Genomic DNA, 72,089 nt, shown 5'->3' with positions numbered 1-72,089 from the left:
CCTGTCAGTAGGGAGGACGAATACAAGCTGGCTTTCACCTTTGAGGGGCAGCAGTACACATGGACCCAGACTCCCTTTGGATACATCAACTCCGGCAATTAATTTAACATTTTTCTACACAAGGCCATGCCCGACTTGGGTGAAAGGGGTAACCTGGCCTATGTACATGATGTTTTAGTCAAAAGCTCAACTGTGGAGGAATACATAGCGGGGATCCGTTATGTTCTGAAACAGTTGAGGGTTGCCGGAGTAAAACTCTCCTTTCAAAAGGCACAGTGGTGCAGAACCCATGTCAATTTCTTGGGGCATGAGATTACTCCTCAGGGTCTCTGTCCCCAGGAAAAGAAAGTGGAAGCACTCCAGAAATTAAAAGACCCCACAACTCTGCGGGAACTAAGGAGCCTCCTTGGACTAACTCATTACAGCAGAAAGTTCATTGAGGATTGAGCAGAGATCACAAGACCCCTGATCCATCTTTTGAGTGGGAGTGGGGTCCTGAGCAAGCCGAGGCAGTAAGACAACTAAAAATAAGCCTATCACAAGCGCCTTGCCTAGCTTACCCTGTCAAAAACAAGGAGTTCTTCTTGGAGATAGGGTTCTCAAATACATGCTTGACTGCAGTATTATATCAAAAGCATGACAAGGACAATAAAGTAATCTCCTATGCGAGTAAAACTTTATCCTCTGTGGAGGAAAAATTCAACGATTGTGAGAAGGCACTCCTGGCAACAGTGTGGGCATTGAAGAATTACTGCCCGTTTATCCAGGGGGAACACATCATAGTGGAGACTCCACATCAGCCTCTACAATATCTCCAAAGTGACAGAATCCGGGCCGGAAATGTCAGTAATTCCCGAATTACTTCCTGAATTCTGTCAATGCAAGGCTTTCCTGTGTAGGTCAGATATGGCCAAAACAAGAATAGTCCCCTCGCGCAAGGTCTGGCTGACTTGCATGATTGTGCCAGAGAAAACTGTCTCGAGGACGAAAGTCTTAAAATCAAGGACAATATGGAGGCATACCTTAATTCCCCACACAAAGTCTATGAAGAAGACCAGTGTGAGGGAATGCCCACTGTCTATGTGGATGGGTGCTCCTACCATGTTGACAACAACTGGGAAAAAGAACTTGTGGCCGGCGTAGGGAATGCATGGGTGAATGATGCCCCAGAACCCTCCGCTGGATACAAAATCGGTCCCCGAAGTAGTCAAGTGGCAGAGTTGATGGCATCAAGCCATTTTCACTGCTGTCCAACACCAACTCCACAAACTGGTCATAATCACTGATTCGGAATATGTACGGAACGGGTCGTGGAGCACCTTGTTAACTGGAAAACTAGAGGCATGCTATGTGCTAATAACAAACCATTGAAACATGGAAAATTAATTCAAAATATTGATGATCTGGTCTCCTCGAATGGGATGGCCATCTACTGGAAAAAGATCAAGGATCATTCTGAAGTAGAGGGACCAGACAAAACTGGAAATGACCTAGCTGATCAGCTGACCAAAACCGGAGCCATCCAAGGGGATCTACTTGAGATCGAGTCCCTGTTGGGGGAACCCAGGTCAATGCTATCACTAGGTCCCAGACAAATGCTCACAATAAACTCTCAACTGCACAGTGGAGTAAGGAGACCCCAGATGCTGATTTGATTACGGCTCAAAAAAGGGATCCAATAATTGGTAAGTTTTATCAACACATTGAGCACCATGAGAACGTTCCCCTGACGGATACCGATTACATTGGGAAAGAGGACCTCAGAGTGTTGATGAAATGTCCAAAAAGGTTCCGAATCCAAGGCACGTTGTTGGTGAGGAGATCCATAGCTGGCTATGACCAGTGGGTGGTCCCTACCTCATTCCGAAGCCTGATGCTAAGTCACACTCATGATGCGGCCACAGCCAGTTATAGGGGGTTTCATACAACACTTGAAATATTAAGAGAGGTTGCATACTTCCCACACATGGGGCAGGACCTCGACCAATACTTGAAGGGGTGTCTTGTGTGTGCACAATTTCAGCCAACATCCCTCACACACTGTGCACCTCTCCAAAAGAGGGGGATGACACTGCCTTGGTCAGATTTACAAGTCAATTTTATCGGGCCTGTGATTCGCTCCTCTAGGGGGAACAAGCACATGTTGACCGTGACATGCTTGTTCACTAAATGGGTGGAATGTCTCCCGGCCCCTAATTGCAAGGCAGAAACAGAGCTGTCCTGATGATCAACCACATCTTCTCACGTTTTGGACAACCCCAAAAGATCGAGTCAGACCGAGATAGCCACTTCACTAGCAAAGTGATGACAAAGATGTGGGAGATACTTGGGGTCAAGAAGAAACTACACATTGCCTACCGGTTAGCCTCTAGTGGTGGAGTTGAGAGATAAAACAAGACAATTGTGAGCATATTAAAAAAGTTTGTGGCAAATTCTGGGCCAAGTTGGGACATCCGACTACCTCTTGTCCTGATGGCCATCAGATCTACCCATTCATCTGCAAAAAAAAGTCACAGTTTGAGCTGATGACTGGATGAAGGATGGTGCTTCCCAAGCATCTGCTCTACAGAAACCAAGAGCAGACTTTGATAAATGCCTCCACAACTCATGAGTATGTTGAAAATCTGAGAAAACACCTTCAACATGCTTTTGCCTATGCTCAGCGGAATCTAGAAAGATCTGCAAGTAGGAGACCGGGTCTACTTATACAATTTCCATAGGAACCAGGCCAAACAGTGCAAATTTCTACCTTCTTGGCGGGGGTCCTTTTGAAATTGTAGACAAAATCTCAACAGTCACCTACAAAAGCTGTATCCCCAAAGGCAGTTTGGCAGAGGGGGAAGATAAATGGGTCCACATCAACCAGCTGAAGTGCTGCCATCCGAGGCACACTCTGCAGCAACTAGAGGATTCATCTGGAAACCCAGAGGGGGACATTCCAGCTCCCCAGAAATTCCAACTATAAAACTATTCCACCTGTTGAAATCAGTGATTATTGTAAACAGAAAAGATTGTTATTCTATGTCAAATGTATGTGTCTGCCCCAGTGTTAGGGAGAATTCTCATTCAATGGCTAATTTCCCTTACCTAGTGAGTCCCCCAGCAGCTTTGCTGGATTTCTAGAGTTCATTTTTTCCATTTGGTAAGAGTGTGAGCTTTTCCCCCACTCTTACCCATTTTTTGCCATGTGTATTTCATCTGTTTTGTGATTGTGGACTCTGGAGTACACCACTTCAGTGGCCCCATTCTTTCGTGTGTTACACAGCACCATCAGTGCAGTGACACCGGGTTGTCTTTTAGACTTCCTACCAACTCCATTTCTGGGGCTGACTACTGTCTCCCAGAAAAGGGTAAAGTTGCCATTAACTTTACATAGTCATTTAGCCACATATCCAGTACACCCCATCTTACATGGAGTATTGGAAATGGTTACTATTTAGCCCTTTTTATCTGTACCTCCTAGAGCCTTGTTTTGCTCTTTTAACATTTAGACTTGGCTGGTGGCAGTGGTATCTACCCTAACGTTTCTACCGCGTTTATACTATATAAACGTGGTACTGTTTTAGGCTATTATAATAGCCTCAAACATAAACCCGCTTGACCAAATACTCTTTCTTTTGGTGCCGGTCGGGTTTATTTGTCATTTCTTTTTGTTAAAGTCCTTCTTGTGTTTTACTTTGCGCAGCAAACCATGTTTGCCTTCTTTGTTCACTGTCTTTTGGCGGCCTTCTGCCAAGAAGCCCTCCTCTCGGGGCCTGGGTGTCTAGGTGGACTGAATGTGAGGGAGGGGTGTAGTCACCCCCTGCACAGGGTATCCTAGGAAACCCATGATTTGCCATGATTGGCTGAGTGGTTGTCCGGGCTGGACAACCCCCCTGCTGCGTGATTGACAGCCAGGCTGTGTGAATGGGGGATTTTCGCATAAAAGGCAGGACTCTTGGGCTCGAAGTCAGAGTCGCCACTGGAACTACAGGGAACCGAAGATAAGCGGAGAACAAGATGGCTGCTGCAACTATCCAGTCCCGTTGAAGCCCTGCTGCAGTCCTGAGCTATCGACCCTTCGACGACCAGAGAAGATCCAGTCCAGAGTCTTCTTCCCTTGAGCTTGGTGGGGTCAACCAGCTCATCTTCCACAGCCAGAGGATCCTCTTCGTGGTTGAAATTGCTGCACACTGCTGTAGTGGTCCGGATAGCCATCTGAAGAGCCTCTCCTGTTTTTAAGGAGCGCACCTTTCATTCACCGTCGCTGCTGCTGGCTTCATCCCTGCGTAGTGCAGGCCCCTCCAGAAGTCCTCCTTCTCGTCACCACGACCGAAGCACCAGGAACCGTGGGTCTGCAGGAAACTACCAGGAACAACTGCCGTGGCACCAGCTTCTTCCGTGAATGAGGTACTGTGTTCTGCTTAGAGGAACTAGGGTGAATCCCTTTTCTCTTCATCCAAGGCTTGCCCTTGTCTTCCCTCCTTCTTATAACTTGTGCTTCCTCTGTTGACAATATCTAAGTACTCCTGGCAACGTTGAATCTTGAACTGTCCGACTGTGTGATCCTCGACAACAGGAACCCGGTTCCACTTGACACTGGCTCTGGCCTATTGACTCTTGTATTTCTGTCAACGAGTGTTCTGTGATTCTGTCTGCCCTGACAAAAGCATTGCCTATGATTTTTGCCCCCAACTCTCTCTGGTTAACTCAGGTGCTAAGTGTGTTTTTGCCCCGGTAACATTTCTTGCCGCGGAAATGCGTATCTTTAGTCAGACTGAACTGGCATTACTGTCAAAATGTGATCGTATATGTATTGCCGGTAAGGTCTTTTGTTTCACAACATCGGTCCGTTCAAACATAGACTACTTACCGTGAGTTATACTGTACCATGTGAATTGGTTGTGTGTAGTGTATTTTACGTGTGGTTCTGAATTAATAGAAGTGTTGTGTTTAATAACTGATAGTTTAAAAATAAATGTACTTATATTTTTTTTTACCTGAAACCTTGAGTCAGTGTTTGCTTGAGTCACAGTAATTGTGGTCCCTTTGTGTAATCTCTGCTACTGCTCATATACTCTTGAGATAAGCCTGGCTGCTCCGCTACTGCTACCACTTTAACATAGTAGTACAGGCTTGTACCAAAGGTGAACTTGTATTACCACTTGTAGTCTTAATTGTGTGTAGTGGTCCCTAAGGGCACTGCACAGGATTCTGCCTAACACCCACTACATGAATAGTGGTGGGGCAATTTCTACTAATATGCTCTGTTTTGTCATCCTAGAATTTGAAACCATTGATCCTAAGCCCAAGGATGACCACTCAGGGACCAGGAGGAAAGACCCAAGGGGACCGGGGTATCGCTCGATACACTTCCATCTGGAACCGGCGAGGAGAACCTGTTGATCCACTACTGATGGGAGAAGCAGACACATTTTTGTCCACTTGGACCACAAAGAAAAAAAATGGAACATCCCAATCTCCCGACTTCTCCTTGACGGGCGATCAAAAGTCAAGTCGTGGGGGGGGGCTTTGTGGGATGTTTTAACCCACTCTGCTCTGCCCTGCAGCGTCGCTGTGTGCTGGTGGCACCAGAATCAGCAAAATGGCCCTGAAAACCCCATGTGCGCCAAAACCTATGAAAATTGCACTTTGAAATATGAAAAGATTGCTGCCAAATCTACTTTGCCTGTGTCAGTGGTGGAACGAAGACCTCACTGCTGAAACATGCCACTAGGCTACCCACCAAGTAAAAATGGAAACTGCATGAAAGGCAGTGCTTTACTGAAGAAAACCCAGAAATTGTTCTTAAATCCCTTTTTCTTGGTTGCTGAAAATACAAAATACCGGTCCAAAATACCACAAAACATCCAATATCCTTGCTGGGTGTTACCCGTCCCTTCATTTAAGGAATCATTATGAACACACAATGTCAGGAAAAGTGGAATATCATCAAAATATCCACAGTAAAAAGTGTGCTTGCCTGTGAAAATCTGTCAAAATATGGGCGCAGTACCAGCGGCCGCCTGTATGGCAGCTGTCATTAGTTTGCATCAGAAGTTTAAACTTGTGCAATTGAAATCAAATATCTTGAAAGTCAGTGACCTGTTATGAAGAGGAAATGAGGTTGTAACAATTTAATCTCCATGGTTTAGAAGCTGGAATAAGAGTTCTAGCTGCTTGTGTGAAAATTGCAAGTTTTGTTTTAAACCAAGAAAAATGTAAGAAAATGACATTGAATTTAAGCTGCCCAACAAGTTCCACAGCCCTCCCCCAACAAAAGGCATCTCTCTCCTACTTCTCACCAAGGCCAGGAAGTCGCACCTTTGTGAGAATTAAATCAGGGGAGGAGATCTGGGGCTGCACTAAAAGGAGACAATGGACCTTCCTTGGCTGAAAGGATATGCAGATTGCGAAGTGTCAAGAGTGGCCTATCCCAGAAGGAAGTGGGTGGATTGCTTCAGACCTGCCAGCAGGAAAAGGAGGCAGGGACAGACGGTCACTTGTGGATTCACAAGCACAGAAAGTATATTTTTGAAAAAGACGGATAAATGACTGTGCAAATTTGTAAAAATTATAGAATTAACAGCATTGTTAATGTAATTTTTTTGTACACATTTTAAAAGGAGCCAGAACTCTGTGCAATGTTCTCGGAAGGCGCAGTGAAAATTCTGGTTTTGTAGCAAGTATATTTATGTCAGAAGCATGAAACTTCATACGATTATGCACATATACAATGCGCACACATATACACATTTTTGGACAAATTAGAAATCGGGTCCCAGACAAAAAGTGCGACCCAGGATCTCACAGCAATGAGGCTTGGAATAGAGTTTGCTCCATAAAATATGTGATCTCTGTATGTTAATGGTATAAAGATTGTACACATGTAAAGATGTATTATATCAAAAATAGATTTTATGTGCAAAAGGCAAACGGGAAGATGTTTTGCCTCATAAAACCGCATCATCATGATGACACTCTGTTTTCCCCTCCAATCAAGGGAGAGAGCATACTTTAGCCAATAGACTACCTAGGGGGTGCGCCTAGGATAATTCAGCATACCCATCCCTTTATCAAACACATCAATAGAGACAGCTAAGGACTCAAGAGACACACAGATCCACTCACCATCCCGATATTGGCGAAGCACTCTGAAGGAGATCCATCCATACTCCTTGTTCCAGACTCCAGAAACTTTGCAAGCAGAAAGGGTCAGAGCATAGCTGAGCCACTTTCAGCTGGGCCTTACTTCCAGAACCCATCCCTCAACTTAAAGGGGAAACACAAGAAGCAGCCAGGCTGTGCTGTAACTGCTTGCCTGCCAAAGAACTATCTTCATAACCAGAAGGGCAGATTAAACCCTGTCTGGTGCCGTGCTCTGCTCTGCAGACCATAGAGCCATTGCAGATCCAGTCCAGTCGTGCTGTGCAGTGTAGACTAGAGCGTCTTGCAGTCCAGTCCTGCCTTGCGGTGTCCAGAGCGCCTTGCTGATCGCGGAACCAGACCAGTCCGGTGTGCCCAGCGGTCTGTCCCGAAAGAATCCCTGACCAGAACCAAATCCCTGACAGTTCCATTAAAAACCTTGATAGTGAGTATCCATAGTATAGGATTGTCACTAGCCTGTGTACTGTCCATAGTCATCCCTATCCAAATCAAATCTATCTTATATCCCGAACTGTATTGCTAGAAATCCTTTTCGTTTTGCCTGAACTCTCTCTCTTATCCTATAGTCCTTCTGTAATAATATTGTTAAAATCATCTCGGCGTGCAAAAACCATTCAGAGATGTCTTGGTATGGTGGCTGTGCTGTCGTGTAGCATTGCTTCTTCATAGTCCATCCCTAGTGTAAAGAAAAACGTGTTTGTTTTTTAAAAGCGCATCTTTGTTTTCTCAAAATTGCCTCTATCTGAAAAAAACGACCTCCATGAAAACACCCATAACTTCTTCATATTTTATGCTAGAAACGATTACCGCATGCAGAAAAGTTTGCCGCACATTTTTCATTTGGCCAAAATCTAGAACGTGTAAACTAGCTTTTCATTGCACCCGACCTCAAAATTCAGTTTTCAACTTGCTTATTACTCTCAAATCATTGCTAGTGTATGTCTGAAAACAGATAAAGTGGCTCCCATTCGACTTTAAATAATTTCAGTGAATTAAACCATTTCAGTGTTTGAACCATTCCATTCAAAGCCAACTTTAAAACCATTTTGACAATCAATTCTGTTTTTCTCTGGTGTTTGCTGGTGGGGAATTGGGATTGATAATTTTGCTTGAATTCCGCATTCCTGAAACCTGTTCTCTCTCCTTCTCTCTCTTTATATTGAATATTGGGGGGGATTGAGGGGCATGCAGGGGGAAATAATAACCATACTGCTATTTTATTTGAATATACACCCAAAAGCATTATTTCTGTGCTGCATTGCTTTTCTCACCATTACTCCTTGTGATTAAAGAGATAGGTTAGTGTGCCATCACCCCATTGGTGATTATTGTATAACCATTAAAAATAGTGTGATATAATTTTATTGTGAAATACATAAATAAATACTTTAACTTTGCAAACCAGCCTGATTCTGGTTCAGTATGACCGGGGTGGGATTCAAAGAGAGGGGCGTGATATAAGTGGTACATCGTTCAGAATAAAAGAATTTATAGACACAAATAAATAATTAAGGGTTTCAGTTGTGCATCCCATGCTAGGCATTGACTTAGGTGAAGTGCCGGATTGATATCACTTACAGTGTACTGTCCTATTAGCACCATTATCCCAAATTACACGGAAGCACAGATCTGTATATCTGGGAACCAGTTATACGGCCTGGCTGAGCATTGTGCAATGCCAGAAGGTCCTTTTTTATAACACCGGACCTCTGCGTCTAATGTTATTTCTCTCTTCCTGGCACATGGTACCTTTGTTAGTGATGGACAGGAAACTCCCAGGCAATGTCAAGGCCAAGGACACCACCAAGACTCCCCATGTCTCGCAACGGCACTCCACTTCACCAGTGCGGTCAGACTTCCTAAGCCTGCTGGCTTTCTTCGCCGTCAGGGCTTCAGCACTGAGGAGCGATCCGCAAAGCAGACAGTGTCTGCACCCTCAGAAGAGCCAGGTCCCGTCTGGCACAGCACAGCTCGCAGCGCAGCGCTCACTGCACCTCACGAAATCCAACAATGTCAAGGGAATCACACTTGACCAGCTCTTCACCACAAATGTTATGGTACATGGCACACTGAAGATAAGCTTGACATCATTTTCTTGTATACAACAAAAGGTGGGTCCATTTGCATGAGGCCCCCTCAGGGAAATCCTCTCTTGACTTCACCCCATAGCAACTGCTTCAACCCACCGAAGATACACAGTTCTAAACTGCCATTCCAGAACAGAACTTCAACACCAGATTAACTATATACATGTTTGGCTGCACACTGCTCACATAGTAACCATTGAATCTAAATACAGATATAAGCAAATAACACACCTCCCTTCCTATATGTACATATAACACACCTCCACTCCTACACAACACAGACTACTACACAGACAAGAAAGCATAATGCAGTTTTATTCCCACAAAAAACAAAACATACATTAAATTACAGAAATCTCTTGTGATTTTAGGTTTGAGAAAATAGCTTTACCTTGTAACTGAGAGGGTGGAAATGTAAGTAAAATGAACAGTGCAGTTTGTTGGTTTAAATAAAATAGCAAACCAGGATTTTGCAGTCAATGGTCTTCAAACTGTGGGTCTCGCCCCCTTAGGAGGGCCTAAAGGATGACCGGATGAGGGGACGAATGCTCTTTCAAAAGGGGCTACAGAGACTGCTTTTAATAGAAAATATAAGCAGTTATAACTTCGGTGGGAGACGGAAACAATATTTGTACTCTTGTGGTTGGGTGGTGAGGTGCGGGGATGACCCAATATAAACAAGGTTTGAATACCACTGTGCTAGATAGTTGTAGGAGTCCTGCTTGAGCAACAATGTTCTACCTCGCTTGGAGGTGTAAATGGCCTCCATCTACATGTTCATGTGTGCTTTTATGGTTACGGGCATAAAATCCCCGCACAGGCCAAGCAAAGAATCCCGAACCAGGTTTCCTCTAATGCAGCCCCTCAGCTTGCTAATTGCTCTGATGTTTCTGCTGTTGCATGATATCCTGCTCCCACATACCCAGAACTCATGCTGGGGAAGCCCCAGTCCTGTAGTGTTACCACTAGAAAGTGCTCATTGCTGGGGGCTGTGGAGTACCAGGGCTGCTATAGCGGCACCTATATTTCCTGCCCTTGGTAGAGAGCGGTGTCCCAGTGTTTCCCGTTCAGAACTCGCGAGACGCCTGAGCCTCCCTGCAACATGCCTGTCCGCCTTCTATTCAGCGTCTCGCTCAATCAGATTTACAATCTCCTTGGCGGGACGCATGGGGGAAGAGATGCAGTACCTGGCGAGCCTCCTGTGAATTATAGGCCCAGCTGGTAATGCATCACTACTATTGCTGGGAACTCGGAACGCGTTTTGCTTAAGCGCGCTGGGAGGGGGAGGGAGAACGGCGATGCACCTTGAGGATGCCTCCACGGCTGGAGACTCGCAGATCTGCTAATGCTGCAGAAACCGATGCCTTCAGCCTCTCTCCTGCTGCTTTCCGGTTTTTTCAGCTGGCTTAAAATCTGCTTTTTGCTTGTTCCTGTTTGTTCTTTCCCTGCTCTCGTTGAACTTTGGATTTTAAACTCCACTTTCCTTCTTTCGTGTGCACGTCCCGCAAACGAGTACACTTTATTTCAATTGCTTGTGGTGTTGTTGCTCCTCAAACGATGAAATGTTTACACAAATGGATTAAAGTATTGAAGTCCTGTTTTGGGCAATTTTCACAAGTGCGATTCAGGGCCTGTGCAAGAATATTTGACATCCCAGGAAAGCAAGAATGTGTCCCCCTTCCACCAACCGACCTACAGACATATTCATATCCTGACCATCACAGCCCCTGCTTCTTCGCCCCCCCCACCACACACACCTACACCTCTCTCTCTCTCTCTCTCTCTCTCTCTCTCTCTCTCTCTCTCTCTCTCTCTCTCTCTCTCTCTCTCTCTCTCTCTCTCTCTCTCTCTCTCTCTCTCTCTCTCTCATGTATCATTAGACATAATGACCATTATAAACCTTGTAATGTGAACCCAGCGACTGCCTGGTGGATCTTTGTACCAGCAATCCCATGCACCCACAGACAATTCCAGGCATACAATATTAAACAACAGGCCCCTGCCTGGCCATGTACATATGAATATAAAAAAGCCAACGTTTATTATTGTTTTTGTGACAAATGCTTCAGACCTAGGGTTACACAATTACTCCAAGTCATTGAGTCACAGCTTTTCAACCACCAGACTTGAAAGAAATACAACTTGCAAAAAACATTTTGATACATGAAAGGCTGGGACTGGGAACATATTATTCAGGTCACCTGGAGTCTCTAATCACAATGGTGTGACTACCATCTGGGGAGGGCGAGATAGACTGAACATTTTTGATTTTTAGAAACAAAATGAAGCAGGTCATTCTGTTTCAGAAAGGGAGGCTTGCTAATCAAATCACACCTTTCAAAATTCTCCTTACCAAAATCACAGTGCACTTGAGAGCCTTTGCTGCGACAATCGCCTGTCATCTCCAGAATCTGGCCTGCAGTGGAAAAAGAGCCAGTTCAAAGGTCAGGTGAACAATTCTGAAAGCTGCTGGAACGCAAGGTTCCAATAGGCAGAGGTGGATTTTTAATCGTCTGCACCTCTGAATACCAAAATAATAAGTGTGCACCCTAGTGACACATTAAACTGTAAAAGTAAGACAAGCCTTGTATGGCATGGTGGCTACTGGAATCAGCCAATTGCACAGTCACTGCATTTTGATGTCATATTATTGTCAGCATGGTGAGCAGTGCTCTAGTCATGACAGGGCTTCTGTGCATTAGTGTCTGTGCTGGATATTGCCACAATACATGTGATTCTGTCCCAGGAAACTGCTCTTTTTTTGGTCAAAATCATTTTATTGCTTTCAATTCTGGCAATTTAGGACAACAAAGTACTCTAACAAATACAATCCCACAACAGTGGCTTCATATGGGTGACCTGACCCCTCAACCCCCTACTGCCCATCCGCCCCCTCCCCAAATGAGAACTGCAAGGAATCAGCCTGCCCATATACAACCAAAGTCAGGCATTGTCCTTCTTGTAGACCCTCTGAGCAGTAATCATTAAGAGGGATCATATGTTTCAAAAACGTTCAAAGCCCTCATTCTGTGGGGGCTTCTAGGCGCCCTATAGTCCGAGGTCATACATTTCAACAGCAGGCCCCACTTTGTAATAAATGCTGCAGTGCTCTCAGATAGATTTGCTGTCATTTTCTCCATGGCCATTATCAACCACAGCCGTGTCCACCATCACTGGCAGAGAAAAATACATTACAGACTGACTTCCCCTCTCTAGTGGGCCTGTGAAGACATAGGGCTAGGTACAGTAAAACTGCTTATTTATTGTGCACACTAAGCACCTTGTGGTAAAGAATTATTACAATTGAATGCAATATGGCAAAAACATAAATCACTTTAATATAAATTCATTAAAACATCTTTAAAACATGTTCTTCACTTCTACGCAAAGCAATCTTACCTATCATTCCACTCATACGTTTTACAAACACTGGGTACTGCAATTTAGATTTTCTACCTGGTGGATCTGTATCACTCCAATGCACCGCTATGACCAGTATTGCCGCCAAAAGCATTGCCGTGATTATTTCCCCTTTTCTGGCATAAAGAGGGTAGACCCCTTGTACCGGGATCCCTGGTAGCACCCTCCACGGGTCAAAAAGGGAAATCTTGCTCTCCCGCTTGTGACACGAATGCCTGTACTACCTCTCAAAAGGGGACTATTGCAGGGCAGTCCCACCAAACATGCAGAAATGTGCTCCTCCGCCACAGCGCCTCCAGCAATTCCCTGATATGCCCTTATTTGTCCTATTATGGAGCTACGGTGTCACATACCACCTATATGGGATTTTATAAGCTGCTTCCCTAAGCTGTATCTATGTTGAGGTGCTCTTGTTTGGCAGCCACGTGCCTTCCCACTCCTCCTCTGTGATCACTCTCCCCAAGTTCCTCTCCCATGCTTTCATCTACGCCAGTGCACCATTTTTTGCAGTCATAAGAGCCCTATATATTGCCCCTTAGCCGAGGTCGCCGTGACCACGGTCTTTTCAAAGTGGGTCACTTTTCTCCTAGCAGCCTCCCTAAACCCTTTGATCATTACACAGCGCCTGATTTGGTAGCATTGAAAGCGCTCTTCCTGCCCTAGCAAGAATTCCTGCTTGCAGACCGAGAATGCCTCCACCTCGGTATTCCTAAACAGATCAGAAATGCACCAACCCATGTTCTCTCTCCATTTGTGGAAGGCTTCCAGTGAGGCCACCGGGATAAAGTCTGGAATATCCTGTAGGGGCATGAACGGCGAAGGAAGTGACGTCAAATGGAGCCCAGAGTTTACCCTGTCCCATGTGGTGAGTGGTGACCTAGTGATCGGGCCATAAAGCCCACCAGAGAGGGAATCTGCCAACCGCTGTGTCCTCCACCAGACACTGCTTAGGAGAATCCACCTGACACCATTCCTGGAGAATCCTGAGATGCACCACTTTGCAATGGGCCTGGAGGTCAAGGCAATGATGTTCCCCTCTATTGAGCAGCACCTTGAGGACATGCCTGAATACTACGCTCCTCCCAATCCTCCACACGAAGTCCATGACCTCCCCATGTAATATTTTATGTTCCTGTCTAGGGACCTGGCCCGGGAATGCCTGAAACAAATACAGCAATCTTGGGAGGATATTCATTGTGTTGATTCTTGCAATCCAGGATATTGTAAGTCTTTCATATTTACTTAAATCTTCTCTAACCTTAGCTAATAAGCCCGTGAAATGTAGATCATATAAAAACGCAGTGTTCACCGCTATCTTGACCGCTAAGTATTTAATGCATTTCTCCACCCATTTTAATGTGTATCTTCTCTGTAAGTTTGTTTTCTATTCCCGTGGCACTGTCAAGTTCAAGGCCTCTGAGGAAACTGCTATTTTGATCCCCCTCATGAAGACAAAACCTTCATTCAGGGCACAGGAACTCTCTCCGGGAGGTGCCCTCGGAAGGAGTGCTTCAAAGGGTATAACGTTGTTTCATCGCCGGTCATTTCTGCAACTGGCTTTTAAACGTGTACAGAATTACAAAAAAGGTCAACACCATTTTTGGAGTGGGTGGGAAAGGGCAGGTGAGGGGTTGAGGGGTAGGAAATAGGTAAAAATAGGTGGTGGAGGGGGATTTGGGAGGGCCAAACTCCCCCCAAAATAGTAATTTTGTACTTGTTTAAAAGCCAGTTGTAGAAATTACTGCTGATGAAAGAACATAGAACGCTTCAAAGACAGTCATGGCAATAAACAGGCACTCTAAAACCAGGGTGATGATCGCTGGAGTCCTTTTGAAGTAGACAGAAATAGGAAGGGATTGTGATGGAGTAGCCAGTGGAGAGGTATCAGTTAAGAGAGGAGTTTCACCATCTTGTAATCTGCCAGGGCGCCCTAAAAGCACTTTGGGTATGACATCAGAAGACAAAGGTCACTTGCTACAGCAGCTTCAAATGGACACCTAACAACAGGCCTGCTTTGTGTCAATCCAGTGTAGCATTTGGCTTTCATAAAGGGGAACCACTGCCCTTAGTTTATTCATCATTGGACTTCAAGACAAGAAGGATTCATTTGGATACAGTCAATTCCAAAGTCTGCTAGCATAGAGATGAAGACAGAGGCTTCCAGTGCAGAGGCAACCAATGGCTCCTAGTTATTCCAAGGACACATCACATTTGGGGTGGCCAGCTGGCTGGACATGGCCTATTGAAACTGAGACACTGGCACCCATGACCCTCCTCACTGGCAGTGGTAGAACCATACAAGTAGCTATGTAACCCTCCTGGCTGGAAGATGCAGAAGGAAAGGACACACCTGGTCTGTGGATATCATGGAATGAATATCCTCAGCAGTAAGAAGTCAAAGAACAGCTCTTTTCGAGCTGGCTTAACCCCCTTGAGGTGCTTTTTTGAGCTGCTGTGAACACCAGTAGCTGCTTTTGACACTTGCTGCTTTCTGATATGCTGTTGAGCCATTGACTCTATGCATATAGCCTGTCTGTGCTGCAGCACATCTAGCTGTTCACCACTGAAGTACTGCAGCTAATAGGACGACCTGTTCAAGCTGACTCAACTGGTTTGAGAGTCCGACTGCACAAATGGCTTGCTGCACTTTGCCCGATCGTGGCGATCATCACTGCAGAGACAGCTCTGCACTAATACATCGCTTCGAGCTGGCTTGACATGTGTCAACACTCACAATCTGCTTGGAACACCGATTCGAAATGCCTCGACGCTGACTCAACCCAGTAGAAGTGCCAAAAAACCCGGCTCAGTGCTATTTAGCCCCAAAGACAAGGATCCAAAGATATTTGAAGAGGGCCTGTCCTCCTGGTCCTCATTAAAGAAGCTTCAGACATATGTAACAGTGCCACGATGCCTCCGGGCTGCTTGCGCGCTTTATAAATGCTAAATAAATAAATATGCTTTAAGGTTGACATTGCTGCTGAAATGTTTCGCCTGTATATCCCGGGAGCTCTTTATTCTGAAAGTCTGCATCCTCTGTATTTGCTTTACAGGGGTTGGTCTTTAGTGTTTTTAATTAGTTGTGTGCATTGCTAGTTTATTAAAATTCCTATTTTTCTAGCACCTTGGTTGCTCATTCTTTCATTTTGGTACCACTGTACAATTGTTGCTTGTGTTCCAACTGTATCAGCTCACCTCCCTCCTGAAGTCTATAGTCTGTCCTGGACCGATGTTACCAAAAGAGGCAAATGGGGTAAACCTGTAGGGTTGTGCCTGTTCCCCCTTTATGATTGGGATCCACTGCTAGTTTAGGTGTAGTATATGGCTGCGTGGGTATTTTAGACGGTACTCATCGCAGTTCTCCTGCAGTAGTCTTTGAATCACAAAAGATCAGTCTTTTGCCTGTGACATGTCTATTTAGGACATGACAGTACTTGGGTGGGGTTTGCTCTTTGAATACAGCCTCTTAGCAGATAGAGAAGCAGCACCTTTCAAGCATTGGTCTGGACCCCACTTCTGCAAGAGGCGCGCTGTCTGTTTTTTTTTCAAGCCGAATACTGCCAGTTTTCTGTGAGTGCCTTCAAAAACACAAGAACGCTGCGTGGCCGCCCGGCATTCTGAATAGACCACAGGTACTCCTGGCACCGGAAATAGACTGAGCCTCGTGGCTGATCTTGAAAGGCCCTCAGAAAGTGCAGCTAGTTAATGTTAGTTCTTTTTAAGTCGTATCACCTGTTGCATTATCTTGAATTGTATCAGGCGTGGAACTATGTTTTGTATCCACTGCTGAAAAAAGCATGTTTCCACATTTCAATGACAAAAGCGTCTGCCATGCCTTGTCAATCAGTCCTACCTGAGCAAGGTACCTGAGTTCTGACCACAACCTGCACCCTGAGAAGCAAGATTGGCTCAAATCCTCACGGTGTGTGTGTCCCTACTAACCTACTACTCATTCTCTGCCTGCTAACCTTTTCCCTCTTCCTTTCTTGCAACTCATCGCATCATTACCAGAAATGCCACGGTGTAGTAAGACCACTAGAGTGTTGATGGGGGCAAAGCAAAAGTGTATTAACATCACATAATGCCTGGAGTACTCGCTTTGGCGTGTTCCAGCAGCAATCATTTTAAGTTCCTTCCTTGGCCATAAGCTACGGCTATCTCTCCATCGATGGAACAGGGATAGACAGGGGTCTGCCCTGTTCTTTCTTTGCCCACCAAGTCCAACTCCTCTGACAATTACATCATTACTGTGCATAAGCCCTTTAAAAACTGGGAACACATCTTGAAAAAAGGAAATTAAAATGCAAAGCTGCCTTTTTCTAATCACCAGCTCTCTCAGGCTAGTCCTCCATTTCCAGCAGTGGGGTGATTGATAACTTATAACTGCACTCTTATAATGTCATGCATTCTTTTCCCATCCTACAGCTCACCTTTATTCTCCGCTTCAGGCCTGCCTCATATACTTGCTGGAGGTTGACCCCTGCCCACACTAGATAATGTCGGGGCAGTCATCAGACCGTAGATGGGCTCTTGGGTTGCAAGCAGAATGTATGAAAAAGGCCCCACGGTAAGTACTCTCTGAAAGGGTGCGCCCAGGGTAAGACGGGGGCATAAAATTGTCTCAGCCACTAATGGAAAATTGTCCCACAGTTGCAAAAATGCATTCCTTTTGTGACAGACTGTTTGAGTAGTATCCAAGGGGGAGGTTCTTGATAAAATGTGATGCAAATTGTGCATTTTAAAGAATATGTATTTGGGGATCTATGTGATCACTGCCCCTCCCGCAACTGCGACGCCGGAAATGCCAACGGTAGTTACGGCATGGCACAGTGATCATATGGATCACTGTGCCCGCTTCCCCTGGCCTGCATTACTCCTCCCAACCCCCACCCCACTTACCTTTAGGGCGGCACACTTCTGTGTGTGCCGCCTGCACTGTGCGATCCCTGCGGTGTCAGCTCCTCCCACTAACGTGGGTTGAAGCTGATCTGATACCTCAGGGTGCTTTTCTTTTTTGTTTTTTTTTCTTACGTGTCCCCTGCTTTCTGAAATGGTAAGCGGGGGACACCCCCGCAACCCCTGACCCCCATTACTGCGCCCAGGAAGAGCGGGGGACACCCCCGCAACCCCTGCTCTGCTTGGATGCACTAAATGTCACCCTCATTTTGAGCTCCTCCAAAAGTCGCAGTGACTGCGGGGGTGCACAAATGAGGGCGACATTTTTGTACGATACCTGTATCCTGTATTCAGTAGCGGCGGGGCAAGGGGCAAGGGCGCGGTGTTTGGCGCCGCTGGTGCTGGGTCCCTGGAGGGACGTTCCCCTTCCTGGTGGAGGCCACGCCCCCTGGACATTTCTCGGCGCTTCGAGCCCCGCAGCGGTGAAGCCCGCGGCGGGGCAAGGGCGCGGTGTTTGGCGCCGCTGGTGCTGGGTCCCTGGAGGGACGTTCCCCTTCCTGGTGGAGGCCACGCCCCCTGGACATTTCTCGGCGCTTCGAGCCCCGCAGCGGTGAAGCCCGCGGCGGGGCAAGGGCGCGGTGTTTGGCGCCGCTGGTGTTCGGCGCACGTGGAGGGAGGCACTCCTTGTATTGACCATCGGTCGGGGGCGACAAGAAAAGTAAGTGCAGACAAGCGTTTTGCGCCTGGGCCTGGGCCTGCTGGTGTCTTCTTACTTAACGGCGTAGAGTCCGTGAAAACCTGCTGGGGGGCCGGACCCGGGACTTCAGCACAGTCCTCTACTGGTCAGTCCTGAGGGGCTCCGTCATGTCCCTAATAAAGTCCCTGAGGTCCTTTAGAGGCCATGCTGCGCCAAGGAAACCGGCTACGAAATCGGCTGGCTCCCTGCCATCCCTGCCATCTACCACGTCATCTACCCTGCCCACGTCTTGCTCTGAGTCCTCTGAGTCCCAGTCCAAAGCCCCCGAGTATACACTAGCAAGAAAACTTCTGGTCATCAAGAGAAGTAGACATCAGGGTGCAACCGAAAAATCTAGGCCCACAGCTAAGCCCCATTCCGCGGCCTCCTTATGTTCTGACACTGACTCTGTATACCGAGAGCCTATATATACCGTGGAGGACACGAAAGCACCCACCCCAGGAACGGATTGCGGGGGGGGCCTTCCAGTAATCTGGCTAACTCCCCAATGCAGAGCTGTAAAGGAACCCTCCCAACTCAGAAGCTCGAAGACACTGTCTGTCAAGAATCTCTGCCTACCGTTTCTGGGAACTCCGAAGCCATGCCTCCGGCCAATGCCTCTGGCACAGGGATAGGGGGGGTTGGTGATGTGTCAGCTCTTCCTTTTGCATTCCTGGCACCTGTTGTTTCTGCCACCCCCCAACTGAGCTCGCCCGCTGTAAGCCCACACATGCCACCCGTTCTCTTACCTACTTCGGGCCCTATTTCCGCATACTCACCCCCAGCCACAGCTGCTACCACTTTGGGTCTATTGGACACAGAAACTACTGGAACAACTGAAGATAATCTCCCGCCCATCTCCACCTGTAGCTCATGGAGCGAGACTTTACTAGCATCGATCTCAGGGTCCTGCTCCTTTTCTCATCCAACCCCCCTCAGGGCTCCCGAACCTGCCACCCATGGAAGCTATTCCTCCATCGCTCCACTACAGAAGGAGTCGCATTCTATCAGCTGTTGCTCCTGTGCTCAAGTGCTTTCTGAAATTGCAATTATTAAGAAATTGCTTTTGGTACTGATTGATGCCCGGGGAATAAGAGGGGAGAGGAAGGGTGGTGGGGACCCGCCGGGGGAGTCTTCCAGTTTGCCCCCAGATGGCAAGGGACTCAACCCCCCCCAGCTACCTTCAATTATCCCACCCCGCGAACGGACCGCCAATGCATCAATGAGCCCTACTCGGGATGTCCAGCTGATGCACCCTAATGCAGAGAGGGGACACCCCACTGGGAGCATCGAACCAATTGTGATGGGGGAGAATCCCCCAAACGTCCTGACAATCAATCCTCCTAGGGAGAGAGGGAACGGAGCACGTGGCTTCTGTTCAAGGGGGCGCAGCTCCAAGAGTCCTGTCCATGGGGGGGAAAGAACTGCTATGGTTTTCCTGCATGGGGTACCTAAGTTGCCTTTGGGCAGGCGTGAACCAAGGGATGCCCTCTCTAACAAATGTCTTCACTGGCTGCGTTCTGTTGGGAACTGTCCCTTTGTGACCAGGGAAGCGTTGGTGGGGTGCGTTAGACGGGTAGGCGAAGGTACAAACTCCTCTGACTCTGTTAAAATTGTCTTCAGGAATGGTCAAATGGTCAGGGAAGTTATGAGAAGATCTGGGGGTTATGTGCGGGCCCCATATAGTGGGATCACAATCAGCTCGTGCCCCTATTTGGGAGCTGTAGCCCCACCTGGAACTGTCACACACTGTACTGTCCTGTCGGGAGCGAACTGTACTCCTCTGGGTAAAAGGCCTGTGGGGGGCCGCGTCTGAGTGACAAGAGCGGACTATTAGTCTTGCGACCATTTGGTCAAGTTAAGGGACCTTGTGTAACGTAATGGGGTCATTGGGGTTGACTCCTTTTTTCATTATAAACATCTTTTGATCTATGGTGTCGGGTTATGGTGCAAAGATTGCATTTCCTTTTATGTGTTCTGATCTTGTTTATTTTGGGTTTGATGGATTGTTCAAACTGTAACCTGGATTTGTGCTATAATGTGTATTTTGTCGTTTAATGGTTGTTTTTACACATCCGAATAAACTTGTTTGACCTTGACCTTGTATTCAGTAACACTGGTCAAAACTACTAGTTGCATACTGAAGTAGGCCACTTTGACCCAAAAAACTGGCCCACACTAGCATTTTGCATTTTTGGTCCCGGCTTTGCCCTATAGGCCAGTTCAAGCTTGGGTGTGTCTTGTTTTTTTTTTCTCCAGAAGTAAACAATGTCGCAGTCGGACATGTGGCGAGGAGCAGCAGTCTCAGGTGGAGCCAAGGTTTGGTGTCATAAAAAGAGCATTCCTGAACTATTTGTCGTGTTGTCTTTCTCTGTACCTGCGCTTATTCTGCTCTCCCGAGGAGCGTGTGGGATCTCCCCTCCCCCACGGCCCCTTGCAGAGATGGGGATTGTGTTGTTGTTGCTGTTGCTAGATAGCTCGGTGAGCTGTGATTTATGGCCCTCGGTGCCAGGCAGGCTCTCCAGAAGATGGATCTTGCTTTTTAAGGGGGGGCCAAAGTGGGTCACCGAGATTGGTTTGTTGTGGCAGGTGCCTGACAACAGGCGCGCGACACTGCACCCTGCCTCTGTTGGTAGTGAATTTGTCCTTACACGCATTTTCCGGGGTTTGCTCGTGTGCCTGCATTTGTTTAAAATGTTCAGCCGAAGAGGCAGCTGCTATCCTGCTGCTTCTTACTATCCTTTTAATGTTGCTGGCAAGTCAGGTTTTGCTGAAGAGAGAATGCGCACAAGTATGTGAGCAGATATTTATTTATTTTCATTTTTAGAGCGCTCACACAGTCCCGAGACATTGAGGCGCTGTATCTTAGTTGCGTATTTATAACGTGCTTAATACCCGCATGTGTCTAAAGGCGGACCTGGGGATCGAACCTGTGTTGCTTCCTGTAGTCTTGTTTCCAAGGCATGCACGTTGGCAATGAGCTATCCAACAACAAACAGACAAAAACCAGGGGGGTGAATGAATCGCAGTGACCCACCATAGATTGCAGGTTGAAGCAGGCTGGACTGAGCACCTGGGAAAGACCCGGCGCCTCAGCACTGAAGTAGAATTTTGAATAGAAAAAAAAACTCAATGGAGCAAAACTTGCCCGGGGCAATGCTTACGCCAGTGCTACGAGCAACCGGTAATATAGCACTTGGGCAAACACTGGACCTTATTCCAAGCTTGCCGGTATTCCGGTGGTAAATCTGCCAGATTACCAGCAAACGGAATTGCAGCTAACGGCACTTGGTCTGCCAGAATAAATGTCACTAAGGGCAGTTAGTCCCCATCGCCATCTCCTGGAGCTCGTTATTGTCGGCATTGGAATGAGCCCGATTTGCACTAGTGCATATTTCCTATTGCTAACATTACACCTGCACCAGTGGAATGCTTCTTTACTAAACTAACCTATCCCTCAACCTAACCCACACCCATCTCTTTCAGATCCACTGAAGCTCCTGGATTCCATTAAATGGCAGCACTGCATGATATCAATCCATGTAACGTGATATAACATAACAGGTCATATGACCCTGGTTGTAGCCATGTCAGTAAATATCGGCACGGCTGCCGCCGGAGTCATGAATTTTCCGGCGCCCGGGAATGGGCAATTACCGGGGCATTACAGCATGAATGGTGCCGGTGCATCCATCGAGTTCTGCGCGTGGGTGCCGTTCCGCCCACCAGGTCAGACCAAGTTAATTGTTCAAAAAAGCAGAGCGAGGTGCGCATTCCAATTCCTGGCCAATATATTACCTGAACAAGTATCCAACAGTGCAGAAAAGGGAATCAACCCTGTGATTGGGATTTAACCCTGTGATTGTTTTTGTACACTTGTTCAGGTCATAAATTGGCCAGGAATTGGAGTGCGCGCCTCGCCCCTGCTTTTTTGAACATTTAACTTGTGGAGATCCAGACTCCAGAGGCTGCAGCACCAGGGTTATTTTGCCCTACACTGGAGAGCCATAATCATGGTTTTCTCCGCTCCCCCTGCTAAGGTTATGATGTGTGTGTTGGAGGGGAGTCTTTCCCTGGTCACCTGAATTGTTTAAATGGGTTCACTGCATTGTCCATAATTCCTAGAGACTGAAACTGCATTTATATTGGTTTCACCTGAATTGAATGGCAACTCAGCCTCCCTGATGAGTATTGCAGATACGAAAGCGCTTGGAGGAGCAAAACAGTGCAAAAAGGGAATCAACCCTGTGATTGGGATTTAACCCTGTGATTGTTTTTGGACACTTGTTCAGGTAATATATTGGCCAGGAATTGGAGTGCGCGCCTCGCCCATGCTTTTTTGAACATATTATTATTATAGTCTGACAATTCTGCATTACTGAAATAGTATAATGTTTATACCCACAGATATGATGCCACGGTTGGCCCAGGTACTAGAACCAATTGCCAGAAATTACAAATTTTTGTCCAGGTACTCACATCCTTTGCCACTGGATCAATGTGACTCGATTGTCTTGGCACTGGCTAGATATCAGAAAAAGCATCACGTATCTGGAATCAATTCTGTTCAGCACACACTACAGCAAATAATTATCTTTGCAGGGCCCGCATGCCCCTGGTCCACCTTAAATGACCAAAGTGACTTTTAAGCCCTCTTCTTCCTTTTAAATGGTAGCGATGACCCTATTATTAAAATAAAGCAGGACAAGAACCGAAAGACCCCACCAATCTTAGACCAATCAAGAATGATCCTTTTCTTTAAAATAATATTGATAAAGTGGCCACTATACAACTACAAGACTATCTGGATCAAGCTGACATCTTGCACCTTAGGCAGTCCAGTTTCAGATCTAACCACGGAACGGAAAGTGCATTACAGGATCTTCAGACACAAATGCTGGACGTTGACGACAAGAGTAAAACTGGGCTGCTGATGCTGCTGGATCTTTCAACAGCTTTTGATCTGCTTGATCACAAAAACGTCTGTCTACACTATCTTCGGTAGGACAATGTCCACCCATGGCTATTGAATGGATCGAGGCATTCCTCTCCAATAGGATGCCTAGAGTATGCTGGGGGCAGGCTTCTTCTGATTATGAAACATCTATATGTGGAGTCCCGCAGGGTGCATGCCTGTCTCCTGTGCTTTTTAACATTTATATACGTCCTTTATGCAATCTCCTGGATAGGAAGGGGATATGAATCACAAACTATGCCGATGACACACACTTGTTGATCGAGCTAAGTGGCAACTATGCATAGGATACTAGGAAAATTCAAGACACCTACAAGATGGTGAAAGATTGGATGTCAGCTAATTGTCTCTGCCTGAATAGTACTAAGACCGAAATGTTGATATTCAGATCCCCTCAAGCTAAAAAGAAGTTGGACTCATGTTTTGCAAATGTCATAATTGATGGTCACTGCATCAAAGCACATGACAAAGTTAATACCTTAGGTGTTGTATTGGACTGCTCACTTGGTGCTGATGCCCAGGTGGAAAGTGCAGTTAAAAAGTCTCAGTATCACCTTAGATTACTGAGGCTTGTGAAACCCGTTTTCTCAAGCAAAAACTGTGAAATCTTAGTGCGGGCCATTATAATGCCAAGTAAGACTATTGCAATGCACTTCTGAGTAGAGCTAATACAAACAACATCAATAAACTGCAAATACTCCAAAATGATGCTGTACGCATTGTGAAATATCTTTCCAAGAGAGAACACATTACCTCTGCTAGAAGTGAACTTCATTGGCTCCCGGTTGCGTCACGGATTCTCTTCAAGACTCCGACTATGACACACAAATGTATATATGGTTTAGCTCCTGTTATCTTAAGGACTGCCTCACCCTGCAACAACAGGGAAGGGTAACACAATCCACTGACACCTTTCGGCTCACTTGCCCTAAGGTGAAGAGAACGAGAGGGAAAGGACGCCTGGAATGAATTACCGGTCACTCTGAGAAGGGAGAAATGCCTCCTTACCTTTCGCAAGGGACTTAAAACATTCTTTTTTAACTAACTTTGCTTTTCTCCCCTGATGTATTAGACGACTTGTATGTCTCTATGTTGTGAGTCCCTTAATTTTGTCCCTGATGCCTCCTAGCTTCAAGAAGCAAACAGATAAATAAATAAAGACACATTTTCCTGAGCACCCCTGCTTGTTCACCCAGAGTACCCTTTATTCCGAAAGTCTGCTTCCTGTGTTTAATTTGCAGGGGTGGGTATTTAGGGTTTTCATCAGTTGAAGCATTGTTAGGTTTTATTAAGTTCTTTTTTTGCTTTGGCGGTCTTATATGTTGGTACCACCATGCTGTTGTTGCTTGTGTTGCAACTGTATCAGCTCACGCCCTTTCTAAAGCGTGTATCCTCCACTACACCTGTGCTACCAAAGGAAATGAAGGATGTACACATGTCAGAGATTACTGCTTCACTTTTAAGATTGGGATCGATACTGGTCTGGTGTGGGACTAAGTAGGTGTTTTAGTCCCCACTCTGCTCTATACTCCTCCAGAGCAGTAGTCGTTTTGTCACAGTGGAAGCGTGATGAATTGCCATAGGGCAATGGTGTGAAAGCAATGTGTTTTACAATTTGTATTAATTAATAAAAACAATGCAGGTGATCCCATCTCTCAAAGGGTAATCTGCTGATCAGATTCTCCTTTCAGAAGCCCTGTGCCAAAAGTATGGGTACTTGTGCCCTGCTTTCTCAGTTTCCTGATCTGTGACGCCTGCTCTACCAGTGGCACAGAGCAGGTTCAGTGGTCACGTATGCCCATTTGACAAATGCAGTGACATACAAGTCTCTGTAGCGCAGGCGTTGCATAGATATGCACCCCTCTACTAAGACGATGGTGATCATAAGTAGCCCATGCTGGTCGCAGGGTAAACTCTAAAATAAGTCATGCCTGAGATAAGGCATGGTGCACGGCCCTACTTTTAATCATTGCAGCCACATCCAATTTGCTACACACATGGGCCGGTTCCTGTGAGCCAGTTCAGCTGAGGAATGAGATGTGTATTCCTGTGCTTTTCACAGTTGAACTGCTCAGAGCCATGTTTCAAGGTCCGTTTGACACATTTGAACCACTAGGACCCTCTGTTGCTGCCTTTTACACTCTCCCAATCTTCAAATGACTCGCATTGCACCAAGAAGTCTGGTTTGGCGCTGCCAGAACATCAAGATCTGCAAAAAGGTACTATGGACTGCAAATGCCTCATTGGTCCATTTATAGGTGCCCTAGAGACTGTTTAGGTCACGTTTATCAATTTTGCTCCCAAAGAACATATCTTTTTAAAAATCATCATGGTCATTATGTGCCTTACGTCCCTGATTCATTACTCATGGTGCTGCATTTTGTTATCCTTGCTAATTCTGTGTTCTTTCCTCAGTAGTTGGTCAGTGCAGGGAATGGGCTGGAACAAGATGGGGCAGCGCTCCGTCCCCAAGACCCAGGGGCCAGCATATGACTCTCCCAGCTTCTGCATCTTAACGAGCAGCCCACTTTCAGAAGACTTGGCACAGCCTAGTCTTAAGAAAGCTCACATTACGCATATAATTCCACGTGTGCTGCACAGAAATGTACCAAGCAGATCTCAAGCTGCATCATCGCACACATGAGTAACCAGCTTCTCAAAGAGCTTTCAGAAGGCTTGGCATTGGAAACTGCCAAAGCCTCACAAACTGTGCTGCTGCTGTCCAGACTAATATATATGTCCTGAAATGTACAGACATCTCTTTATTAGGGTGGATATTGCGACCAATCAAAACAGAAGAGTCCATTATTCACTTAAAAGGGATTTGTACTGAATCAATAAGACATATTTAACATTTAAAATTGTGGACATTATGATGTTCCCATAATGCTCTTTGCTTGTATGCAAATCCCTTGAATTGGGTTGGATGAAGAGATACTGTGTTGTGCAACCTGGCTGGGGGCCCATGCCCCTTTGCCCCGCCCCCAACTTCCCACCGCTCCTCCCCTCCAAAGAGGTGACAGCTCCCCCAGAAATCTTTTTCCATTTCCAGCACTGCGGTAGGTTTTGTGTAAAGTGTTTCTAGTGAGTTACTATCATGCATGGTGTGTTTAATTAAAGTATATATATTTTTATAGAAAAGAGAGGAATGGAGGTGAATCAATAAACCTGCACCAGCTTATTTGAGTAAAATTATAATTTTTTGTCAGAATTGTAGAAATGTAAATATATAAGGAAAGTTGGAATTATCCTTTCTGCAGCATGTACCTTTCAAAGAGTGGTCGCCTTCACCAGGAAGCCATAAGAAAATCAAATGTTTAGAAACATTAAAAGTTAGTGACGCGCAGACCTGAAGTAACAATATTGTACTAATTGAAACTACAAAGTATCAGAGCGGGATAAGAGTGAACATGTGTGCTTTTTTTATTGTGATTGAGAGTGGATGAGCTCGAAAGTGACAAACCTTTGACATCAAGCCTACACTCTAGCACATGCTTATGTTTCGCCTTTAATACGGCTTTCTCAAGGCTGATAAAATAACATTGCGACTTTGAATTAATGAATTGAATATGTGCAGTGGTGCAAAGATGGAAACGTCTGTTGTTCTATATTGACATGGTAATGTCAAAGACTCTGTGGGCTTCATTACGAGTTTGGAGGTAGCCATGGTGCTATTAGCGCCATGGCTGCCTCCAAACCCGTGTCCGGGTCCGTGTAGTCGGAATGGGGATTTACCGGGTCATTCCGACCTTGGAGGACCCGGTAAATTCCCATTCTGAAAACCATTCCCCATTCCCATTCCAGCCCCCATAGGGCTCAATGGGAATGGGGAAGGAGCTAATAACGGGCCCGCAAATAGTGGGCCCGTTATTAGCTCCCTGGTCCCTTAGCGGCTCCCGTTAAGGGTGGCTGGTAACCAGCCGGCCTTAGTGGGACCCGCTAAGGGACTTTGGAATGCGGCGGTAGGGGATTGACGGCACCAGCATCCTTACCAGTGCTGTTAACCTCTTACCGCCGCACTCGTAATGAGGCCCTGTGTCTTTTTAAATATCAGGGTGCAGACCAAATTCAACCCTGTCAGTGTGTTTGCTAGTGTTAGAGCTGAAGTCCCATTTTATTGGCGCTAAAATATTATTTGCCGACAATATATGTTGAGGCTGGATTGCCAGTTTTCCAGTGTGCAAGAAGATGTAGACTCTTTCATTCTGTGACAGCATTCCACTTGGCAACGCCACATATTCGATTCATGATTCATTAATTCAGAGTCGCAACGTTATTTTATCACTCTTGAGAAAGCTGATAAAGGCGAAACATAAGCACATGCTAGAGTGTAGGCTTGATTTCAAATGTTTGTTCCTTTTGAACTCATCCACTCTCAGTCACAATAAAACAAGCACACATGTTGACTATTGTCTCGCTCTGATACTATATTGTTACTCCAAGTCTACGCATTGCAGCCTTTTAGGATTTCTAAATATTACATTTTGATAGAACCTCAATTGGACATTCCTTTATTCTGGACTGTTGTACTTCGCTGTTCAGGTTGCTGCTGAACCACATTCACACCACTCTTGACAGTATAGCATTTCTTCAGCCCACGTTACCACAGAACGGCAAGGAGGTTTATCTCTTAACTGTTCCTCTTTTGCCTCTATTATCGGTTTGGCCATTGGTTTGTAGAAGTGTAAGGGCTGAGTGTGCGTTTTTGTCTCTACTCATCCTTCTACTCCTGCAGGGCAGAAGTCAATTCGTCACACTGGTGGGCAGCGGTTGGAATTTGGAACAGACTGTGACTCTAACAGTGTACATTTAAAGATAGTTAAACTGCAAAGGCATTTTTAATTGCTACTTAATGGCTCACAATGTGTATAGTGCACAACCTGGAAACAGGTTGTCTGCACTTACGTGATTAGGTCTCCCACATGGCAGCAAGGTTGGGAACACTGAACTGTTGAGAAAACCAAGAACATTGTTCAGTGATGGGGAATTTTATTTGTGTGGGAAACTCACAAGACCACCAGTGGGGAATGAAGTATGTCAGATGGTGGCACCCAAGGACAGCCTAGGTGCTACATCTTCAAGGACCTAGTCCAACCATCTGAGGTCAAGAGTAAACCTTTTTAGGCATTTACACATCAACCCTTATAGTCATGGTGTGGATGGTCCACAGGTAACAATATTGACACAACTCAGGGCACACCTATTTTGGGCGCATTTGACAATAACATTGATGAACGTGAGATAGAGTTACACCAGCATTTATTGGACATGAGTGACACTATGCCTGTTCAGCCGGAACACAGAGTTTGCACACCTCTAGGCTCTCCTTTGATCTAATTCGGGAAGTCAATCACTCAGGACAGACGAACCCTTCTTGGGAGGTCGCCTGGGAACCGTTGCTTCAAAAGAAGTCCCGACATAACAAAGCCACTCTCAATCCAAGGTGCTCAACACTGGAGCCCTTTTGAAGTAGGCCAAAGCCCCAGACATCCTTATGGATGATGCAAAGGGTCTTCAATTTGATCCTTGCACATCGTGAGCCACTGGAGAGTATTTAGGACTGGAGAGATGAAGTCCATGTGCTTGAGGCCAAGGAAAAGTCTTGCAGCCCTATTCTGAATTAATTGAAGAGGGCGAAGGCAGGACAGATGTAGATTGAGGAAGAGGCTGTTGCAGTAGTCCCGCCTAGTGAGAACCAGAGCTCTGGAGACATTGAGTTTCTGGGGAAAGGTGAGGAAAGGGAGAATGCCTCTGAGGAGGTGGAGCTGAAAGTTGGACTTCTTGGCAAGGCCCGTGATGTGCAGAGAGAATGAGAGAGAGGAGTCGGAGATGACCCCAAGGTTTTTTGCCACACAAGAGGGTGAGGGGAGGGACCCAAGCAGGGTGGCCAGAGAGTGGGATGGAAGCAGGGAGAAGGCATCCCAATGAGAAGGATCTCTGTTTTACTGGCATTAAGGCAGAGATCATTAGTAGAGCACCACCCTTGAATAGTGGTCCGGCAGTCGGGTACGAGCATGGGAGAAGAGGAGGTAGAGGAGGAAGCTTAAAGGAGAGCTGTGTGTCATCGGCGTAACACTGGAAGTGGGGAGAGAAGGAGGAGATCAAGTGGGCCAGAGTGGCAAGGTAGGTATTGAAGAGCCACAGCGATAAGATAGAGCCCTGAGGGACGCCACAGGTAGAGAGTGAAGTGGACGAGAGGAAGGGGCCCAATTATACTTGGGAGGGTCGGTTAAAAAGGAAGGAGGCTAGCCAGGCTATTGCCTGGTCTGTGATGCCTGGGGTATCACAGAAACGATTTATTAGGATGGCATGATTGACTGTGTCAAAGGCAGAGGAAAGATCGAGAAGGATCATAGCAGAGGGAGAGTTGGAGTCCAGATTCAAGAGCAGATCTTCACAGGTGTTCAGGAGAGCAGTTACCATGCTTCTGGATGCTCTGAAGCCAGAATGGTGGTCATGGAGGCAGCCGGCCGGTTCGGTGTGGCAGGTCAGTTGAGAAATGCCCAGCTTCTCCATGAGTTTGCCCAAGAAAGGGGTGATAGAGATAGGTTGATAGTTAGCAAGGCAGGAAGGGTCAGCAGACAGCTTTTTTAAGAGAGGTTTCACAAGCAAGTGCTTGAGGGGGTGTGGGAAAGAGCCAGTGGCAAAGGAATGGTTACAGAAGTCAGCCACAGCAGGGGCAGCAGAGGAGACATTGTCCTTGATACTTCTGTAAGAGCAGGAGAGCACCTGTGTAGATGAGACCTTCACAGAGGGGACTACTTTAGAGGTCTCATCCGGTGCAATGGGAGCAAATGAGCAGAGTAAGGGAAGGGGCCAGATTCTGGTCAAGGGAGGCAAGAGAGGGGGGGCGATGGGGAGTGGAGTGGATGCCAGTGAGGACAGGATGCCCTGGGTTTTGGAGGAGAAGTGGGACTCTAGTGCAGTGCAGAGGGCCTGAGAGGGAAGAGGAGAAGAGGAGACTGCAGTTGGATTGGCAAGTTCCTTGCACATTTTGAAAAGCTCAGCCATTTTATTGGTGACCCCAGAGATTCGGGCTTCGACATGAGCCTCTTCTTAGAGTGGATGGAGCAGGCGGCAGGCCAGTTTGTCAGAGGGTGTACTTGACAAACTCTTGCAAGTAATCTTGCAAGCAAATGGGCCTCATTACAAGGTTGCCGGTCCAGATACAACGGTACCGGTAAGCTTACTGGTGCCGTTGTATCCGGACCAGCAAACTCTGAGTTGTGCTCGCGGGTGCCTTTCATTCCAGCAGGTCTAACCTGGCGGAATGAAAGGCACCTGCGAGCACAGCAAACCTATAGCAACGGCACGGAAATGAACCGTGCCGGTGCTGCAGGCATCCCCATTGAGCCCTATGGGGCTCAAATGAGAATGGGGATGTACTGGTTCCGGCACCCGCAAAAGGGCAATTACCAGGTCCAGCGGGGCCAGAATACCCCTGTAACTGCCCCTTCACAGGTGCCGTTCCCGGTTGCAAGCTTGGAGGAAGGCTACCTCCAAACCTGTAATGAGGCCCAATGTCTTTTTTAGCCTAAGGTATCATCCGGCTGCCTTTTTTTTGGTATCAACACTTTTTAGATCACCCTTGGCTAACATGACACAATCAAACTGAACATATAAATGTATGTATAATTCATATAAAAAATATATACAAACCAACTCGAAAAATCAGCGTGAGATAGGGTGGCCACTCCCTCAGCAACTGCGCGACACATTTATCCAGATAATATAGAAATAACAGATAATATTTTTTGTGTAAATACGTGCCTGAATGCAAAACGTTTTGATGGGAGGTTGTCTTCTTACTAATCTTTCTAAAACAATTTTATGAACATTATTTTTGATTTCAATGTTTTCTATATTCAAAATACATCTCTTTTTTTTTCTAAGACTTTGCCTGAGAATGAATCTTGCTAAATAGAATGTTTTAGAAACTATTTTTGAACAAGAGTGTTTTTTTCTTGAGGATCAAGGTAGGCAGAGACAAGTTATCTGGATGGGAAGTGTTGTGGGAGAGGGAGAATGGGAAAGCCCATTCTGGTTGTCAATAAGGATGGGTTTCTGCTAGACGGTTGCGAGTGGTGGAACTGGTGGGCACACAAATACTTTGAACTGGGTGACTATCAACGGCCTTCCGTTTAGTGTTATTACTTCCCTGCCAACACTCGATAAAATGTTCCAGCGAAATGGCAACCAGCTGCAGCAACAGGTGACAGATTATAAAATGTCTGCAGCAGATGTGGAAAAATACATTTACTTTGGCTTTGCATAGAACCACCTGAATTGGAGAAAAGTAACTTTGCTTGTTTGTTTCTCTAGAGCCAATGGCAAAGGTTGGCTGTTTTCCTGGCCACATTATCACATCTTTACAGTAACCAGACCTAAGTGTGTCTCTCGCTCTCTCTCTCTCTCTCTCTCGCTCTCTCGCTCTCTCTCTGTCTCTCTCGCTCTATCTCATAATATCTCTCCTTCATTATCTCCCTGTTTCATTTGATCCATTTGTCACGCTCACGCAAAGCCAATGCAAAGTGCAGTGTGTGCAATTTGAACGATGCATAATGCATGCATTCTCATGAATCTGCCTATCCAGGTCTAAGTGAGGAGGAGAGACGCGTTCATTGAATTAGAAGGCCTGGGCACACTGTCATGCACACCGCCAACAAGAGAAAGCGGGCATCCTACTAGCAAAATCTCGCATGCATTTATTTTGCAGCCCCTTGGAGTGTGACTCAGGACCTAGAGAAGGTCTGGGATTTCGGCAAAGAGCTAGTAGGAAGTCAAACATCAATAGATACTGGTAAAAAGTTACCAAGAAGAGGGGAGGGGCACTGAAGTCTCCCAATTGGAAACAAGTTGAAGGGAGATTCTGGCAGAGGCTATCCAGATTTTTGACCTGCAGTTCCCATCAGCACTAGCCAGCATCAGGCTCGGACGGCAATAGGCCATGGCCGAACCAAAACAAAACATGCTGGCGTGGGCCAGTTTCTTTGGTCCAAGCGGGCCACTTTTTGGGACAGTGGGTCAGTTTGATGAGTTACTTCACTGTGTGCCAGTAGTTTTGTCCAGTGTTGCTAAATAAATATTCTTTAAAATGTACAATTTGCATCACATTTTATCCACATGCCCCCTCTTGGGTACTATTCAAACAGCATCACAAAAGAAATGAATCGCCATTTGCAACAGCGGGCCACTTTTTCATTGGTGTCCAAGACCATTTTATGGCCAGCATAATCTTTGTTTACAGAGCGTCAGTGGTGGAAATGGAAAAACTGTAAAGTGGACCCCACAAGGGCCAGGGTGGGAGCGGAGTGTGACGGAGGGGGGCGGAGTTGGCGTTTGAACTCCACTCAAAGGAAATGTTCAAAATAATAGTTTAAAAATGGGGCAATTTCTTTCATGCTGCTTCTTTCCGAACTCCACACTGTACATCAATTCCACTTGAAATCACTTCCATGGCAGTGGTGCACCCAAATATACCTGATGGTAATGCAGTGATTTTTAATACATTAAGGGATCCGCAGACACGCTCCACAGTAGAAGGTTTCAAGGGTAGCTCAGCAGGTTGAGTGACCATTGCTGAGATGTTATGTATTAAAAACTGGTTGTTAATCATATGAGTTTTGCAATTCCTTACATAAAAGAAGTGCTATAAAATGTGTTTGGCCAGAGAATGGGTCCGGCTGGTCGCTTGCTTATATTCAGGGCAGCGGTGGGGGTATTTCTACCCTGTTGTGAAAATCAAAAGTTGGCACCCATGAACCCCCCGTTTCATTTGTAATAACTGCTGTCAGCACAACAGAAGCATTTCTTTGTGATTATGCAGTTTAACAAGCATATAACATCTTTATAAACATAACTTGTGATACAAAACAAAGTAAGGAGCACAAAAAGTACAGGGTATTTGTGTGTTAGAAAAAAAAACACATTTAAAAGAAAACTAGTGAATGCAAGTTTAAGCTGTATTTTCCAGTTTGGGAATTGCTTCTTTTTTTCTATGAAAGTGTAAGATGCACATTTGGAAAACAATAATGTGCCCAGCATGTAGAAACCCTGCATTTTACAGTGAAGGCCTCCACCCCAGTGATAGTCATGGCTCATTGATTCCTGTAGTGTCGCTTTCAGGCCAGAAGAAAGAAACGGGCTCCGCAAATAGGACCTGCAAACGTGCGAATGGGAGCTGGAAAAAAAACCACAAAGCAGATTAGATCACAGAGCCCCCAGCTTCCCTTGGCGGTAATGAAAGGCACCCACGAGCACAACTCAGAGTTTGCCGGTCCAAGTACAACGGTACCAGTCGGACCGGCAACCTCGTAATGAGGCCCGATGTGTGCTTCTGATGATAGACCATTATGAGGTCATTGGTGGACTCTTTTCTTCCCTGACCAAAATGATTTTGATAACAAAGAAACCGATACCATGCCCCACATTGCTTGTCACATGTGAAATGTTGTGCAGAAACATTGGCTGAGGAGAGAAACCTCTAGTACACCTTAAAGAGGTCTGCAGGGCTTCCGCTTACTGAGGCAGTCCTCCCAGGGATGTAGGTTCCATTGCCTTGAAAACAACGCACTACCTTCGTCGAAGGGCAATTTCCATCTGCATCAACTTGGGAGATAGAGGAGCACTAATCATGTTTAGTTAAGTATCAGTTGCGAAGAGAAGTCTATTGGCTTTCTTCACTGAACCGCAAAATGAGGAATGGCCCTCGCCTCCCTCTGGAAAAGACATGTTTCTGATGGATATTCATAGAAGAAAGAATTTTGACTCAGCTGTATGAACACATCCACTGGCGGATTCCTGTGTCCGAAAAGTCTATGGGTAACTCTTCAGAGATTTCATCAAACCCTATATTGATTTCTCTAAAGGACAATATCAAGTGGGAACTCCAACCAAAAGTGAACTCACTTGTGACAAAAGCGGCATCAAATCACCTGATGCTCAGGCAACCTGATCACAACGGTATCAGGTAATAATGTCCCCATACATAATGTCCCCATACATAATATCCCCATACATAATGTCCCCATACATAATGTACCCATACATAATGTCGCAGAGAAAATCCATTGGCGACATTATACATGGTGACATTATGTATGGGGACGGGTTGCAGGGATGTACCCTGCTCCCCCTGTAAAAGAACAAAATAAATGTGTGGGTTGCGGGGGTGTCCTCTGCATGTTCAATGTAATAATGTCTCCGCAAAAAATGGCGACATTTTTGTCAGGAGGCATTTTATCAGGCAGATTATTCCATGGAACCATCATAACTGTGCACACACCACTAGGTTGCTTCTAACTGGCCAATTCAGCAATAAGAGAATGATCTCTCTAAGTGCTTTACACTTCTTCCTCCAGGAAGTTTAGTTCTGGAGACATAGATGCATCAAAGCCCGCTAGAAAAGAAAGGCTAGTTTAGATCCCTCTGCGCAACAAGATGTTTCTAATGGAATCTTATTCCAGTCTTGGGTACTAGCCAGTGAGCAACCACAAGGCACCTGCCTTAAGCAACAATTTGTGTCTGTGCTTCTCCCATGTTTGTAAAGACATGATCACTGGAGTTAGATTTTTTGTGTTGAGCTTCAATGGAATAGCCAAGCATGTGATGGACCTCAGTAGCAAATACAATCAAACACTTTATCAACATTGTGAAAGTTACTGAAAACCATCCTGCCAACATGTGTGGCATCATCAGAACAGATGCAATGTGACAATTGTCAATAGGTTTAATAGTCAAGCAGAATAATGCAGCTTTCTTAATTACAATCCAGTTATGCCGACACCTAAAAAGCCAGCAGCGTTTGGAAGGCACATCAGAACTTTGCCTTGGGAGGGAAATGGTCAGCATATGTATGCTGCAGACGTGTAAATACTCACCAGAACATTAATGAGTCATGCAATGATTCTGCCAGTCGATCTACAAGAAGCATTTTAATTGGAGGAAGAGTGTTACCTGCTTGGGATGAGGGTACGTTCTCTCCACTGTAGACATAGAAATACACAATGGGAAGGTTATCAAACTAGCTGTTCGTGTTGAGAGGTTCAGTTATTGTTCTGGGAAAGGAAGTTCTATAATGCCATGCCTCTAAATGACGCGGCTAACTAAAGATTTTTCTCAAAAAGTCAAAACGTGACACCTGTGCCAAAAAATTATACAAGTCAATAGCGAGGTAAGAAGACGTGCAATTCATTGGTCTTCTACTTTTCAGGTCTAAGAGCAAAATGGAAGGAAAAGGACCTGTTTGCATTCGTGCAAGCCCAACCCTGTTGAGAGGTGGTGGAGAGGAGTAGTCTACGAGACGTTCAAGGAACATCAGCATGTTTAAGAATACTTCTAAGGCTCGAAAGCCTGAGGTTATAGTTCAAGCAGAGGGCAATATTTTTTGGAATGTATTTTTATGTATTTATATACAGGAGGAACAATGCTCTTTTGATCACAATGAAACCTACTATGGATAAGAAATCAGATTTGACAAGAAGCAGTGAGCTTCTTGCAATGGGCTGAGTTTGAGGGACATTCTGACCAGTCTTGGGGAGGGGAGTAGAGGTTTGTGTATCCCTGGTCCCTTTTTTGATGGTTTGGTAGATTTATCTGGTCTTTCAAACATCCAAAACGGGTGCACGTGACACCCTCGTAGTATCCACTATTATCTTCTGTATTCCGAAACCTTGCAGCCTGAGAGTGACAGATCAACCTTTCTGCCGATTGAAGGGGCTGCATAATAAGTGCACTAAAAGCACACCATGCATGTGGGCAGATTCACAAAACTGTGTGCAAATAAATTTCATTTGCACTTATTGCGGAAATGTGCTGGTCACCATATTCTCAAAAGTGACCTGTGCATTTCAGAAGTGGGGTGGGTGGAAAGTACCACAAAGATGTGCTGGCCAGCCCCCACAAATTCAGTACTAATGTATGACTGGCTGCCAGCAACCACGTGATTGAAAGGATTCATCTGTGAAATGCTGGAGTTTTGAGAATTTGCCTCAAAGAGTCTGATTTTGACATATCAGCAGCTTCCATCCCAGCGAATTCCTTAGAGAAACTACATCCTTTTCTGGATTCGCCAAAGGTGGCTTTTCTAAATCCTCCTAAGGCCTACCTGATTCCTTGCCATTTTAATGACAAGCAGGCTTGGACTGGTTCCTGACTCCTGGGACCCACAGTCTTTTTGAAGCCTTTGTGCTTCCTCAGAAACTGCCCTAACAAATGGTGAAGTTCAAGGTCTTTTATTTCTGAGTGAAATGTGGCAGGTTTCCTGTTTCCTATTGGTGCACTGCTTGTAGGAACTTCTCAGACTTTGTCCGTTGAGGATCGTGTGGTTGTGGAATGATTATTTAGACTCACTATTGACCTTATTACTCAAGTGGTCCTGTGCATATGCTGCCCCATGCAAATATCTAAATGGTTAGCTGGTCAATGCATGGCCAACCCCAGCACGCCATCTTACTCAAGACCACATGCCAAGCTCTCTGATTGAATCACAAACACCCACCTGTACAGCCTAACGTAGAGTCCCTCACCACTGAACAAGGCCACAGATTCAGACGCTAAAATTGCTGACCTTTGGTGCACAGCTTGTGCATGTGTTACTGTGGCTATGCGAGGTGGCCGGAGTATATGAACTTCTCCCAATCACCTGTGCCTGCACCCTTTCTTGCCCCATCTTCCTGATCATGTACCTCAGCTAAATCTTCCTCGGCCTTCACGACCCTAAACCCCTCCTCGCCCACTTAGCTCTCTCTCATCTACCTCACCCTCACCCACCATAAGCCTCACAAACCTTCCCAGTCAAACAGGCATATGTAGGTTTCTACCGTGCCAGTCAGCCACTCCACCTCGTCTCTAAACTCGCCTTCTGACCTATGTCACCACACCCAACCACCCCACCCTGTACTCCACAAACTTTGCTTATCCTCATCAACCTCAGCCCACCACCCCTTACCACTAACTCCCATACTCACCTTTCCTGCGAATCTCACTATTTCCTCTAACCTACTCCACTCCCTCATCTACCTCACTTCCTACCCATTCTCGTCTTCCGCACCCGTGACTTGTGCTGAACCCACTCACCACTGGTCCACAAATGCCAAATTCACTCCATTATTTCAGGATACACAAAAATCATTTGCATTTACTGAATCTTAATGGCACCTATTTACTTAGTATTGTAAAGCTAAGGGTACCTGGTAGGCCTCGATCTTCCAGGCTTTTAACGATCAATTCAAAACAAACGTGAACAAGGCCTTTATGTCAATCCCAATTTATCCTCTAATATTTCTAATCAATGACTTAGTGTTTTCTCTTAAACAAAATATATGCACACTTTACAACAACACAGGACAGCCATTCAAAGGACTGGCTTGCATCCACAGGTAAGAATGCTGATGAAATTATATATTTGTTTCAGACTTGTCAGTATCTGCCATTTGGAGTGACATATTAACTTTACTCATAGGTTTGGACGACTAATGACCATATCCATCATTTTTCAGAGTGAGACAACTGGACTTCTGCTTAATGTGTCTAGCTACTACTTCAGGTAGGCAGTCCAGCAGCACATTTGCTGTGTTTTGAATTACCCTAAGCACATTGAGTTGCCCTATTTTGGCCATAAACGTCATATCCCGTCCCCCCTTTTTAATACCCACATACAATTGTTTATTGTAGACACAGAACACACATTGTTGGAACAGGAAAAAATGTGTTACGTCCTGATGAAGGCCGCAAAAGATTAGAACCACACCTATGGTTTAGAAGACGGCCGAAACACAGTATGTCAACTTATTTCTTGGAAACATCTACGATACTGCAAAAGAAGGGCATGTCTAGCGGAAATAAGGAGTCAAAATAACCTTGGAAAATATCTGGTTTTCTGGTTCATTGATTACATATTAGAGCGCGGATCTATGAGAGATATAGATCCCAAAGGAGAATAACTGAATCTTTGTTTTGTGTTTGTTAAATACATAAGATAGCAACGTTTGTCATTGTAATATGTTTGAATGTCTAAAAAATACTGTGTTGTTGGAAAGTGTGTATGTTTGATTTGTCGTTTTTATTAAATGTACATTAATAAATATATATTTTGTGTAAGAAAAAACACTAAGTCATTGATTAGAAATGTTAGAGGATCAATTGGGATTGACAGAAAGGCCTTGTTCACCTACCTCGGTAGTAGTTATCACCAAACAAAGTATTTTGGTGGCTCTGGAGGACTGGATTGGGGAATTGCAAATCATTCTGCAAAAGGTTTTGGATTTAAACAAATGGATTTACACTGAAGACATTTGTTTTATGGTAGCTTTGATACGGATAGATATGGTGTCCATCAACAAGAAAATAGTGAAAGAACAGTCCCATCAATTTACATTAAACTCTGGTACACACCATTTTCTACCAGTCTTACGCATTACTTACTAGAGAGCATGAAGAAAAGACAATAGGCCAATACTTTTTTGAATGTGTTCTTTAGATTTACCATGAATATCCTGCCCTGAGGAAGACGAGGCGTCCTGCTCTATGTTGAAATTAACTAGTCCCCTGGCTGCATTTTAAGATAGTAAGGGTCGTAATTATAATTCGGGCCATAAGAACATTTAATATGGTTTTAGCTAGTTGGCATTCGACGCTTTTGGGTTAATGCACTTGGCACTTATTTGGTGCGCACACGCTGCACTCTAATTAGGACACTTGTCACTTTTAACAAAGCCAATTTATATTTGCACCACTGCTAGGTTCCTTTCCACACATATGGTACAATTGTGTGTAGTAACATGGTTATTCACTGTGTGTTTTTGGGGATTTCTTGTAAAATGGGATTGCACACACAAGGCAGTTCCGCCGATTTTTAACATGTATTTATGTGATTTTATATGTGCTATTGTTTTATGTCAATTTTTAAGAGACAGTTATGCTTATATTTTTTGTCGAACAGTTACTCTGAACAAGGAAAATGGGCTGTAGGAGTTATTTCATTTTTTTAAAAACGCCCTGTACCTGTACACATCCTGCTGAAATTGATTTTTGTATTTAATAAAGAGTATTTTTAAAAACGCTCCATAGTTGGTATGTAGGATTGAGAAAATGGCTCCCAAAGTGCATCACCTTATTCTTTTGCAAGGAACATTTGATGTTGAATGAAATAAAGTCAGTAATCTTTATTTAGTCAGTGAGAATAATCTCACGAAGCGAAATAATCTGTGTTTAAGTTCCACAGCAACGAGGCCCCTACAGCACCAGCGAGTGAAGCGATTCTCGTTGAAGCACATCTCAGTACTTTCCCATATTCTACTCTTTTGTTGACTCAGGTGGACACCAAGGGATGGGGTCAGTGTTTCATTTGCAAATTGGGGCAGTTGGTTCTCCACCCACTGCTGCATCCACCCGCGGCTGCTCCTCACAGTGTTAACATATTTGCAGCTGCTCTTGCAACTCCCATCAGCTCATTGCAGTTGATGCATGGACTGCCTATGGCAGATGTGCGATTTACAAATACCAACCGATATAACATAAAATAACATGAACTACTAGTTGTGTTTTGAATTTTGATATTTAAGTGTTTCTTTTAACACTCACATCTTTGTTGAGATGTTGCATTGATTCTATAGATGCAAGTGGGACATCCTGACCATGCATCGACAGAAGATAGCATGCAAGTGCCTTCCTCCTATAGTAAATTGGTGGCCAAATACAGGCGAAAGCATTACAGAACTGATGAATTGACCTGGCAAAAACTGCAGCAAGACCCTCTTGCATAAAGGGCCACTCATGCTATGTAATCCTTCTTTTCAGTGCCTGGGTTGGTGATGCTGGGTGTCCTGTTGTTGTCAGCCCACACAGCTGCACCAAAGCTGTCAGCTATTACAGTAGCAGAGCTGCACCAATGTCATGTGGGCCGACTGGAGCAGTGTGCGGGCATGGGCAAAACAAGCATCCATCATTGCCATTGTTATTCTTCCAAATGGGCAACAAGCACTGCCATGCCAGGGTGGGTCATCAGGTTAATGGATGGCAATGAGCCCGCCCACGGTGCAGGGACATGTGGCGATTGCATGCTCTAGCTGCTTGCTACTGTGACTGCCCTTTAAATAAGAGCGTTACCAGATCACCCCCTCATAATTAAAGTGAGTCTGAGTCAGTAAGAGACAGGGCTAAGAAATAAGTACCAGGGCTGAGCTCCGGCAAACACCCCACAAATCAAGCACTGGATGGGTTGCTTTTACACTGCTTTTACCAGCTGGGATAGTTTTTCCAATGTGTACCCCTGTTGCAGGTGCAATTTACACTATTTTATGTGATGTAATATGAGGGTTTGTGGGAGTGTGCGTTGCAATGATACTTTATGGCATGCATTGGATCCCTCCGCGTCCTTCGTCTCCAGTCTATCCCTGCACTGCACTCTCCAACCCTCTCTACCAGCTAGCTCATCCAAGTTCCTACCCTATACCTGTCAACTTTTTTATCTCCGCCCACCGTGCCTGCGCCATCAGTTTGACGTTCCACTCTTCTCGAGCCGCACCCCTCTTCCTGTCCGCTCTCCTACATCACGATATGTTTGATGGCGCAAACTATGTCACGATTCTACTAATGTCCTGGCTCGATTAAAATGTCTATGTCACGGTGGGATGATATCTGCTCTGCCGAGGTATGAATTGCTGTGTGGTGTTGTATGGATGTGACCGCTGGCCCAAGACGGTAGCTTGGTGCACTGCTCGCCACCCAGGCAATGCTATCTATGTAAGGTACTCAACTTTATTCTGTGACTAACATTTAACTCTCACCCTCTTCCCCTGGTGGACACCCTGAGCCACACTCAGGCAGTGACCTCCTGCCTAGCACCAACACCCAGCAAATCTTGACATACATGCACAACTGCACAGAGAGAAAGTTAACCCTCAGCCTGCCTCGCACAGCCAGTACAGTAGAACCTCTGCAATGCTCTGACTACCCCTTCCAGGACTAACCCATGTAGGTCCTTATGCGCCAAGAGTTCTTGGAAAGTGACAAAGGCCATGAAAAAGCAAAACCAAGAATCCTGTCAATTCCAGGATTGTGGGTTGAGACAGACAGGTTTGGGTCTGTTCTCTCCATTTTGATGGCCTTTAAGTCTATTTCCCCATTACGTACATGCTGCTGAAAAATAGCTGCTTGGTGACCCTTTCAAAGGAATAGAGCGGACCAGGGATGGACTGGGAGCAAAGAGAGGCCCTGGAGTTCATCTTCAAAGTGGCCTCATATTGCACATTCTCAGCAAGCCCAATGCTTTTTATATGAGAACATTTGAAAATTAAATAGATTACCAAACAAACGAGTCCCAGGGTGCAGAGGCCTACTGCTAAATCTCCAGAGATCCCTATTGGCCAGTCCGCCCGGCTAGCGGACGTCCACCCTGTCGTCAGCCATGATGACATTGAGAAGTAGACATCCATTAGCAAACTATTGCAAAATGCATGGTAACACGAATTCCTGTCTATAGTGCCCAGTGTTTCAGAAGGGCGAGGAACAAAATGACCCTAACGAGTCTCATTGTAGGGCTAACCCTCAATGATGCGCTTGGGTGCCTTGCTGGACTATAATCTCTTTGTGAGATCCCAAAGCAAGTATGGTATTGTCATCTGTTTCTCTCATCATTGAATGCCCACGGTAGGGCTCATTTTTACTTCCTGCTCAGAAACTACGCCCGTTTCATACGGTGTTTCCTCTCCCAACTGAAATGTGTTCTCGTTGGCAGCTGCTGCTCAAAATTCTGTGTCCTCCGGAAGCGCCACAAAGCGGTTGCTAGGTGCTATACTAGAACCATAAATACTTAGTCAGGTGTGAAGAAACGGAGTGCATCGCATGAACACCGGAGGCTTGGCACTGGATACAGGTTAAGCTGATCTCGGGGGTCAAAGGTCTTTCTTATGTTCATCGGTCTCTTTTTGGATACACCAAGCGTCGGACTGGGGCATACAATTGTGTCCGGCATCAATGAAAACGTGGCCCACAGTTGCAAATGCAAATTCATTGCTTTTGTGAAAAGACTGTTTGAATAGTACCCAAGGGGAGTTTTTTGATAACATGTGATGCAAATTGAGCATTTTAAAGAAGATGTATTCAGCAACACTGGTCAAAACTACTAGCCGCACAGTGAAGTGAGTCATGAAACTGGCCCACATTGACCAGAAATGTGGCCCACTTTGGCCCAAAAAACTGCTGTCCCACACTAGTAGTTTGTGTTTTTGGTTCGGCATTGCCTTATTGCCCTATTGCCTTATGAGCCAGTCCGAGCTTGGATGCACCCCCCTAACAAATTAAAAACAAGTTAATCTAGTTCCTGCTTGAGCTAATCAAGCCTTTGATCCAGCTACTGTGTACAGTGTCAACAGGGGGTGGGGGTGAACCTCAACAAATGAGTCCACGCTGGGTGAATGACAGCGTGCTTACATTTCCTGATGCATTGTATCTGTGTGCTTTTATATCCCTTTAGGTGTTTTCAATTGTGCATTGCAGGTGGCTTGGCTTATGAATAAGGGTGATCTTTGCTTGCTGTCTCTGGCTCGCTGCAAGAATGACCTTCCTTTAATTTAAAAGATACAGGGCCTGATTCACTGATTTTCCCCACGGAGAACATATCTGCATTCTACTCACATACCGAGCTGAATCTGCATTCCCACGGAACTGTCCGCATGCAGAACCACTACTGTAACGCAGCACATCCTTAAAGTGTGTATAGCAGGTGTGTTCTTGCAGGGACCACCGCATTTGTGAGGGCACCTGTGATGAATAGGATGGGTAGAGGCTAAAGCGCTCACACAGACCTCACACTTCTACAAACCAAGAGCCCACACAATCATGAAGGTAAAAGAGGCAGAGTCAAGAGATATACCTCCTTCACCTTTTGTGGTAACGTGTGCCCGGGAAGATTATACTCACAAGAGGGGTGTCAATGTGGTTCAGTAGCAGCCCAAACAGCAAAGTATTACAGTCCAAGAATGTCCAATTAAGGTTTTATAAAACTGTATACTTTCATTAAAAACACCATGTACAATAATAAGTAACTAGAAAACACTGTAAAAACTCATCCCTGGAGAAGGAACACAGAATATTCAAAGATAGAATAGATGTAGCACTCTGCGTAACGAGACAGAGGAAGAAAAGGCAATTAAAAGACCACAATGTTCAGATAGGATATTTACTGAGGTTGCAAAAGGGATTAACAGTGATCTACCCAGTCTCTAGGACCTATAAATGGACAAAGGGGGAAAGTTCGTAGTCAGTAGTACCTTTTTGCGGTTATTCGTGGTTCGGTAGCACCAAACCAGACTTCTTGGTGCTGTACAAACAATTTGATGACTAGGAGAGTGCAAGAGTCATCATCGAAGGGTCCTGGTAGTTAAAATGTGTTCAACAGTTCTTGAAACATGGGGTAAGCAGTGCAACAGTGAAAAACATTAGACTCCCGGCTGTCTTGGCACTCAGTGTGCTGTGGCTCCCAAACTAGGGGTTCAGGGACAAGATGGGTCCATGTTCTCGGGCTACCAAACATGGGGGAGGCTTGCACGCAACTGCAGAGGTCCTTCAACACAGTGAGGTCCTGGGAACAGGTTCCAGCAGCAGTTTCACCCCCAAAGGTCCCTGGGTATGGTTAGGGGACAGGGCTCACTTCTGGAAAGGATTTCTCTGTCAGCAGGGTCCTAATGAAAACTTCAAGGGTTGGAGTCCAAAAGATGATACAATCATGATTCACAGAAGTGTGGGAGGCCCCCTCTTTTAAAGGTAAACACCCACAGGTGATTGTACTAAAGCTAGCCTTCCTTTGTGGTCCAATCCCTGCTCTTGAAATGAGTAGGCCTTGCCCTTCTGACATCACACCCAAAGTGACTTGCTCTAGAGGACATGGAGAGGACAGGAAGAAGAGAGAAAGTCAGAGATTAACAAGAGTGGAAGTCTTCCCTAACTGCACAGAGCCTTCATGTCTACTCTAACCACACACCCCTTCCCTTCTAACTGGGATCACAGCCTTTTAGAAATGCAGCACCCTAGTGTGAGGGTACTACCTTTGAATGGACGTGCTCCTTTGATGCCTGGGCACAGCACAGCTGCCTATTGTGCGGCAGTGTTTGGAGGAGGGTGTTACATACCCTCACAAAGAGAACTAAGAGAAAGCATGGTCATTCAGGATCCTGTCCTGTCATTTGGTTGGCTCAGCATGTCTGCCCAGAATACCCATCTCCTTCCACAGCTTAGCTAGCTTACAGGAGCTGACACGTGTGAGACATCAAAATGGATGTGGCTGCAATTATTATAAGTGGTGTCATGCCCCATGCCTTAACCCAGGCATAGCTTCTATTTTGAGTTTACCCTGCCACCATCATGGGCTACTTATGTTCATCATAGTTTTGGTACAGGGGTGTATATCTTAAATGCAGCCTCTGCACAGTAGAGCGTTGGTTGTCACTGCAGCTGTCAAAAAGGCACCTGTGACCTCTGAACCCGCTTTGTGCCACTGGTAGAGCAGGCCCTGATGATCAGGATACTGATGCAGCAGGGCACAGCTACACACTATGCTTTATGACATGGAGCTTATGAAAGCAGAAATTGATCAGTAGATTACTGTAAGGAAGGCATGGTATCAAACAGTAAGACAGACGCAAGTGATCACAGTTCAAAGGTGATTGTTGAACTTCAATTGGGTTTGAAAAATGCCTATCTAATCCTAATTCTGAAGAGTGGAGCAAGCTACAACGATCAAATAATAATAGCACAGTCCTAGTGGTATCTTGTCAAAATAAAAGGGCCTATACTAATAAACCTATTACCAATCCTTACTTCTAAATACAAATAGTGTGGGAAACAATGTCATGCAAAAGAAAAGTATTCAAGAAATGATATGTCAGGATATTCAAGCCATTGGCTTCCCTTCTCCACGTCTTCAGCCCGGGACAAGACGGCACACTCGAGATTAGCACACTCTCTGGCTACTCTCGCACGAGGATGTAGTTCAAGACTTCAACATAAGGGCCTTCTGTCTCTTTGTCATTCAAAGTCTCTTATTTCAGAGGGCCCAATGCAACACAATGAAACAGTAAAGTTCCTTTCTTCTCAGTATTTTCACTTATACAACTTCTCGTGTGATTTACTGTTCACCCCAGGCACCCCTCTGCTGGGCTCAGACCCATTTTAACACATAACCTTGAATTGGTCTCCCTCTGCCTGGCTCAGACCAAATTCATGTACTTTTCTAAACGGTCTCTATTTCATCCAAATCAAAGACTTTCGACTGTGCGCAGGATTTTGCTTTACCCGTCGCAGGACCACTTTGAGTCACATTTATTAGTTCTCTTTCAATTGGTCTCCCTCCGCCGGGCTCAGAACAAATGTATCTACTGTTATCACTTCTCAGCTGGATAACTTACAGGACCTTCAATTGAGCACCCACGAGGTGCCAGACCACTCCGTTGCAGATATTGTAGCTTGCTTTAAAGTTCAATCACTCATCAGCAGTTTAACTTCACTTACATCACTTATCACACGCATTTTAACAATGATCATTCCAGCACTCTCCATACAATGTTGCTGCTTGCAACCTTGGCTTCAACACAGACCAGTCTTGTATTGGTCTCCCCAACTCACTGGCTGTGTTGACTTCACTGAAGTTGCTTTGTTCTTGGAGCCAAGGACAGTGCCACAGTGGCTGGTGATTCTCCCTGCCTTGATTACTGACGCAGGATGTCCCCGAGTAACTCCAACACACAATGCAGAATTGTTTAGTCTATTTTCCTGGTCTTACGCTTTCTATTCTCGAGATCTCTGGGAATTAAGGGCTCCTTGTCGAAAAAGGTCAAGGGAATCTCCCTCCATTTGATTCCCTTTAGTTTTGCTTTCTTTTCCCTCTTGCTCAGCTGCCGTCTCGAAACTGCTGTTTCCTCGTGTGCTTTGCCTCGCTGTGAGTGTGCTCTCATGCTCTGCCTTTTATCCGTGTGGGGAAGTGTAATGGAAGTCAGGTGTGAGTGATTGTCGATAATTGGCTGACCTCGCCTTACCATAGTTTTGGCACTTGTCAGGTACACAGCTCGGGTGTTAGTTTGTTTTCCCTTAAAGCGGGCTGTCCATGAGAAAGTGTTTGGGGGAGGGGTATAGAGTCTTAAAATCCTAATGGGTTGTATGGGGTAAATGTCTAACAGGGAAGGGGATACCACGTCTCACCATATGGTGAACCACTCCCACTCCCTGAAAACCCCTCACCCAGGTGATCCTCCCACACTGGTCCACCCCAGGAACTGGATCCAAAAATGATGGCAGTGTCCTGGCCACCTGGATGACAGATCTCTGGGGACTAGTGGGTGAGACACCTTCTGGTTTCTCACATGCCCTTTCCCTATGCAATGTAGCCACATCTGTTTCACAGGGAAACCGAGAAAGGAAATCGACATTCCTCTGGTCTTTACCTTTTTGGTGCTCCACAGTGAAACAGTAGGGTTGCAGGTCTAGAAACCATTGCATGACTCAAGGGTTAGAGTCCTTTTGTTTGCGTATACACAGTAGTGGAGAATGATCTGTGACAAGTGTGAACTTCCTTCCTAGGAGATAGTATCTTAGATGGGTGATGGCCTATTTGATTGCAAGGGCCTCTAATTCAAACACAGAGTCTTTTTTCACGTGGGAAGAGTTTTCAACTAGTGAATAGGATAGGGTGTTCTAATCTAACACAATCTACTAACAAAATGCTCCTAACCCTGTAAGAGAGGCATCAGTTTGTAATACAAATGCTTTAAATAAATCTACTACCTTTAGGATCGGGTTCTGGCACAGGGTTTGTTTTAAGGTGTTGTAACATACATCGTCCTGGTCATTCCGGTTAATCTTCTGGGGTTCAGCGTTCTTTAATTTGTCCGTCAACCTAGCTGTTCTGTCTGAGAAATTAGGGGTAAACCTATGGTAATAACCAATTAATCCTAAGAATGCTCTGAGATCTCACTTGGTTTTAGGCGGGGCGATCTAGGACGGTAAAAAAGGGGGGGTGAGGCGCGCACTCCAATTCCTGGCCAATATACTACCTGAAGAAAGAAAAAATATATAACTGGGTTATATCCCAAAAGTGTCCAATTCACTGGGATAGATCCCAATTGTTGCCAAAATGTTCACAGGGTTGGATCCCTTCTGCTGCATTTATGCTGCTGTTCTCCTCCTCCTAACGCATTCATGTCCCAACACTCTTCAGGGAGGCTGCGTTGCCTTGCTGTTCAGGTTAATCCAATTAAATTGCTAATGCAGTCTCTAAGGATTATGGGAGCTGTAGTGAAAAAAATGTTTTTCATTTCAGGTGACCAAGGAAAGACTCCCGTCCAGGAGCACACATCTTACCCTTAGCAGGGGGAGAGGGGAAAACCATAACTATGGTTCTCCACTGTAGGGCAAAATATCCCCGGTGCTGCAGACTCTGGAGTCCGGATCTCCACAAATTACATGTAAAAAAGGGGGGGGTGAGGCACGCACTCCCAATTCCTGGCCAATATACTACCTGAAGAAAGAAAAAATATATAACTGGGTTAAATCCCAAAAGTGTCCAATTCACTGGGTTAGATCCCAATTGTTGCCAAAATGTTCACAGGGTTGGATCCCTTCTGCTGCATTTGTGCTGCTGTTCTCCGCCTAGCGCTTTCGTGTCCCAACACTCTTCAGGGAGGCTGTGTTGGCTTGCTTTTCAGATGAATCCAATTAAATTGCTAATGCAGTCTCTAAGGATTGTGGGAGCTGTAGTGAAAAAATGTTGTTCAGTTCAGTTGACCAAGGAAAGACTCCCCTCCAGGAGCACACATCTTACCCTTAGCAGCGGGAGAGGGGAAAACCATAACTATGGTTCTCCACTGTAGGGCGGAATATCCCCGGTGCTGCAGCCTCTGGAGTCCGGATCTCCACAAATTACATGTAAAAAAGGTGGTGGGTGAGGCACGCACTCCCAATTCCTGGCCAATATTCTACCTGAAGAAAGAAAAAATATATAACTGGGTTAAATCCCAAAAGTGTCCAATTCACTGGGTTAGATCCCAATTGTTGCCAAAATGTTCACAGAGTTGGATCCCTTCTGCTGCATTTGTGCTGCTGTTCTCCTCCTAGCGCTTTCGTGTCCCAACACTCTTCAGGGAGGCTGCGTTGCCTTGCTTTTCAGATGAATCCAATTAAATTGCAATGCAGTCTCTAAGGATTATGGGAGCTGTAGTGAAAAAAATGTTGTTCAGTTCAGTTGACCAAGGAAAGACTCCCCTCCAGGAGCACACATCTTACCCTTAGCAGGGGGCGGGGGGAAAACCATAACTACGGTTCTCCACTGTAGGGCAAAATATCCCCAGTGCTGCAGCCTCTGGAGTCCGGAACTCCACAAATTATATGTAAAAAATGGGGGGTGAGGCGCGCACTCAAATTCCTGGCCAATATACTACCTGAAGAAATAAAAAATATATAACTGGGTTAAATCCCAAATGTGTCCAATTCATTGGGTTAGATCGCAATTGTTGCCAAAATGTTCACAGGGTTGGATCCCTTCTGCTGCATTTGTGCTGCTGCTCTCCTCCTCCTAGCGCTTTCGTGTCAAAACACTCTTCAGGGAGGCTGTGTTGCCTTGCTTTTCAGGTGAATCCAATTAAATTGCTAATGCAGTCTCTAAGGATTATGGGACCTGTAGTGAAAACATGTTGTTCAGTTCAGCTGACCAAGGAAAGATTCCCCTCCAGGAGCACACATCTTACCCTTAGCAGGGGGAGGGGAGAAAACCATAACTATGGTTCTCCACTGTCGGGCAAAATATCCCCGGTGCTGCAGCCTCTGGAGTCCGGATCTCCACAAATTACATGTTAAAATCGGGGGTGAGGCGCGCACTCCAATTCCTGGCCAATATACTACCTGAAGCAAGAAAAAATATATAACTGGGTTAAATCCCAAAAAGTGTCCAATTCACTGGGTTAGATCCCAATTGTTGCCAAAATGTTCACAGGGTTGGATCCCTTCTGCTGCATTTGTGCTGCTGTTTTCCTCCTCCTAGCGCTTTTGTGTCCCAACACTCTTCAGGGAGGCTGTGTTGCCTTGCTTTTCAGGTGAATCCAATTAAATTGCTAATGCAGTCTCTAAGGATTATGGGAGCTGCAGTGAAAAAATGTTGTTCAGTTCAGGTGACCAAGGAAAGACTCCCCTCCAGGAGCACACATCTTACCCTTAGAAGGGGGAGGGGGGGAAACCATAACTATTGTTCTCCACTTTAGGGCAAAATATCCCTGGTGCTGCAGCCTCTGGAGTCTCCACAAATTACATGTAAAAAAGGGAGGGGGAGGCGCGCACTCCAATATCCAAATTTTTTTTCTTTTTTCAGGTAGTATATTGGCCAGGAATTGGAGTGTGCGCCTCACCCCCTCTTTTTTGCATGGGATCTAGGACGGCTTTTTTTTCTCGTTGAGGCTGGACCAGTGCCATTCCCAACAAAGAAGCCGAGGTATATCACGGCTGATTGAGCCAGCTTACATTTGGATGGATTGGCAGTTAAGCCGGCTTCTCTGAGGGCTCCCATAACAGTAAAGAGATGGAAAAGATGGTCTTCCGAAGTCTTACTATAAGTGACAATATTGTCATTATAAGCCCACAGAAATAGGAGTAGGGTTGTAATATCCTGTCCATAAGCAGTTGAAAAGTGGTGGGAGCCCTGTGTAAGCCAAAAGGGAGGACTTTGAAATAGAATAGTTCCAGGGGCATCGAGAAAGCTGTCTTTTCCTTATCAGGTCCATGTACTGGCACCTGCCAGTACCCATTGGTTAAGTCTAGGGTTGATGAGAAGGTGGCCTTTCCCAGTTTATTTATCAATATATCAATGCACGGAATGGGATAGGCATCAAAGTCAGATATGGCATTGACCTGTCGGAGGTCTATGCTAAACCTCAAGGAATGGTCAGGTTTTGTGACCAATACCATAGGGGAGGACTATGGGCTTGAAGAAGGTTCGATAGTATTTGCCCTGAGCATTCTGTTCACTTTCTCAACCACTATATGTCTACGGGCTTTCCGGGAGTCTGTATGGATTCAAATGGACCACTTTTCCCTTTGGAGTTCTGACAAGTGCATTGCACTCTCTCTGGTTTCTCTCAGAATACGTCAGGGAATGTCATGACTACATCTTTTAAGTTTTCTTGTTGTTGACTAGATAGCTCTTGGGGAATTAATTCAAAATTATCTATTTCCTCTGGTCCCAAACAAGACAGTATTGTGGCAGTAGCTGCAGATGGATTTTCTTTCCACTCTTTTAAGAGATTTACATGGTAGATGTGTTTTTTTTTTGTTTCCTGTCAGGTTGGGCTATTGTAGAGGTACAGGTCCCTGTTCACTCTAATATTTCATATGGCCCATGCCACTTTGAGACAAGTTTATTTTCAGAGGTAGCTAAAGGACTAATATCGTTTGTCCTATTGAAACATATCTTAAGTTTACCTTCTTGTCGTAGGTGGACTTTTGTTGTGCTTGGGATTTTTCCATGTGAGTATAGACTAGAGTTTGAAAAAATTGAATATGCTCTCGCGATCTGGTAGATGTTTGTGAGAGGGTAATGGGCTTTTCGTTCTTCCCAGGTCTCCCGGAGCATGTCTAGGACATCTCTTGGTTCTCTACCATAAAGTAGTTTGAAAGGTGAGAATCCAGTGAACGCCTGACGGATCTTTCTTACTACAAATAGGGCCTAGGCAATCTCACAATCCCAGTCCTTCCCATCCTTGTCTACCAACTTTCTTAGGATCAGATCATCTTAAGTGTTTTGTTAAATCTTTCTACCATCTGCCCATTGTGGGTGAAGTTCTTAAGGTGGTAATATGGAGCAATTCTTTGACTTCATCCATGTGTTAGCTCATAGAATTAGATCCCTGATCCATTAGAATATACTTGGCAAAACCAACCCTGGAAAAATATGTCAATAGACATTTTAAAATCTGTTGTGTTGTGTTGTTTCCGCATGGGTAATGCCTCTGGGTATTGGGTAGGTTAATCAACGATTACGAGGACATATTTGTTATCGAGTTCTGAGATTTCCAATGGTCCAATGATATCCATCCCACTCCGGCGGAAAGGGGCTTCTATTATTGGTAAAGGGTTCAGAGGGGCAGGCAAGGGAATATGCGTACTGGTTTTCTGACATATTTCACATGTCTGAATAAAGTTATTTATATCAGCATGGATACCTGGCCAGGAAAACTTCCCACTGATGTGCGTGTGGATCTTAGATTGACCTAATTGTCTTCATGTCAAATGAGAATGTGCAATCTCTAGCACGATCATCCGATGGGTTTTGGAGATTGCTGACTGAGTTTTACTTAGGCCTTCTGTGGAGGTTTCTTTTCTGTACAGTAATCCTTGTCATAGGAAGAAAAAAGGGACTTCCCTTCTCTAATCCTTCCCCTTCAGGAATCACCTGTAAGAAAGCCTCTGTGAGTGCTGGATCATTTCACTGGGCGAAGGCTAGGTCGAGAAGGATGGTAGGTTCTACTTCACTTTTTGTCTCTGTGATAGATGGTTCCTCAGCTTCCTGAAAGCCAAGGTACCTCTCTAAGTTTCTTCTGGTGCACTCTTTACAAAACAGGGAAATGGAGCCCTTTCAAGAATTCCCTGTGCAAATTTGTCCCCACGATGTACTTCAAATGGAATTTTGCCATGGTTCTGTCTCACAGAACCTGTATGTCTTCCCGGACGTCGGGATCTATGACAGCCGGAAAGACATCCAGACCGAACTTTGAGGCCAGGCCAGATTTTGGAGCCAATCTTATATAACACCCAGGAGGGGGTATCAAGACTAAGGGCCTCATCACGAGTTTGGCAGTAACCCTTAAATCCGGCGGTAGCGCTGTTACTGCCGGATTTAAGGGTCTGCCAAATCAGGGCTTTGGCGGATTTCTCCCCAGCTCTGAGCTGGGGGGGAAATCCGCTGAAAATTCGCGCTCATACCGCCGGCGGGAAATCCACCGGCGGTATGAGCGCTAAATTTCCCCATTGAGCCCAATGGGGAATGGGGCATTCCCGAATGGGCTCAATGGGGAATGGGGTTTTCCAAATCCGCCAAACCCATCACAGGTTTGGCGGTAGGGCAGATAGCGCCAGCGCTATTAGCACCGGCGTTACTGCCCAACTCATGAAGGGGCCCTAAGTATGTGGGAATCATTCCTCTTTTCCCTGGAGGGAGAGTAGCTTCCCTGCTGCGGCAGATATCAAAGTCTATGGATTCTATCATGGGAATAGAGGGATCTGAGGCTCTATGTCATGATCTCTGCTTCCAAAAGGTCAGGGTTTTCCCAACTCCCTTGGAAGCAGATCCATAACCCAGGTTCCGAGTGCCAACCAGTCCCAGTTGGGACCTTTTGGACCCAGTCCTGGCGCCAGTGGCACCAGGCTCATAAATATGCCCAGTCCCAGCGCTGGAAGCGCCGGGCTCATAATGCTTGGGTGGACTTACCTGCAGCAGACCATGCTGCTTCCTTGCCTGCCAGTTGAGCCTCTGATCCTCTTCTGTTTGGAACTACTTTTCCTGTTGGGTGGGGCAGGAGCCACTCCCTAGATTCAGAACACTGGAACTCTTCTGGAAAGCAGGAACTCTTTTCTTACCTAGGCGTGGCTGTGGAAGGAGACACCTAAGCACTACAGGAGGCTATTTAAACCACACCCGATGGATGAATCTTGCTTTGCGTTATTCTGCATCCTCTGCAGCAGAACGCTCATCGTGTCTTCTGCATCTGATCCTGGGCCTAAGGAAAAAGGCTTACCATCCTGAATCCAGTCTTCAGCAACACCTATAAAGACAAGAAAGAACAGGTTAGCATTACGGTCTTCCGTGACAGCTCTTCACTTACCTGGTCCATCGGCTGTCACCAACGCCTCGCGCTGCATTCCGGCATCTGAAAGACAAAGGCTTACCTACTCTTCGTGCGCTGCAGAGGTCTTCACACTGCATTCGGCATCTGAAAGACAAAAGCTTACCAACTCTTCGCACGCTCCGGAGGCCTTCGGCGCTGCATCCCGCATCTGAAAGACAAAACAAGGTGCGTTTAAAGACATTGGGGAACTTTAATACTCACGTGCCATTACTCCTTTCCACATCTAACCCAGTGGGTATTCCGGCACCCTGCAGCCGCTCCGAACTTGTACCTGCAAAATAAAAAGACAGTTAGAGCGCATCGTGAAGCAGGCAACAAGCGCTTACTTACGTGCTTCCAGGCGCTTCTATTCATCACACAGGCTCCATCTTCAACTCACTTCAGCCCGTCATCCGCCATCGCCGAAACCCTGCAAAACAAGAAACATCATTACTAAAGACTTTAAAGGCATTAGAATTACTCGAAACTTACCGTTTGTGCAGTAAACGATGGACAGCAGTCCTCTGAAGTCAAGAGGCCTGCTCCCCTTATCCAGTGAAGAAACTGGTTACAGCACCCTGCTCCGAGGCAGATGGAGAGCACGGCGTTCACTTACCTAAGGTGAGAGCGTTAACCTTTGGGGTTCTACAGGAGAAGAGAAAGTGAAGAAGAGAGAGACATTCAATAACCCAGTTCCTTAATCCCACATTTTCTATCTGCAGACATCTTACCCTTCGAGTCAGACATACAGTGCACAGAGGTCCAGCCCAAAGAGCCAGCCGTGTGTTACACATCACCTTTGAAGATACGGTATACGCCCAGTCAAGACCGGTGCCTCTACGGGAATCAGGTGAGCGTTACAGAACGCAAAGCCTACCACAAAACTCCCGTCCAGGCGCTATGGAAACCTCGGATACCGACCAGCTAGCCCAGTTACTTGGGGAACTAAGGGCAGAAGTGCATGCAGCCCGTCAGGAAACGAACGCTCTAAGAAGGGAACTGATTATTTCCTAGGAGCGAACAGATGATCTCGCTAGACAATTGCTACAGTCACAAGCCGGACAGACCCTGTTACCCGCATCTGGGGGAAATCTTCCTTCTACATCCTCTATGAATCCAGTGCAGATCAACCTACCTGGGAATGTACCTCTGGCTCCGCCCGAACGATTTTCTGGTGACCCAAAGAGGTTTGCAGTATTTATCAATCAGTGCCGGTTGCATTTCTTATGCCGGCCAGCAGCCTTTCCAACTGATCAAGCTAAAGTAGCTTTCGTGCTTTCGTACCTTAGTGGCAATGCGGCAGACTGGTCGATCCCTCTAGTAAATCAAGATGATCCGGTCATCCATGATTTTCAAGCTTTTCAGCTCAGTATGGAAAAACTGTTCGCAAGACATTCACAGGGGCAGGCCTTGGACAATGAGCTTCTTTCGTTGCGACAAGGTAATCAAGACCTTTTGGCTTATATTGCGTCTTTCAACAGACTGATAGTGGAAACTCAATGGCCTGAGGACAAAAGGATTACGCTGTTTTATAGAGGTCTACGTGGAGAGCTCAAAGATGTGTTAGCCCAAGTAGTGAATCCCCCACAAGATTGTTCGGACTATATAGACTTAGTCGTTCAAATAGATCACAGACTGCAGAACAGGAAGGCCGATCGTTCCAAGTTTGATGCTCGAGTATTTTCCAAACCGCCAACTCCTTCCAAAGGAGTAGACTCCGGGGAACCCATGCAAATAGGGGGTCTGAAAGGTCCTCTAACACAAAAGGAGCGGGAAAGGAGAAAACAATTGCAATTATGCCTCTATTGCGGAAACTCAGGGCACTTTCTTCGAGACTGTCCAGTGAAACCTGCCAAGAAGGCAGTAGGAGCTGCAGTTACCAAAGTTACAAACTCTGAGCAGGGAAACAACCTCGCCCGACAAGAATAGAGGTCCTCTTGCCGAGCGTGAAAACCAGTTCCGTGACCTCGCATTTCGTGATACCTATGGTCCTCATTAGCCCTGATAATCCGATCGATTACATGCAATTGAAGCTTACGTCGACAGCGGTGCCATCGGCAATTATGTGGATCATGAAATGGTTTTGAGGATGAATCTAACTCTTTGTCCCAAGGCTGTAAAGGACGTCATTACTACGGTGGATGGTACGGAGATAGCCTCCGGGCCAGTAACGAATACCACTCAAGAGGTGACGCTAGTAAGTCAAGATGGACACCATGAGAAGATCGTGTTCGATGTGATCAAGGCCCCTCAGTTTCAGATTATTCTAGGAATACCTTGGTTAGAGAAACACAATCCTCTGATCGATTGGCGAGCAAGAACGGTCCAGTTTCCAGAATGTGTCTCTACTTGTCACCCTCCACCTGGTGTTGCACTGGCAGCAATTTCTTCAGAGACTCCCCAGTTACCTCCCGAATACCTAGAATACCAAGATGTTTTCCGGAAGGATCAGGCTAACTCTCTACCTCCTCATAGGTCTTATGACTGCCAGATAGACCTGATACCTGGATCTACTCCTCCTTGTAGTAGAATTTATGCCCTCACCGAGCCTGGGAACCTTCACCTTCGACAATACCTGGATCAATACCTGGCAAATGGGTTTATTCGTCCTTCCAAGTCCCCTGCTTCTTCAGCTTTGTTCTTCGTTCCAAAAAAGGAAGGAGACCTTAGAACTTGTATAGATTATCGATCCCTGAACCAGATCACCGTTAAGAATAGATATCCGTTACCTTTGATCCCTGAACTCCTGGACCAAGTCAGAAAAGCATGCATATATACAAAGCTGGATCTTAGAGGAGCTTACCACTTGGTACGAGTAAAAGAGGGCGATGAATGGAAGACGGCCTTCCGCACCAAGTATGGGCTATTTGAATATCAGGTCATGCCCTTCGGACTTTGCAATGCCCCGGCCGCCTTTCAATATTTTATGAACGATGTCCTCAGAGAGCTCATAGATGTGTGTGTTGTTGTTTACATTGACGACATCCTTGTTTATTCTTCATCGGAATCTGAACATCGGAAACACGTGAAAATGGTCCTCGAAAGATTGCGTCAACACAAACTTTTCGCTAAGTTGGAAAAATGTGTTTTCAACGTGACTGAAGTTGAATTCTTGGGATTCATATTAGCACCTGGCGGAGTGCGTATGGATTCAAAGAAGGTCGATGCAGTTCTCAAATGGCCATCACCATCCTCCGTAAAAGGTGTGCAAAGCATGTTAGGCTTCGCTAACTTTTACCGCAGGTTTATCCCCGAATTCTCTCGAATAGTCCAGCCCATCACTGCCTTATTAAAGAAAAACAAACGTTTTGAATGGTCTACCGAGGCGGAACAAGCTTTCCAGGATTTGAAGACTAAATTTATCTCTGCACCAATCTTAAAACACCCTCGCCCCGAACTCCCCTAAATCGTGGAAACTGATGCTTCAAGCCTTGCCATGGGAGCAGTTCTATCACAAAAGGACCCGGTAACCAATCAGTTGCATCCCGTGGCATTTTGGTCCCGCAAATTCTCGCCTCCTGAAATCAATTACACGATTACTGACAAGGAACTTCTGGCTATCAAGTCTGCCTTTAAGGCTTGGCGTCATTATCTGCTGGGGGCCCGACACACCGTTACTGTGATTACGGATCACCGAAACCTGCAATATTTGAAAACCGCAAAAGCCCAATCCTCTAGACAACTCCGTTGGGCATTATTCTTTGCCGAGTTTGACTTCATAATTACCTATCGACCTGGTACAAAGAACGGTAAAGCTGATGCCCTTTCTCGGATGGGAGTGGAAGAACACTTGATCAATCCTAAACCTGTACCAATCATTCCCGAACAAAGAATTCTGGGTGTAATCGCCACAGAATCCATAGAGGAAGTTAAGGATAAAGCCAGGCAACTTGTAACTCCAGCAGACATACAGAATTGGCATCTGCAGGGAAAGGACTTTGCAGTAAAGGACAACTTATTGTATTTCCAAGAACGATTATACCTATCCAGCACAGATTTACAGAAAAAAGTAATCTCTTGTTATCACGATTCTTTAATGGAAGGACATCCCGGTATGGCCAAGACCTCAGAAAAGATCAAGCGCTACTTCTGGTGGCCGTCTTGGAAAAAAGATATCAGAGACTTTATAATGTGTTGTGGAGTATGCGCCCAAAACAAGAGTCAAAAGGAAAGACCAGCAGGCCTCTTACGCCCTATTGACATCCCACCTCGCCCTTGGCATACGCTTTCTATGGACTTCATCACCGATCTACCTCCATGCTCCGGATACAATATGATTCTAGTAATGTGGACTTATTCTCCAAGATGGCGCATTTCATTCCGCTCAAAGGCTTGCCAACAGCAGCAACTCTGGCCCGAGAATTTCTCGAAAACATCGTCCGACTGCACGGTTTTCCTTCGGTTCTAATTTCGGATCGAGGTAGTCAATTTATTTCTCATTTTTGGCGAAGTTGCTGTCGGTCGGCTCAAATTGATGTGAGACTATCGACCAGTCACCACCCTCAGACCGACGGACAAACCGAGAGGACCAATCAAACTCTGGAACAGTATTTACGCTGCATGCTGCAACAACCTGAAAAAACTTGGAAAGACATCCTTTGGATAGCCGAATATGCTTACAATAACTCTGTCCATTCGGGAACTGGGAAAACCCTGTTTTTTCTTTTGTACGGCAGTCACCCTCGAACCTCGGAGTTGGATCCCCTCCAAGATCTTGAAACACCAGCAGTAGACTACCTGCATTCTACAATCACCCAAGCCTTTAAGGAAGCTGTTTCTCACCTTCAAAGGGCTAAAGAACAATACAAGAAAGGAGCGGATCAACATCGGAAGGAAGCCCCTCAATATCAAGTAGGGGATCAAGTCTGGTTATCCACCAAATATCTACCTCTAAAAGGGCCACGCACATTCAACCCAAGATACCTTGGTCCCTATTCCATCACTACCATAGTAAACCCAGTAGCGGTCAAGTTGGACTTGCCCCCACACATGAAGATACATCCGGTCTTCCACGTCTCTCTATTAAAACCCGTGCAACCTCAAACCCGACTAACTAAATCTCCAAAACCTATCCTAGTTGATGGAGAACTTGAGTTTGAAGTCAAAAGCATTCTGGACTCCAAGATCTCCAAATCTAAACTATTTTACCTAATTGACTGGAAAGGCTACGGCCCCCAAGAGAGATCCTGGGAACCTGCTGAATATGTCCACGCTCCTCGCCTAATCAAAATATTTCACCGAACATTTCCTGACAAGCCAAAACCCCCGGAGAAGCCCGGTTTGGGAGGGGCCTTGAGGGGGGGAACTGTCATGATCTCTGCTTCCAAAAGGTCAGGGTTTTCCCAACTCCCTTGGAAGCAGATCCATAACCCAGGTTCCGAGTGCCAACCAGTCCCAGTTGGGACCTTTTGGACCCAGTCCTGGCGCCAGTGGCACCAGGCTCATAAATATGCCCAGTCCCAGCGCTGGAAGCGCCGGGCTCATAATGCTTGGGTGGACTTACCTGCAGCAGACCATGCTGCTTACTTGCCTGCCAGTTGAGCCTCTGATCCTCTTCTGTTTGGAACTACTTTTCCTGTTGGGTGGGGCAGGAGCCACTCCCTAGATTCAGAACACTGGAACTCTTCTGGAAAGCAGGAACACTTTTCTTACCTAGGCGTGGCTGTGGAAGGAGACACCTAAGCACTACAGGAGGCTATTTAAACCATACCCGATGGATGAATCTTGCTTTGCGTTATTCTGCATCCTCTGCAGTAGAACGCTCATCGTGTCTTCTGCATCTGATCCTGGGCCTAAGGAAAAAGGCTTACCATCCTGAATCCAGTCTTCAGCAACACCTATAAAGACAAGAAAGAACAGGTTAGCATTACGGTCTTCAGTGACAGCTCTTCACTTACCTAGTCCATCGGCTGTCACCAACGCCTCGCGCTGCATTCCGGCATCTGAAAGACAAAGGCTTACCTACTCTTCGTGCGCTCCGGAGGTCTTCACACTGCATTCCGGCATCTGAAAGACAAAAGCTTACCAACTCTTCGCACGCTCCAGAGGCCTTCGGCGCTGCATCCCGCATCTGAAAGACAAAACAAGGTGCGTTTAAAGACATTGGGGAACTTTAATACTCACGTGCCATTACTCCTTTCCACATCTAACCCATTGGGTATTCCGGCACCCTGCAGCCGCTCCGAACTTGTACCTGCAAAATAAAAAGACAGTTAGAGCGCATCGTGAAGCAGGCAACAAGCGCTTACTTACGTGCTTCCAGGCGCTTCTATTCATCACACAGGCTCCATCTTCAACTCACTTCAGCCCGTCATCCGCCATCGCCGAAACCCTGCAAAACAAGAAACATCATTACTAAAGACTTTAAAGACATTAGAATTACTCGAAACTTACCGTTCGTGCAGTAAACGACGGACAGCAGTCCTCTGAAGTCAAGAGGCCTTCTCCCCTTATCCAGTGAAGAAACTGGTTACAGCACCCTGCCCCGAGGCAGATGGAGAGCACGGCGTTCACTTACCTAAGGTGAGAGCGTTAACCTTTGGGGTTCTACAGGAGAAGAGAAAGGGAAGAAGAGAGAGACATTCAATAACCCAGTTCCTTAATCCCATATTTTCTATCTGCAGACATCTTACCCTTCGAGTCAGACATACAGTGCACAGAGGTCCAGCCCAAAGAGCCAGCCGTGTGTTACACATCACCTTTGAAGATACGGTATACGCCCAGTCAAAACCGGCGCCTCTACGGGAATCAGGTGAGCGTTACACTCTATGACTAAGCTTCTTGAATGTTAGGGTTCCCCAATTCGTCTCCATTGAGTCACATCCCACTTATGACACTGTGGGGGTCATTATGAGTCGGGCGGTAAGGGATACCGGGCACCACTAAGGAGACCGGTGCCAGTAATCCCTTACTGCCCGATTCTGAGGTCCCTTGGAGGGAACCGTAATGTGTAGTCAGACCACACGCCCCTTACGGGTCCTGCTAAGAGACCAGGGTGTTAATAACGGACTTGCTAGTCGCAAGCTCATTTTAGCACCCTACCCATTCCCATTTGAGCCCTATAGGGGCTCAAATGGGAATGGGGAATGGTTTGTTCATTGGGGATTTACCGGTCCCGCCAGGGTCGGACTGCAATGGTAAGTCCCCATTGAACAAGACCGGTGCCAGACCCGTTATTGGAGGCAGTCATGGCGCAAATAGCGCCATGACTACCTCCAATCTTGGAATGAGGCCCCATATGTAAGGAAGGCATGGTACCAAACAGTAAGACAGACATAAGTGATCACAGTTCAAGGTTGTTTATTGAACTTCAATTGGGTCTGAAAAATGCCGATCTATTCCTAAATCTAAAGATAGGATCACGCTATGACCATTAAATAATAATAAAGCAGTCCTAGTGGGGTCTTGTCAATATAAAAAAGCTTATACTAATATGCCTATTGCCAACCCTTACTTCTAAATACAAATATTGTGGGAAACAATGTTATGCAAAAGAAAAGTGTTCAAAAAATGACATGTCAGGATATTCAAGCAATTGGCTTTCCTTTCCCCCGTTTTCAGGATGGGACAAGGCGGCACACTCGAGCTTAGCACCCGCTCTGGCTTCTCTAGCATGAGGATACAGTTCAAAACCTCAGCATCAGAGTCTTCTGTGCCAAAGTCTCTTTGTCATTCAAAGCCTCTTATTTCAGAGGGACTGATGCAACATGACAAAACAGTACAGTTCCTTGCTACTCAGGATTTTCACTTATACATCTTCTTGGGTGATTTACTGTTCACCCCGGGTCCCCATCTGCCCGGCTCAGACCCACTTTAACACAAAACCTTCAATTGGTCTCCCTCAGCCGGGATCGGACCAAATTCATGTAATTTTTCAAACTTTCTCTATTTCATCAAAATCAAAGACTTTTGACTGTGTGCAGGATTTTGGTTGACCCATTACAGGACCACTTCGATTCACATTTATTTGTTCTCTTGCAATTGGTCTCCCTCCTCTGGGCTTGGACTAATGTATCTACTATTATCACTTCTCAGCTGGATACCTTACAGAGACCTTCGATTAAGCACCCACGTGGTGACAGACAACTCCGTCAAATGTATTATTGCTTGCATTAAAGTTCAATCACTCATCAGCAGTTTAACTTCATTAGCGTCTCTTATCGCACTCGTTTTAACAATGTCTCAGTGCTTGCCATACAATGTTGCTGCTTGCAACCTTGGCTTCAACACAGATCAGTCTTGTATCGGTCTCCCCCACTCACTGGCTGTGTTGACTTCACTGAAGCTGCTCCGTTCTTGCAGCCAAGGACGGTACCAGGGCAGCAGGTGTTTCTCCCCACCTTCATTACTGATGTGGGAGGGCCCTGGGTATCTTCGACACACAATGCAGGATTCTTCACACTTGTTTCCTGGTCTTACGCTTTCTATTCTCGAGTTCTCTGGAAAGTAATAGTTCCTTCTCGAAAAGGTCAAGGTAATTTCTCTCCTGGCGATCCCCTTCGGTTTTGCCGTCTTTCCCTTCTTGCTCAGTTGCCATCTCAAAACTGCTTTTTCCTTATTTGCTTTGACTTGCTCTGAGTGTGCTCTCATGCGCCACCTTTTATCCGTGTGGGGAAGTGTAATGGAAGTCAGGTGAGTGATTGTCGATTATTGCCCGACCTCGCCTGACCATAGTATTGTGACATGTCAGGTACACGACTCAGGTATTATTCTGTTTTCCCCTAAAGCGGGCTGTCCATGGGAAAGTGTTTGTGTTGTAAAGGGGGGGGTAGAGTTCCTTAATATCTTACCGGGAAGGATGGGGTAAAGGTGTTACAGGGAAGGGGATACCATGTCTCACCATCCGGTGTCCCACTCCACAAAGACCCTTCACCCAGGTGGTCCTCCCGCAATGGTCCACCCCCAGGAACTGGATCCAAAAGCGATGGCCGTGTCCTGGCCACCTAGATGACAGATCCCCGGGGACTAGTGTGTGAGACACCTTCTGGTTTCTCACATGACCCTTTCAGAGATGGAATCACCTGCATCATTTTATTAGTTAATAAAAATCAAAAAAGCCGGGGCTTTCACATCCTTGCCAGGTGACAATGTATCACTGGCACCTTATAAAGGATGTTCACAAAACCACAGTAGACTCTTCTCCTCTTCTGATGCTCTTCTTCTCCCACAAATCTTTAAACAGACCAAAGGCCTATAGACGCACACTGCACCTCATCAGTGAAAGTAGCGAGAAAAACAAATGAAAAACGACACTGCTATGCAAAGATTAAACCACCACCACAAGCAGAATTCTTTCCAGCAGCGAGATTATCTAACGTTTACTCCGGTCTTAAGAATTGAGCAAACATTTTTAGCGCCAGCTTTCCCGCTTGTGTGATATGAAACTGAATTAACAGGTTTTACCCCAATCCATATAATCTTAAAATGTTTGTTTTGGAAAGAAATTACTTTCACCTTTTATTCTACACGCATGGGAGGGAGTGAATAGGGCATAGTCCAAATGGTGCTTGGACACAATTACATAACATTTTAAGTCAAGGCAAGACAATTGAGCATGCAAACTAATTTTTCATATTTCTCTCTTTAGGCAAAAAGAACAACAACACAAATGTCATTTTGCAATGTAAAAGGTGAGACACGGAAGGCATAATCATTTTCTTTTTATATTACTCAGCAATCCTACTGTATGCCAGTTCAACATTTGCCAACACTCTTTTGTATCAGCCACATTAGCTGTTTCGCTGACACATTCGGCCACAATTTTGGCTTCACTGTATCTATGATGCATGCCCGAGACAGCCTTCCCAAGACGCTGTTTATCATTTCACCAGTATGTAACTCCTTGTCTTTGATTGGGGGGAGTAGACGAGTAAAGCACATGTGACAAAATGACTACTGGTCTGCAGGAGTTCATGGATGAGTAGTTCTAACATGCTTACTCAGTTCCACACTTCTATTAAACTATCAGTGATCCTAATCATAAAGGTGAAATAGTCACAGCCCTACAGGTGGTACCTCCTTCACCACTTTGGGTAACAGGGGCAGAGGGCAGGCTATGCACTTCAGGACGGGGTGTGAATAGATACCATTGCAGTGCAAATAACAATAGTGTGGTGGTACCAAAATAAAGGAATGACCAAGAAATGTTCTAGAAAAATAGGCACTTCAATCAAAAAGAACACAACTAGTAGAACAACTAGTTGAAAATACAATGCTATAGTCCCACCACTGTAAAGGAAACACAGAAAATGCAGACTTTGAGCAGAAAAGGGACACTCTGGATGAATACAAGGGTGCAGGTAATTAATTTTATCAGCAAATGCAAAAGTACTTGACAGTGTCTCGAAAAGGCAAAGAGTGAAATCTTGCGGATCATTAGGACACTTCAAGTCAGACACTGCGAATACTTCTATATCTTAGTAACAAACGTGGGGGTTCATTTGCCAGACTGTGCCCGTGCGACTTGATCCTTGCAGTTATAGTCCTGTTAGTCGCTCCGCCCGAGTAAAACGGATATACCTGCTCCGTTGTTTACAAAGTTAGATGAGTATACTCTTAAGGATGCGCCAGACAGATTGTACGTTTACTGCTGGATTTATTCAGTGTTTCATAGCCCCTTTATGATATTAAGTGCTTCATAGCCCTTCTAGGTTGACACGTGTTTCGGCTTTTGAGTCTTTCTCAAAACCGGGCTAATACATCCAATAATTCAAATCATTTGTATACAGCAAAAGAAAACATTATTACAAACCAACATTAGCATGGAATGTACAAAGTTGATGATAATTGGAAGACAGAAAATAGGGGTTGGTAGTCGGGGGGATTTGTTAGGTTGCGGGAAAAAAGAAAAGAAAGAATATCGTCTTAGTGCTTGCATTTGGATTATGCTAATAGTACATCAATTTTTTTCTTCCCGTGCTAATGTTGATTTGTAATAATGTTTTCTTTTGCTGTATACATATAATTCAGATTTTTGGATGCATTAGCCCGGTTTTGAGAAAGGCTCAGAAGCCAAAACATGTGTCAACCTAGAAGGGCTATGAAACACTTAATAACATAAAAGGTCTATAAAGCACTCAATAAATCCAAGAAAGGAGTAAATGTACAATCTGTCTGGCGCATCCTTAACAGTATTCGCATCTACCTCTATATCTCGTTTTTAGTGCTCATCGAGTAGGGCTTCTTGGTGTTTTTCTGCAGTCGAGCCGGTGTCAAGGTGGGTGAGCTGCATTGCTCCAGTGGCGAGTAGGTGCTGAGTCGGCTTCAAGCCAGAGCTTTCTATGGATCAAGTTGGCACTTGAGACAGGTCTAGTCGATGGTTCTCAGCATGTCAAATCAATGGTCAAGTCTGGTCAAAAAGATTCACTGTTGGGTCAAGCCAGTGTTTTAAATGAGCGAGTCGATGGCTTCCAGCAATTCAAGTCAACTTTCAAGTCTGGTCGAGATAGTGCTTCTGTTGAGTCGCAGAAGTGCTAGAGCTCCGACAAGTCAGGTGCATCCACAGCAGGGAGACGGCAGTCGATTCACAGCAGCGATGCACTTGACAAGATCAAATCAGCACTGAGACAACTCGAAAAAGAAGGACAGTGGTTTGACGTTCATTGATGGTCAAACGCAGCAAAACAGGTCCTGTAGTGGTTCAAAGCGAGTCGAGCATGGACGAGATGACTCTACGATGTCTTGAGGCAGTAGACAGGGTACTGATCTGCTTCTGGACTTCTGAGTTCCTGAGAGACTCTATTCAGAGTCTTCAGGGATGAGGTGAGCCCTTTGTACTGTACATCCATTCCAGGATGATTGTCTGTCACCTAGAGGGGGTGGATCATTCACCTAGAGTTGGCAGGATCCTGGTTCCAGTACATAGGATACAAAGAGGCCCTGGTCACCCTAAATGTGCAGCTAGCGTGGATAGGGAAAAGACATTGATTTTTCATTGGAAGCTTCTGTCTTCACCTCTGTGGCAGAGGGTTATGTAACCGACTGTATTCACAAACAGAGTTTCAGGTGGATCCTCCTTGCCTTAAAGACAAAAGATGACTCAACCAAGAGCAGGATTCACCCCACCCTTATAAAGGCACAATAGTAGACTTGTCCCCTGCAAGCCTATTGTCAGAGGTCGTATACTGGCTACTATGACAAGCATTGTTTGCCTTCCGATGTCATGCCCAGGGTTCTTTGTCTGCAAGAAGTGAGGAGAGAGGACAAGAAGTTTCCGAGAACCTTTGGAGAATCAAAGATAGTGGAACAACTCTCTTGACATAAACCCCTTCTCTGGGATACTCTAACTAAATTCCCTTCCAATATCTGCCTACTTTAGAAAGGCCCAAGTGATCATCACCCTGGTATGAGAGTGTCATTGTTATTTCAGCGCTGTCTTCGAAACACCAGTTCCCTGGGAACTCCTGGGTAGGTTCCTGTGCCCTGGAGGGAGGCGTTGGCTTTCCTGCGGGGGATCAAAAAAGCAAATTTCTTGGAAGGGTGCCACATAGTATTTGTGGAGACACCCAGGCCAAACACACGCTGTCATGCCTGAGTTCACTTACAAAGCAGACACTAATATGGCATCCAATCGCCTGTATAATTATGTGATCTCATTTGCCACCATGTCATAACCAGACATGGATTATATGTACAGTTTAAGGTGCCACCTGGCTGACTAGGTTCACAATTATTATGCTTTAAATCAGAGGCTCAGATAATTAAAAATCCACCTCTTCCAGTTAGAAAGATGTGTTCCTGCAGCTATCAAGAATGTATCTGTGGCCTTTGAACCTGCCCTCCAGTCAGTGCAGAACAATTGCTGGAGATGTCAGGCAATATTACAGCAAAGTCACATGAGTACACTAGGATTTTGGCATGGAGCATCATGCAACGGCGGTCTGATTAGCAGACCAGCCTTTCAGAAAGAAACATAATTACCTGCACCCTTAAATGTATAAAAATCAAACATTTTCAGGTTACTCTGCCTTCCCCAGATTGCATTCAGGGGAAGCTATAGCACCTAGCTACAAACACACTACAAAGAGTAGGAAAGTGGGATGCACACATCGTTTCAAGCACAAAGGAAATCTGTGCTTCAGTGTATTATTGGTATGTACAGGGCTAAGTGGCTATCTTTTCTATCAGGAAAAGGCGGGGCAGAATTTGAGCCAGGTAAACGCATCATCTGGGTGAACTCATCATTAACTGGTTGACCCACGAATTAGCTCGCCATCCAGTTTTGATCTGCTCCACCATTGTTGTTTTATGGTGTATGGTGGGACTACTGAGCGTACGCCACAGTTTTTATTTGTTTATTATTTATTGTTTTACTGTATTAACTGTTTTTTGTTATGAGTGTTTTAATTTATTGTACTCATTTATTTGGTGCAGGATATAACGCCAGTGAAAATGTTCAGTATTTATCGCTATTTATTTATTATTTTTAGTTTGGGCTATTAGGTGGCGCTTCATTAGAATACAGATAAGGAGAAATGGCATATGAGGAGGGACACACAGCTTGTGGGTGTTGTTTGGTTGTTTGCCCACCCTTTGACTGCACATGGCCATGCTTATCCCTAGGGCCATTCCAACCCTGTTCCTGCCCCTCCCCGCCCAAACTTGTTGAGCTCGCTTTTATCAAGCCTTACAATCAAACTGTGTACTCACAGTGCCTGCCAGTGGGTTTTCATAGCAATCTTCTGAAAGTTAATGACTTTATAGCACTTGTAAAACTTCAACTGGGGTCATATAAATGTTATCACCAGGTCTGCCTTCAGCCACTCGATTTTATAAGCACTATGTATGCCCTTCACTGAAGTCCTGTTAAATACAAGCAATGCTAAAGCCACTGTTTTGCATAAGTATTAGGCATTTGCCAGGCTCTGCTATTCTAGGCACCATTTTGCAGCTGCTACCATCAATGACCAGTCAATACCACTACAGCAGTGCCTGGCAAGTGCCTTACCAAGGCTTAAGCAAAAGCGCAAGCTATTGACATTGCCGGTGCTAGTTATCTATTTGCTGGCTTTTTCCGGTTAGTGTGTACCTACACTACCTACACGTACAGTACAGTAAGCTGCACAGGAATCCAGTGACTGCACAGCATAAGCAATTATCAGCTGGGCCGGCCATCGAGGCATGCAGGGTAGATACCCCCACGGGCACATTGGCATTCGGGTTCACTCTAACATGTTGCTGGAAAGTACCGTAGCACAAAAACCAGAGTGCTTGCTTTTTGCTCCGGTGCAAAGGTTTTTCCTTCATTTGGACCGGCGCAAAGCCTGTTTGCTCCATTCCGTTTTACACAAGCAGCAAAACTAGATCCAAGTGCGTGCGTTCCATTTCTAATCCTAGTGCCAAGGTTAGATAATATCGGCCCGGTGTGACAATATTTCGAGGAATATGTTAGCCAGGCTGCCATTTTAGCACTTTGCCCTAGATTGATTGGTTATCCTCTCGCTGTGGTGTTAGTGATGAAGAGCTGCGTGGCTTGTGCCGCCTCCCCTTTGCTTTCTTGCAGCGCCTCCATGTGATTTGTGCTAACAGGCTTGTGCCGGGCCCGCAAGGGGCTGAACTTGCATCACGCAGAGCTGCAGAGACAGGACGTGCAGGACTATGTCAAACAGCCCAGGGCATCAACCGCTGGCGCACTTTTTTTTGTTGTAACACGGGGTCTGCTGTGCACATACCAAAAGTCAAATGAGGACACGTGAGCACGCACATTATTTCCATATCAGTTCCTAGAATACTTGACATCAAGTCGCCGTGGGTAATTACAACAGCAGTTCAAATGTCAGGCATGGTAAGAAAAATGTGCAAAACCTCACATACCACCCGCATGAAAACTGAAGGTGAAGATGGATTGAAAAAAGAAAGTGCGACACATTGTATACAGCCCTAGAACAAACCAAATGGAAACATTGCAGCTGATTGCATTTTTTCCTAAATGTTATGGTTCAAATGTGAGTAAAGTTTATCTTCGTATGTGAAGCACATACGAGCAAATTCACACCGCGAGAGGCCGCATGAACCTGGGAGCTGAGGCTAACAAGTTTGCCTGTAATTCATAACGAAGCCCTTTCTAAAGGAATTACAACCATTCTCAATTGTCATTACCGTCGCTGGGGCTATTAGCATGACCGCCAAAACCCCCAGCGCTATTAGTGCCGCATCACAGGTTTGGCGGAACGGTAAGTCCCCATTGGGCCCATTCCCCATTGGGCACAATGGGGAATTTTCTTTGCTATTACCGCTGGCGGTATTAGCGTGGCGGTAATAGCACCAAAAATTGGCAAAATCGTGTGATGGATTTGCCCCCAGCTCAGAGCTGGGGGTAAATCCTGCCAAACCTGTGATTTGGCGGACCCTTAAATGCAGCAGTAATATCGTTACCTCCGCACTCATGATGAGAGAGAAAATCTGCTTGATTACAAGTGGCGGGATGGTGGTGTTAATCCACATTTCGGGGGTCCAGTGAACACCATGTGGGACTTTTTAGGAATTGCTGAGGGTGGTAATGACATTTGGCACTAATGATGGAGAAATAGATCCATCCAAGTGCTAGAGGTATCTCTTTTGCATTACCACCAAACTTATAGTATGGCGCTCCTGCAAATGTGTCAGTAATTCTGCTGCTGACAGTTTTTAACCCCACCTACATTCTCATAATGAGCTCTATTGGTTCCTGGAAGAAATATCTTGGTTGCATCATGTGAGGAATTCGACCATCAACACTGTGAGTGTGGGCTCGCCTGGGCTTTTTTGAAATTTGGTAATGAAATTAAATGCTGGGAGATCAACCTCTGGGAAATGTGTGGGGCTACTCCACACACATTTTCCTATGCCCACTGCACAAAAAACACACAGTCAAGTGTACTCTGGGGGGACACAGCCTACAGACACAGTCCTCCTATCATGTTCAGCTGGATAGTGGCAGCCACGGGTACATCAAAGCATCTCAGGAAGGGGAAAGGTAACACCTCTTTTCTGCCATGGCCAGCCTAATTAAAATATCAAAGGCTCCAGGGATCCGCCCTATTGGAGTCTGGAAGGACTCTTATATAACCACGGGACTGGCTTCCTGACCTTGCTTTTGATTGGGACTTTTCGCCATAAGAACACGCTATTCTCCATCAGAAAGTGTTTCAGGCCCAGGCCAACGATTTCTGTTCTGTGCCATTTAGCCTCTGGCTGTTCATTCCTATCCATGTTTGGACAGCCTGCTGCAGGCACTTGGGGATGGTGCTAACCCAGGGACGTCATTTCACCAAAATGCCAGGGGTAGCGAAAGTGACATCACATGTTCCTTGACCTCTGATGACATCACAGGAAGTGATGTAATTTGACTCTGGCCTGAAGTGACATCACGGGAAGCGATGCAACATGACCTTTCAGCTCTTGACAAAACAGGAAGTGGCATCACATAGCATTGTTCCTAAGTACACTTCATAAAATATGGATACAATATCACTGTAATGTGGTATATATTTCATACAAAAATGGATGACAATATGTATTGTTAATATCAGTGTGCATAGGCCCATATTAGCAAATTACTGTGAATGCAAGCAGATGTCCAAGGCCAAATGATAATGATGTGTTATTATATACCACTTGCACTTAAGCACTTTATATAGAACAAATATACATACAATGTCATCCAACCTGTGCTGGTACTCCTTTATCAAACTCAAAAGGATGAAAGACTGCATTGGCTTTCCCGGGATTCAAAATTGCAATCTGCAGATCACACACACATCGCAGCAGCAAGCACTCAACCCCCTGAGCTATTTTACCCGCTATAGCTAGCTTACCGGCTATAGTAAAATGAGTAAGTAAAAAAGCAAATTACACCCTGTAGTGGATACAATTAAACTGGTAACTGAGATTTAACAACAGGCCAGTTCATCTGCAGGTCTGGTGCAAAGTTGGCCAAATGTCAAGCCTGTGTGGATCTTCTTTTCAGGCTTCAGAGGTTGGCAAAATACATACCATGGGGAAGGGTTCATAACTGTGTATTAAACAATTTAGAGTAGTGCAGGAAAAGCAGCGCACTCACATGGCATCCCATACTCTGGGCAATCGTTATCTCCTACATGCAAACAAACATCCTGAACAGCATGCCATGGAGATAGGAAAGATAGACACATTACAACAAAGCATTAATTGTGGCACATTGAAATCAAGGGACACTTTATGTCCTATGGTCCAACATGTCTAAACTGTAAACAAGCTTTTAGGCACAAGGATTTTGTCAAGTGACCAAGGACACCGAGATGGAATGTCTTGTGATGATCGTAACAGAGAACACGGCAGAAAAAAAAATGCTTTACCTGCAACTTGGGAAAACAAAATATATAGGGCCTCATTACACGGAAGGCGGTGAGCCATGGTGCTATTAGCGCCATGGTTCATGCCGGTAAAATACCGGCACCGCCTTGGTGGAAAGGGGAATTACTGCCCCATTCCAAGGTCGGCGGAGCGGTAATTCCCCCTTCCACCATTGCCCTTCCCCATTCCCATTTTTGCCCCATAGGGCATAATGGGAATGGGGAAGGCGCTAATTACGGTACCACAAATTGCGGTACCGTAATTAGCTCCCTGGGTCCCTTTGCGGGTTGGTTTTTAACGCCTGCAAAAAGCAGGCATTAAATTCCCCAACCCGCAAAGGGACCTCGTAGTAAGGCGGTAAGGATTTACCGGTACCGGTAAAATACCGGTACCAGTAAACCCTTACCGCCATCCGTGCAATGAGGCCCATAGTCTGAAATTAATGCTTATTGTACTCTAAATGCTTTTTGGAGGTTCTTGTCTGCATTGTGAATTTGAGGTGTTTAAGAACAGGCTACATCAGTGAATCACCCCCTCACCACTCACCCCTGAGGTGTGCCTGAAATTAACCTTTAATGAGTCTAGCAATTATTGTATAGAATTCCAGAAAGACACATTATTTGTTATTCCTATTCTTTCTTAATGAGCGTCACTGCTCAAAGTGTTGCACTTCTGCATGCAGCCCCCTATTTTTTTGAGATGCCTGAACAAGAAAGCCAGCCACTCTAGAAACAAGAGACCGCAGGGGTAGCAAGGGTGACCTCAGGTGTGACCCCTGGAGACCCCAAAATGACGTCCCTGTGCTAACCTGGACCTCAACTCACGTGACGTGCGTGTCATCATCATAAGAGAAGAAATACATTTGGTGTGTCCTTGAGGGGTCTTACATGTATGCTAAATAGGAGATAGTGGAGGGGCTTGCTGCGGATGCTGAGCTTTAGGGGATTGGCTACAAACATAACTTTGTTTGCTTTGACACTGCACGTGAGACAGGATCATAATAATAATGTGTTTTGATACAGTTCTCTATGCCAGAGTCCTTCTGCTCCTTTTTTTTAATTTAATATACAAACAGTCAATTCAAATTAATGCTTTGTATGTAATACATGATCACACATACAATTTTCAGCCCAACATCAATTAAACCATATAGTGTACAGATTGCTACAACTCATTGGCATTTCACACTACAGCATTTTTCAAGTTGACAGCTCCCTTAATATATCCCTTACTAAAATATATAATGTCATCATGTACAACATAAGATTTAAATAATATCCATCTATAAGCAACTTCCACATTGAGGGAATAGCTTCACATTTTGCTTGGTTGCGATACGATTTCATGTGTTTGGCTCTCAAAACATTGAAACGTTTGCAATTGCCTACGAGATGCTGGGGTGATTCTATCACCACTTCACCAGATAATCTGCACTATCGCTCTTTAGGCGGTATTCCTCTATTTGCTCCTGTGATTTCTAGTGCCTCAGTCCTGTTAAAAGTAAATCATTTCTTACTATGGTGCTATCAGGAAATGCTTCGATATATTTTGGCATGCAATTACGCACCACCCAATATTGAATTTAAAAACCGCTATGAGCTAGTGTCTCCAAGCAAACTATTTTGGCTTCCTTGTAAAATACATGAGTCTTTGTTTTAACC

This window comes from Ambystoma mexicanum, chromosome 3p, assembly GCF_040938575.1.
Source record: "Ambystoma mexicanum isolate Mex_15411 chromosome 3p, UKY_AmexF1_1, whole genome shotgun sequence".
NCBI lineage: Eukaryota > Metazoa > Chordata > Amphibia > Caudata > Ambystomatidae > Ambystoma > Ambystoma mexicanum.
This window is presented reverse-complemented; position numbering follows the sequence as displayed.